At 42.1% G+C, this 72,089-nt stretch overlaps 1 protein-coding gene and 1 pseudogene across 1 annotated transcript; one reads left to right on the forward strand and one right to left on the reverse strand.

Annotated features, from left to right (window-relative positions):
- Positions 1-38,750: 38,750 nt before the first annotated feature.
- On the forward strand, positions 38,751-40,261 carry LOC134475330 (uncharacterized). Its single transcript, XM_063245596.1, has 3 exons — positions 38,751-39,388; positions 39,626-39,754; positions 39,990-40,261. The coding sequence occupies exons 1-3, from the start codon at positions 38,751-38,753 to the stop codon at positions 40,090-40,092; spliced, it is 870 nt and encodes a 289-aa protein (XP_063101666.1). The 3' UTR covers positions 40,093-40,261.
- A 17,233-nt stretch (positions 40,262-57,494) lies between these two features.
- On the reverse strand, positions 57,495-57,696 carry LOC111755528 (small nucleolar RNA U3; annotated as a pseudogene).
- Between the last annotated feature and the right edge of the window lie 14,393 nt (positions 57,697-72,089).

Below are 72,089 nucleotides of genomic sequence, written 5' to 3' on the forward strand. Positions count from 1 at the left end.
ACATCTTTGACATGTGTTTACATGCTTTTCACACATGAAAACTTACAAGTGCACTTAAATAATTGCTTCAGTAAGAGACAAAAACTCTTCCACAAGGGAGAATATACGTCCTCACAGCAACCCTGTGAAACATATTGCACACTGTAAACATAATCAGTTCCCATTCATATTTATATTTATGAATTTTTCTGTGCAGCTGTTCATGCGCATAATAAAGGCATGAGTTTTTTTTTTTTTAATTCTAACCCCGATGATTTTTTTCACTGACTTCTCTCCACCTGAAATGTTATGTTTACTTCAAGCTTTGTATCTCCAGTAGTTTTGGGCTGAAGGTCTCGTCCAAGTTTTATCCTCCCCCTTCTCTAACCCTGATCACATTCCCCTTCACTTTTTCTTAGTTTCTGTACTTCTGCTCAGTGCAGAGGACAGTCCCTGCCCCATGTATCAGCTTGGTGCTGAGAACAAAGCAAACTATAGGAGTGAGAGGCACTTGAGAAGAATGGGAAACCTGAGTATTTTGTGTAGAGGACGATGGGCAGTGCTTGGCTCTATCTTGCTTCCCCTTCTTCCACGTGCGTTGGAGGACACTACCCTGTCAGGAGCCTCAGAAAACTTGAGCTCTCTGTGGAAATGCAGACACTGAAGATGGCTCAGTAGATTTCCTTTGGGGACTGTCTGCCTGTGCTCTGTGGAGCTCTAAGTGCCCTCAACACTAAGGGCAGAACCTGCAAACAAAGGCCTGGCTCTCTCTGGCCCATGGGTCTCCCGGGGGGCATGGGTGGCATGGGAGTTTCCCTGAGACTCCGCCATTGGGGGGCGCCTAAGGCTGAGTGCCCATCTGCGCAGGCGCTGTGCTCATCGCCCGTTGCATTGTGGGAGGTCCTTTGAGGCGCTTCACGTGGCCCTCATTCTGTTACCGGAACACAGTGTCTGTGGTACCTCTCTATGCGGGTTGGTAGCCACAGAGCTTAGTCAGCCATGCAGGCCCCTGAAGACGCCCAGGGAGGTGCTGAAGGAGGGGAGGGAGACAAGGGTATGCCGGGCGGTCCTGGAGGACCTGACCCCATTGGAGGCAGAGAAGGGGCAGGAGCAGATGGCACCGCTGCCTCGGAGGGCCCAAAGGACCAGGGCATGGGGCAGGGGCCACTGCCTGGCAGAAAGGCCTTGGCCTCCGCTGGCGACTCCACTAGTGAACAACAGGAGGTGTATCCTTCCTGAGGGACAGGCTGGAGGTGGCCCAGAACGGCGGAGGTAGGGAGTGGGGTAAAGAGGAGCCCCACCGGGGCTGAAGGAAGCAGGCTGGGGGCGCCCAGTTGAAGAAGGGAGAACAGGGGCGGGCGGTGGTAAAGAGACCCTCTAGGTTGTCCAGATGGCCCGAGGATGAAGGCAGCCTTGGTTACAGTGCCTTAACCAGATCTCCACAGGAAGCTCACATTTCGTTTCAAAACGGCCTCGGATGCACAGTTCGCTTTCCTGCACTTCACCACAGTAGCTGAGCCCCCGGATCCAGGAGTTCAGAGGGAGGTCACATTGAGCAACCGCGACCTCATTATGTGAGTTGTGGGGAGCAGTGTGTTGCGTGAGGGGCAGCAGGTGGAGATGAACGGGCAGGAGTGGGGCTGAGGGGGCCTCCAGGGGACTCGCGCAGACCCCCAGCTGCAATCTATGAAGAGGCTTTGTTCTGTGCAGCCTGCTGGCGCCTGACCGTGGTGGGTGGTGGCGCTGTAAACTGTGTTGTGAAGATTGGATAGATGGGCACGGGGGACTTGAGTACGAGTGCAGTGATTCTTTCTCCTTTCTTTTAGCCTATTAATTGCGAGAGATTCCCGCCGTCTACATGTCTCTATCACTTATGTATTGAACCAGCTTTCCATGATGTTTCCCTTATTGGATGGCGTCAATACTTAGTTTCTGGACAAGCCTCAGCTGCAAAAGAGGTTTCAGTTTTCACCATCTATCCTCCAGCCCTAGCACTGACTTCCCTATTTCAGTGATTCTGCATGTGTCCTGCCACATGATTTGGGAGGGTCCTGTTTCTTCTTTAGACTGTCCTCCAGTACATAAATGTTTGTTCTGCTGAAAATAAAATGCACTGCTCTTTCATGCCTGAGTTTGTTTTTATCAGGGACTCTCCATTTGTCCTTAGGTGAGGAGAGATTCTGAGGTTTAAATATACAAAGTAATTGAGCATAATTTAGGAAATGGAAGAACATGAAAATCAATTAAGTGATGCCTGTTATCATTAACTATCCTCTGCATTTTGAAACACATTTGCACTGTGATTTGAGAATTGAAGTCATATAAAATGAACAGCAATTACATAAATAATGTATCCAAAACAGAGTTTCAAATAAAAGCAAAAAATAAGCTATACCTTAGTTATGAATGATCTCAGTTCTCAGAGATTCTTGTATGTGCGTCTCCTCAACATTGGTGGTTTCCTTAGTAGTGACTGCAGGTCACAGAAGTACATTCATATTTATAGTGATCACATTCTGAGAGAGAGTTTGTACATACACATTACACAACCTTTATGGCAGCAGTTACTTTAGCCACATAGAAGAAGGAGTCAACCAAATTAAGTTTGTATTCCCACATTCCCAGCTGAAATGGAGGGTGGGGGCATAAATTTCCTTGTTGCCTACATTTCAAAGTGATGGCCTTGACAATGACCTTCCATGGTCATACAGGTTTCAAGAGGGCTTTTCCCTTCTTTTAGCTTTCAGAAAAGTTTAAATGCATTTCGAAGTCTGTGGAAAAATTGACAAGTTCTCGTTGGTAAGTGCATTAATGACAGAGATGTCTCTTAAAAGGGAGAAATGAACTTCTTAGTCTTAATGTGCACATGTCCTTACAGAACCTAGGCAAAATATATTTCAACCATATCCTGAAAATATGTTGAGCTCACTCTGTGTCTAAGCTGTGCGGATTTACTAGATTTTCTTCATAGGCGATCATTTATAAATCAAGGTCAGCATTTTTCCCTCTGTTCCTACCTGGATTCCTTTTGTTGCCTGATTCCGTGGCTCAGCAGAGTTGTGTTTTCTTGCTGCTTTGTGTCTCTGAATGTTTCTGGTTGGATGTCTCCTTAGATCCTTATCCTTGACCCTGGGACCTCCTGTATTGCTAGAGGGATCCAAGAGCTGTGCTGGAGAATGTTGTTTGGTGAGTTGGTAAATGCTTGATACATTTTGAGCCTTGCTTGGATAATTAACTTGAGGGATTCTGAGCAGGTCTCAGTGGTAGATAAACGTTTCCACAGGGCACATGCAAGATCTGATGGCCCTGCAAGTGCCAGCTGAAGGTGAGGCTTTCTGACCTCCTTATTTCTGTGAGTGGGGTGCATCACTGTTCTCTCCTGGAGACCTGGGCTGGCTTCTTCTTCATACATTTGAAAGGTAAATGCTTTTCCAGTATCTGCCACACTTTCCTCATGTGCTTGTTCTCCTCTCTGCGCTGCTAAATCCTCAAATGATCTCCACTGATTTTGGGTAGAAGTCTCACTCCAGCTCTCTCTTCTTTGGCCCTCTTAAATGAAAGCATCAGCTAGCTCAACTTTGAATCATTTTCATGTTCTAAACTCTGGGCAACTTTTCCACTATTTCTCTCTCTCTCTGTCTCTCTGTCTCTCTGTCTCTCTCTCTCTCTCTCTCTCTCTCTCTCTCTCTCTCTCTCCTCTCTCTCTCTTTCTCTCTCTACCTCTCTATCTCACTTTCTCTCTCCCTTCCTTTGGATTATACTCTAGGAACTGAAAACAGATCTTGTGTGTGCTATGCACACTACCAATGAACTATATCTTTGGCAGCTCTTTATCAGGGATTTCTCTGCTAATTACACATTTTTTTCATGATTCCTGGATTGCTCGTGACATTTTTCGTGGTATCACCTTGTAATTGAATCCATGCATCATGTATTATCCAATATATGAAGACTTCTCCAGCCAGATTCAGAAAATGAAACTGAATGGAAGGAAGGAGGGAGAAAAAAGAAAGAAATGAACATGGCACGTAAGCCAGGTTTATATCTGCTGACCTGAGGTAAATACAGTTAGTAGCAACATTTAGACTTCTTATTGTATGATTGTGGCTGATAAAAAACCTGCCTAATTTTTAATTTTGTTGCCCTAGGAGATTTCCAATAAAAATTCAAAATAATTTTCAAAAGTGTAACAATACTAACAGATCACCAAACTAGGACTGGAGGTCTCATTTGATCCAGCTATTCCCCTTCTGGGTATTTTCCCAGAAGAATTGAAAACTTAATACCACAGCAATGTGCGTGCACCAATGTGTTATGTAACAGAATTTTAGTAGAAAATTAAAAATAAGTTATAGCCTGATGCTATATTGAGACAGGATATGCTCATCCTGCCTGTCACATAGTTAAACTGCATAACTCTGTCAGTCTTGGCTGTTTGCATCCAGCTGCTTCACACAGAGAGCCTGTCATCACATCCTCACTGCAGTGTCTGTGTTTTCCTACATTAAAAATGTATTTTGTCTTTCCAAAATGCTTCAATAGCACTTCTACCTAGGATAGATGGCCCAGTGAAGGACATCTTTAATTCTCTCCATCTCTAATTCTCATCCATCATCCCCTCCCAGAATTTTCTTGCCTTATAATAAAAATTTAAGTAGACCTGCCTAAAAGAAATCTGCCTGACAACATATGGCATGATTTATATAGCCAATTATAGTATTATCTGCTATCAGTTTTTTTACTTCCTGTGTACAAATAAATTATTACAAAGCTGATTCAGAACTTCCCACCACCTAACCAGCAAAAGAGATTGCCTTCCAACTCCTTGGTGCAAGGAATCTTCCTTTCAGTCTGATACTAGGTTTTTGAAATATTCTTCATGTGTCGGCTGGAAAGGCACTGTGATAAACAATTTGGGTCACTCATAAAGACCTACTGGCTGAAACAGTAACTGTCCCCCTGTGCTGCAGATGAGAAGGGGCACCCTGCAGTCCCTTTTCTCAGAGTATCCTCAGTCATCCAGGAGTGGGAGCCATTGTGTCACACCAAAGACCTCACTAGACCAATAGAATGAGATGGATCATAAACGATTCTGTCTCTCAGGCAAGATAGGATTGCCCCATGATATCCCTCAGTTAGTCCATAAGTATCAATCCCCTGAATTTGACAAAGGAGGAACTGATTCTTCCTTGCCCAAGTTAGGTCAGTCAGTTTTGGCTTTAGCTAGACCTTATCCATGGGTTGGGTCCTGGAATGTATTGACTCCTGTGCCTGCCTATGAATGTGTGGACTGAAAGTCAATGGATGACGTCAACATTAGGTCATTCCATTTGTGCTCTATGGTGAGGAGTCGCCCTGGGGGCCTCAGAGCTCCGAGATTGAATGAGCTGTCATCTGTGGTTCTGTGAACTCATCTATTGCAATACTAGAAGCAAGCTCTACTCAGAGCTTGAGGAGGCATAAAGAAGAACCTACCAATGCTAAGTTTAGGCCACATGGCCCAAAACTTGGTGCAAGCCGAGCAGATATGTGGGTGCCAATGTGGTCTCTCCTCCAGGAGGGACACACACACTTTGTCTGATATGACAACATTCAATGGCAAATTACACACACAACATAAAGTGTCAGTAAGAGGTCATGCCAGAGCAAAGCCATTTTCCTAGACTGCCTGATAGAAAACTTTAAGAAAGGCTTCTCAGATGATTTTGGAGTAAAAGGGAAAGCCCAGAAACTCTGTATCTTCTGCAAGTTTGACTGGATGCACCGCTGCCCTGCATGGTCACTAGAGGGACCTGCATGTAGGAATCATCTGCTGAATCTGGAACAAGGAGATGGACATTCCAACAAATGCTGTCATAATCAGTTTCCATGCACTGACACGTGGCTTGGGCTGTCTCAGATCTGTCAGCCTTGGCTCCATGTCTGTGCCTGTCAGGAAAATGTGACTTCTGGTGATCAAAGACAATCAGCCAAATCACAAGCTCCATATAAAAAAGGCCTAAAGAACCAAAAAGCTTTATCCCACTCTTCCTGGTGATTCTAAAAAAGATGTCCCTTCTCTCTGTTTGGGTGACCACTTACATGTAATGTTAACAGCAACACCTCCTCTGTCAACCCAATTGGCATCTTCTTCTCAGCAGCCAGATGCCTCTCAGACTCTTCAGCCCTAAAACATACACCAATACCACACCAATTCTGGCATTGCCCAGCCCTCAAGTCACCTTATTCAGGTCCCATTTGTGATCGTCTCCACTAAGTCCTTATCCCCATGCCCCTGTAGGGATATCCTAGTGGACAAGAGGAACCAAAACAATTGTACTACCAGTCTTTCATCTGCTTTTACCTCCGCAACTGAAATCATCTTACTCCTTCATACTAGGAAAACCTCCAGACCGTAATAGTTCTGCTGACTTCAATCTTCCAGGCACATCAACTCACCTGGGATGACAGCCAACAAATCCTCATGACATGTTTCAGTATGGGAGAGGAACTTCAAACACAGGAAGGGTTTGTGCTGTCATCTGGCTCAAGCCCCAAGACAGTTGTTGATGTCACAGCCTGGGGGAATGACCATCTTCCAGTGACTAGGCCAAATAATGACTACACTACATTACAGGTTAAATAGATTCATAACGGTATTGTTTGAACCTCTGAGCTAGCTTCCAAGAGGAAGGAAAAAAGGCAATGAGCATGTCAAAGATTGCTAAAGTGATTGAAGAAAATACTGAGAACTCAGTAAAGTTTTATGAGAGACTACATGAGACTTCCTAATATGTTAGTAATTTTGGTCTGATGACTGAGACAAAACACTGAAAATACCCATGGGAAATTATTCCCCAAGGAGTACTAGAAAAGTCATTCATGCCACCGATGTCAAAGAAACAACCGAACTGTAAAGGTACCTAAATTCAAGACCTATCTTTGGCCCCAAAACAGTGTGTCCAATGCAAGCAAAGGGACAATGGAAAGACAAATATCCTCCCCGCGTAAAAGATCAACTGGATGCTGGCTAATTCATTTTGTCACCCCTTGGATCCCTGCTCTGTATTTTCAAAGACAATGGGTAGGACAGATCTGAATCTATTCTGTTGGGTACCCAGGAGCCCAGAGTCACAATCAAAATTGTGGTAAAGCCAATACTATTCATGATAGATAGTAGAGCCAAATATTCTGTTGGTACCCAAAGCATTGTGCCCCTGACTTCAAGGGAAATGCAGGTAGTTGGGGCCACAGGAGTACCTTCTGAATATAGAAATTTGTGTAAGTCAGACTTGCGAAGTTGGAGAGCATCACATCAAACACCACTTCTTATACATGCCTGAATGCCCTATACCTCTTGTGGGATGTGATCATTTTCGTAAACTGACAGCCATCGTAACTTTCAGTCAGGAGAAACAACCTCTCTTTCGTTCCAACCTGAGACTACAGGCGTGATATTGACTTTATCAGCTCCCCATGAAGAACAGTGACAGTTATATCAAGCTAATCATATGGCAAAAAGGATCTAGAGAGTTTAAAAACTTTAATACCATGGGCATGCCCTGAAGATTCAGCTCTAGAACTTGCTACAAACCATGCCCCCATCACTACTGGGCTCAGCCCTACTGCCACTCTGGTTGCTATTATAAAGTATCCTACATCTAGCGAAGCCATCTCAGTATCCATCCACACATTGCCCACCTGAAACCATTTGAACTTTTAATGCACTCTCGGTCTCTCTGGAATACCCCATTACTTCCCCATAAAAAATCCAGTGGAGATTATCAAACAGTGCAAGATCTGCATTCAGTCAATGCAGCCACGGTGATTTTATACCCAACAGTGCCAAATACATATAGCCTCTGGGCTTGCTTCTTCCTGATGTCACATGCTTTACCTGTCTAGATCTAAAAGATGCTTTCTCCTGAGAATAGTGCCTGTCAGTTGATATCTTTTTACATTTGAAAGGTAAGATCCTGACACAGGAGGAAAAAGGAAATTTGCATGAGACTCACTTCCCTCAAGGCTTCAAGATTTCTCCTGCATTGTTTGTGGAGGCTATGGCTGCTGATTTGGCCACATTCCCACAAACACTGCTCAACTGCTCACTCCTGCACTACTTTGATGACTTACTGCTTGGTGGTCCCACTAGACAGGACTGTTGGGAGGGAACCTGTAATCTCCTCCATCACTTATGTGACACTGGATAGAAGGCCTCCTGGAAAAAGTCTCAAATCTGTAAACAAAATGTCAAATACTCAGGTTTTCACTTAGAAAATAGATTCCAAATCTTAAGCATAGGTATAAAAGAAGTCACTTGTTCCATTCCATGGTCTGGCTGTAAAAAAGAGCTTAGTGAATTCCTTGGAGCAGCCAGATTCTGCCAGATCTAGACACCAGGGACTGTGGAAAAGAATAGGTCCCTTTATGATATGTTGAATAGATAGAGAGAAAATCAGTTGGACTTTGGAAGAAATTGAAGCACTCACACAAATGAAACATGCCATAGCCTCAGTCCCTGTCCTGTGACTTCCTTATGTGACCTGACACATTAACTTGGTTTTTGATGAAAATCACATGTAACATCAAGACTCTTAACCCAGAGGACTTCTGAGAGAACATGGCAGACAGATAGCAGCAGCTACGGAGGCTTTCTGAAAGACTCAGCTTAGAATTCAGGAATGGTGTGGAGTAAGGAATCATAAGCAAGTGGAGATATGCCCTGCTGACCTAAGAATGAACTGGGCTGAGAGAAACTAACTTGGAATGCAATCCTGGTGCTATAACAGGAACAGAAAAGCCTCAGTGTGGAAGCTGGAGCCCGCGCCATTGGAAGTGGTGGGACTCTGGGAGAGGCCAGCCACCTATCTAAAGCATTGGACTATGCTGAAACGTGGCCTTGATGTGTCATGCAGAACCCAGTAGGGCCCCATCCAACAACCTCAAGCAGTGGAAGAGTTTGGTGTTCTGAATGTCATGAGCTAAAGGCCTACAAAGCACTCCATCTAGCTGTTCAGACTCGGTACACCACTCAAAACCTGGTATTGCACGCTCAGCAACCTCAAGCTGCTGATGAGCTGCAGTGTGCTGAGAGATGTGAGCCACGTGGTGTGTGCTGATGATCTGCCAGTGTAGTCCCCTAAATCATGGTACATTTGAATGCCACTAGGGACCCAGTAAGGCCTGCCTAAAGACTTGCACAAAACTGGGTAAACACCCTGCAGTAGGAACAGCCATCCTAATACCAGGAAAAAATGGAGACTTGGCATTTTCTGCTCTGAGGAATGGAGGAATATGATGAAAGGAAAGAACAAAACAGAGTCTCAAACATCCAGCTCTTCCCAAGCAGGCCTAGGAGACATAGATATAGAAGAAAGTATAAGCCATAAACCTGTAACTTCTAAAATGATAGTAAATGAAGTAAAGAAACAGTCATCTGACTAAGTTATCTGTTAGGGGAGCCCTTATGCTCTGTGTGGGACAAGCTGAAAGCCTGCACAGTCTAATCTACCTAGGTACACAGCATGGGTGCCTCACTTGGAACCTGGTAGGGCCCCAACCTGCATCTACAAAGAGCCAGGAAACATTGCTACATATCTCGGGTCGCGTAGGGCCCTGCACAGTGAATCCAAGTCACTGGAGAGCATCCTGTACTTTGTGGTACAAGGTGATGGCCTACACAGAAAACTCCTCCTTGCCTTGCAGCCTTGGTTCTTAACTGAGAACCTGGTCAGTATCCGCCCAGCATTCCCAAAGAGCCAAGGACTTTACTACATGGCTTAGGTCCTTGTTGGACCCTGACCACTAACTCCAAGTTACTAGGGAGATGCAGTGGGCTGCGTGGTGCCAGCTGAAGGCCTGTACAGTAAACTCCACCTAGAGGTGTGCAGCATTGGCATGTCATGCGATACATGGTAGGGCCCCACCCAGTAACCCCCGAGCAGCTGGGGAGCTGTGCTGTGCTGAGTGATATGAGTTGAAGGCCTACATAGTATACTCTGTCTAGCCATTCAGCCTTGGTATGCCACTCAGAACCTGAGAAGATACCACCCAGCAACCTCAAGCAGATATATAGCTTCGACATGACATGTGGAGTGTGCTGCAGGTCCACCCAGCATATTCCTTCCATTTTGGGAGCATTTGACTGACACTAGGAGCCCAGTAAGGCCTGCTTAGGGAAACTCCCTAAAGTATGGGCAGACATACTCAACCCAGGAAAAAACTGAGACCTGGCATTTAGCTTCCCCTGGGGAATACAGGAAAATGAGAAAACAAAAGAGCAAATTCAATCGAAAGTGTCTAGCACACACAAAACAAGCCTAGGAGACACGGACATAGAAGAAAGTATAAGACATAGACCTGAAACTAATGAAAGGATAACAACTGAGAAGTAAAGAAACAACACTATGAAGCTGTAAAGGAATTCAGAGCAGAAATAACCTCCCAGAAAAATAAGTAATGATAAATGTAATGAAAAAATACTGAATATATTTTAAGAAGTCGTAATGAAAAAAAGGGGTGGGGCACTGCAAAATGATGGAAACTTTAAATGAATGATAGAAGAAATAGAATGCATGAAACAAATTCAAAGAGATACACAGGAAATGAAAATTCCATCAACATCTGGCAAAACTGCCTCAATGAATGTGAAGATACACTTTACGAACTCGAAGACAAGAATTCACTAGTGAAAAGAAAAGGTAAGATCTTTTAAAAATAACCAGGAATCATGAAATAACAATTCAACAGTTGCAAGACAATGCAAACAAAAACAATATTCTGTTGATAGGTGTATTCATAAGAGACGGTGACAACACAAATGCTATCAAAACACTATTTAGAGAAATAATAGATTAAAATGTCCCAAACACGGGTAAGAAAGGAGATACGTGTATAATATGGAACTCCACTTAGCAATAAACAAAATAAATGAACATAGAGATATATAACAATGAATATCTCAGAAATTTCACATAAGAACAGAATATTAAAAGCTGTTAGAGAAAAGTAACAAATTACCTGTAAAGGAAAGCCAATCAGAATCACAGTAGACTTATCAGTACAGTCAAGTCAAGAACAATGTGGAATGAAATATTTCAAATCTTACAGGAAAACAACTTCCATCCCAGATTGATGTACTCTACAAAACTATCCTTCAAAACCAATGGAGATATAAGATTATTCCATGACAAAGAACATGTGAAGAACTCATGAACACCAATCCAACCCAGCAACAAATACTGAAAGATATCCTAGATAGACATAAAAATAAGTGTAACTTCAAGAACACCAATAGAAAAAACCGCCAAGCAGGGAAAACAGGTAAGCAGAGGGGAAAGTTAAAGAACCATCAGCAGGAAGATAACGTGACAAAAATAACCTAATATTTATCAGTTATAACCATTAAGGTAGTGGCCTCAATTCACCAATTAAAAGAAACAGACTGACGGAATAGATCAAGAAACAACATCCAACCATATGCTACATACAAGGAAGCCATCTAACCCAAAAGGAAGTTCATAGACTGAAAGTTCAAAGGATGAAAAACAGCACTTCATACAACAGGAGCCCCCCCAAAAAATAAGGAGTAGCTATTCTGTTTGTAGACAATGTGAACTTCAAATGAAGAATCATTCGAGGAGATAAAGAAATTGCTACATGTTGGTTAGAGAAAAAAAGCAAGAGGATGAGATAGAAATCTCAAATACATATGTACCAAATATGGGAGCACCAAGATATATAAAGCAAATATTATTAGAATGTAAAAAAATGAAATGTGCAATAACAAAATGATAATAGGAGAACTTAACACCCCACTGACACAAAGAGACAGATCACTAGACAGAAAATCAGCAAAGAAATAACTGAATCAAACTTCTGAACAAATGGACTTAGTAGACATGTACAGTATTCCACACAACAGCATCAGAATATACATTCTTCTGAGCATCATATGAGACATTCTCTAAAATAGACCATATACTAGACCATAGAATGTGCTACAGTAAATGCAAAAGAATAAAAATTATCCCATGCATATTATTTGACCATAGAGCCATGAAACTGGTAATTAATGCCAAAACTCCTGTCAAAAATCCATAAACTTGTTGGAGACCACTATTCAGTGGCTCTGAGCAGGCTTTGAAATTAACTAATTGGTTTTCTATGTTTATCTATGAGTCAGCCCTTGGCCTAGGTCCTTTGATTGGTGATTGAAACTGATTCATAGTAAGTGAACCTGTATAAATCACTAGTCCTGGTGGAGATCTATAGTGGTCTGTGATGCCAGAGATACCACAAAAGGCAAGATAAGGCCACAGCTAAGGGCACTTGGCTCCAACACCTACTAAACAACTAAAGACTGTAGAAGCAGGCATTTATCTCCTGCAGTCTCACTCCTACCGTAAATGGCATCATGGACATAAGATGGTTCTCCCAATTAGGCACAGTTTATTACTTACAAAACCTTGCAAATGACTCCCAAGATGCTGATCATTGCCCACACTTTCCTCAGTATCCCTGCTCTTTGTTTGGGAATGTAATATATATGAGTGGCCCAGAGATGCTCTTGGTATTAGCCCTCATTGTAGCCTCAGAATTAAGAACTCTGCAGGAAAGTTTTGATCCTTCTGGAGCCCTAAAATCTACCACTTGTTTCTTTTATTTATGCTTTCACAGATTGGCAATATAGGCCATATCCCAATGTAAACACTTAGAAATTAAATAATACACACCTGAACAACAAAGGGTCACAGATAAAAGTAAAGAAGAAAGTCAACAATATCTACAAGGAAATAAAATACAAGTGCAACTTACTGGAACCTGTGGGATGCTATGAAATAAGTCCTCAGAGCAAAATTTATTTTGCTAAATCCCACATCAAGAAAACAGTGTCAAAACAAATAAATACCTGATGCTACACTTCATACATTGAGAAAAAGAAAAGCAAGTGAAGCCCACAGACAAAATAAGGGGAAAACTATAACGATCAGAGCAGTAATTAATGCAATACAGACTATGAAAACAGTAATGAATGAAAGAGTTGGTTCTTTGAAATAATAAATGAAATTAATAAATCCCTAGACAACTTTATTTTCAAAAAGAAAACAAACCAAAACAAACAAACAAAAAAAAAAAACCCACCTCGAATTCATGCAGTAAGGAATGAAAAGAGCAAAAACATTACAGACCCTGTGAAAATACAGAAAATCATCAATACCTACTTTGAAAACCCTTACTCTTATAGGTTTGATAACACATAAAAAAGACAGATTCCTAGAACCGTATGAATTATCAAAGCTGAACAAGAAGATGTAAAACTTCTGAATAACCCAATTTAAGTGAATGAACTTGAAAATACAAATAGAACCTTACCGACAAGGAAAAGCCCAGGTCCTGATGGATTCACAGCAAAATTCTTCAAGAAATTCAGCGAAGACTTAAGGCCAAAACTCCTCTAACTCTTTAATTAAATTGAAAGGAAAGTTATTTTTCCTAATGGATTCCTGGAAGCAAGTATTACCCTAATAACAAAACCAGAGAAAGACCCAACCAAGAAAGAGAACTACTGACCAATCTCTCTAATGAACATAGCTACACAAATACTCAATAAAATACTTGCAAACAGAATGCAGCAAATCATCAAGAAGATTACACATCACAACCAAGTGGGATTCATCCCAGGAATGCAGGGAGGTCCAACAGAAGCAAATCAATAAATGTAATACATCATATCAGTACAGCCAAGTACAGGAATCACATGATTATTTCAATAAATGCAGAAAAATATTTGACAAAGTCCAACATTCACTCATGGTAAAAGCCCTATGGAAAATCAGAATAGATGATCTTAGCTTGAATATGATAAAAGCTATTTATGACAAACTAACTGTCAGCATCTTATTAATTGGTCACAAACTGAAATCTTTCACTCTAACATCAGAAACAAGGTTGTCTAGTACAAATACTATTCAATATAGTGCTGGAAATATTAGCCAGGGCAATTAGAAAAGAGAGAAATAAAAAGAATAAGCATAGAAAATGAAGGAGTTAAATTATGATTATTTGCAAATGACCTGATACTCTACAAAGAAGACCCCCAGAAATCCATTGAAAGAATTCTAGACCTATTAAACAACTTCAGATATATAGTTGGATACAGTGTCAACACCAAAAATCAATAGCATTCCTCTACACAACAAAACACACTAAGAGAGAAGAAAAAGTACCCTTAACAATACCATCCAAAAAATGAAATACTTAGGAATCAATCTAACAATGAAGTAAAAGATCTATTCAGTGAAAATTGCAGAACTCTGAAACATGAACTTAAATTCACATGTGAAAATACCATATTGTCTTCCTAGTGTAAGAAACTGGAAGACTAAATAAGATACAAAATTTTCAATAAATATTGTGAAAGGGTAAGAAACTGCTCAAAGAGGGGAAAATGCAGATAAGGAAAAGGAGAAAACAATGAAGGGAAAAGGAAAAAGGTGCACGTTAGTATATATGCACTTAATATAACTAAGTTGATTATATGACTAATTCTATTAGTTCTTTGAAAAGTTAACATTCATAGTACTAGTTTTGCTTGTCCATACGTGGTAACTTGCATAACTGTCTGGAGGACAGCTATGCAATATAATAACCTTAGTTATGTTCCTATTGCCTCGTTTTGAAAGCCCATATTGTTAGTGTTTAGGCTCCTTGTTATTGTTATTTATTTCTCTCTTTTATTTCATGTTTTTCTTGTATATTGTTTTGTTTTTTCACTCCAATACATGTACTCCAATACACTCCAATGAATAAATGTACATGTATAGGCATATACATGCCTAGGACTTCTCTTTAAAGAGTTTACAAGAATTGATTTTATTTTGTGTGTTGGTATGAACAGCTACTTGGAAGAAAATAAGACATTATGGGAGTCATTCCTGATATCCCACCATATTACTTTGATATCCCACCCTATAATGCTTCTATTCTTTGTTTTGAATGGTGTTAATCTTTTTCCTGATACTTAGTTTCAACATGTGTGAGGATATGGACAGCTATTTTGAAGAGAACTATAGACATGATAGTAGCCATTGTTGAATTCCTATTGTCTGGTTTTGAAGGCCCATAATGCTTTCATTCATTTGTTTTTTCATTCATTTGTTTTGATTGGGTTTATACTATTTCATTTTGTTTGAACTTATTTGTGTGAAAGTATGGAGAACTATTTTGAAGAAAACAAGAGACATTATGATACCCACTGTTGATTTCTTGTTGTCTTATTATGAGGACCTGTGTTGCATGCATTGTTCGGTTCTGATCTCCTTTGTTCTCATTTGTTTTTGTTTTTTTTTTTTGTTGTTGTTGTTGTTTTGTTTTGTTTTCTTTGCTTTAAAATTAAAAAAAGAATCCATGTGGAAGCACAGGGACAAAACACATGGGGACCACCATCACCCCATTAACATTCCTTCCCCAGAACCACCACTGTTACCATTGGACCCTGAAACCCCTACAAGTTACACAGGACCTCGGACTGCTGACCTGTGCCTGGTCACTGTCACCTACTGAGTCCTCCAACCTGGAAACCCAGAATTGGGTTATGAATGTGGGCTCTGTGCTTTCCTTTCAGTTCTTTACTTCCAAGCTCTAAGTCTAATCTGGAATCATTATAACTCATTGTTATTATCTTGAAAGCAACATAATCACATAAACTCCAAGAGATGAATAATAGTTACAATGACAGATTCTTTGTCAGTCACCATAATATCACAGACATAACATTTACTGTTATGATCACCCACATCAGACACATCTAATATCAGCATTGTTTATTAATAAATTATGCAACCAAAGCTTTCAAAAGAGTTATGGAAATAATTGCCCTTTTTAACGGTTTTGTGGGCTAGACAAGATACCTAGGGTCTCGTACATGATAACCAAGTTCTGCACCACTGAGCCACATCCCCATCTCTCTCAGTACAATTGTTTGCTCAGAAAAAAATCACCCAGAATCAGAGCTGTTGTTCTTATGACAGTGTTTCTAACAGTCTCAGAATACCCACAGCCAGGGATCCTATCATAGCATTACATTACAAGGAACCTTCTGTCCTTTCCATGGCATTGCACATGCAGTCACTTAGAGTACACAAACAAATTGTGGATATGTAAAGGAAGCCAGACACAGAAGCGCATTCAGAAAGTTAGAAAATTACAGTGCTGCCTGGTCCCTAAACTCACCATGCATTGCTCTGAACATAAGAGCACCACTTGGCAAACACTGGCTTTCTCACAGTTGTGAGGGACATAGCTCATACTATTTTAAAGATTCGGGCAGCCAGTCAGACCTTACAGAATGTCAGCATTGGAGAGAGATATACGAGGCTTCCTTCAAGTCATTCCAAATGTTTTTCAGAGCTTATCCCTTGCCCACCTCTTAACTCCCTCCTTTTCACTTTTCCTCAATTGATGTGATTCTACTCAGTGCAGAGGACAAGACCTGCTGTACACCTCAGGGTGGTGCTGACAACAAGACAAAGTATTGGAGGGAGAGGCAACTGAGAGGATTGGGACCCCTGAGTATTTTGTGTAGAGGATGGTGGGTAGTGGTTGGCTCTGCATTGCTTCACCATCTTCCACGTGTACTGACGACAGAGAGACAGACACTGCCCAGTCAGAAGGAGCAGGCACCTGCAGCTCTGCCTTGAAAGTCAGGAACTGAAGACATCTCAGAAAGTTCCCTTAGGGGCTTGTCTGCTTGTGCTCTGTGGAGTCCTAGGTTCCCTCAGCGCCAAAGGCCGAGCCTCCCAACCAAAGGCCTGCTCTCTCTTGTCCATGGGGTATCCAGGATGCCCATCAGTGGCATGGAATTCTCTGTGGGACTCCACCAAGGAATAGCATCTAAGGCTGAGGGCCCATCTGCACAGACGCTATGTGTGTTACCAGCTGCCTTGTGGGTGGAAGATTGAGCCACCATTTTGCTAGCTTTGCCACCATTCTGCTAACCAGACGCTGAGTCTGAGGTAGCAATCCATGTGGGCTGGGAGCCAGAGAGCTCGGTCAGCCATGCAGGCCCCGTAAAATGCCCAGGGAGGTGCCAAAGGAGGGAGGGGGACACATATATAACAGGGGGTCCCTGAGGGCCTAGCACCACTGGAAGGAGGGTAGGGGCACCAGTGGGAGCAAGGACCAGGTCACAGTGCAGAGGCTAGTGCCTGGCAGAGATCCTCATCCTCCACTAGAGACCCCATTGGAGAACTACAGGAGTTTGTATTCTTCCTGAGGGACAGGCTGGAGGTGGTCCGGGACTGGACGGAGCAGGGGGATAAAGAGGAGCCCCATGGGGACAGAAGAGTCAGCTGGAGCCCTGGTGGATGGAACAAGTGGGCTGGTGTGGGGCCCTGCTTACAGGAGGGATAGGAGGCCAAAGAGACCCTGCAAGGGGTCAGGTAGGCCTGAGGGAGAAGACAGCCTGGTTCACAGTCGTCTTAACCAGGTGTCCACCAGCCACCTATGTTGCCTTTCCACTGTCACTGGGATGCCCATATTGCTTACACACAGCTGACTCCAGGACCTGAGTCCCTTGAACCTGGAGTTCAGAGGGAGATCACAGTGAGCGGCAGTGACCTGAGTATATAACTTGTGGGCTGTGGTAGGTGTGGGGTGAGGATCTGGCAGGTGTCTGTGGCTGAGAAGACGTGCAGGGGCACAGGTGCAGATCCCCAAGCTGCAGTCAACAGAGAGCATGTGCTGTACAGGACGCGAAAGGGGCAATTTAAATGATAAGCCAAAGGACTGGATACAAATAAACCTTACACTATCGGTGTGATTTTATTTCCCTTCCATTTAGCCTGTAAACTGGGGAAGATTCCTATCTTCTGGAGGCTTCTATCAACTCCTTGGTGAACCACCTTTGCCAGTTGATTCCTATGTTCAAGGGATACTGTTCCTAGTGGCCGCACAAGCCTGAGCTGCAAAAGATGATTCAGTTTACTTCATCTGTCCTCCACACATGGGCAGTGACTTACCTGGGGCAGGGGTTCCTCAGGTGCTCTGCCACTGTCCTCTAGGAGAGGACTAGTTATCGTCTTTTATGAAAATGAAAACCTTGTTGATTGTGTGTTCTTGCTGTGTGGATGTGTTTGTCACTATGATCGATTCATGCCTCCTCATGGCAATGTACTGTCCTGTGTCTCTTAGAGGAAACCAATAAAAATCCAAACCACGGGGCTTGCTGCTTTAGTCACATGACTTCCAAACTGTGTGTGCACAATGAAAGCTGCCATATTCCAAAGTAGAGTAATTGTCTCTGATCACTGTATTCACAGGTCCTTTCAAACACCTAGGTGCCCTCTTACCTGTGCTTTCTCTTTTCTGTAAAGGTGACATAAGCTTGGAGAGTGCTAGCAAGTGGTTTCCAAGTGGCTGGCAATGGGAAGTGGTTCTGACTCCTTCTCTCTGTCACTCCTTTTGCTGCCAGTTGAGGAGCACACTTTTCACATCAGGGTTGGTTTCCTCCTCAGTCAACCTGCTGTCGAGAGATCCAGGTACGGAAATGACACCCAGTGAGTGTTGAACTAGACATTCCAGGTCTTTAGTTCTAGCTCTTTTTAACTTGTAAGTGCTCCTTGTGTTTCCACACAAATAATATTCACGTTTAAGAATCTAATCAGGACCACAGAATTGTTGTAATACGAATGGATATTGCTTTATCTTCTGCCCCAAGTGTTCTTTGACTGTGCTTTTTTGCTTGATGTATTTTAGTCTCTCCAGTGGCATGCCTGTCTGAACTATAGTGCTGTATTACTTATTGTGTCCCAGGGTATCACAGAGGATCTACTGGGCACTCACAGGGAGCCATGTGCTGAAATGTTAGCTCATGTTTCATCATGGAATCTTTACTGCAAGAATTAATTTTCACCCTCTTTCAGTGTAATATCTCTTTGAAGTAAATGGAATATGATTTTATAATGTGTATTTGAAGGTTTTTGGTAGTGCCAAAATGATAGTTTCCAACAGCAAATTGGATGTTGCTACTGTAGCCCTAAAACTGGAAATAATTCCCACCATCAAATTTAGGGTACTTGTCCAGGACTCATTTACTCTCTCTCATCTTTGTCTAGTTGAATTCAGATCAAGTATATATCCTCATGAAAAGGGGCTTGTTTGTAAACCAGTTTCGGTGAGCCTATTCCTCTTGGAAAATTCAATCAACTTTCTCTATCCATAAACCATATGCAATCTTACAATCTCATTGACCTTTTCCTTACAACATTATCTAAACTTTTTTTAAAAGCCTTTACCAATGCATTATGAGTCTACCACAGTTTCTACAAAGCCAGGCAGGAGACTAATAAAACTTCTGAATTCTTTAAGAAAAGATATTTATGCAGTGCTCCCAATGAAATTAGTCTTCCTGGATAGATTGTTAATCCTCCATTGGTAATGACAAGCAGAAACACTGAAATGACATCCAGAATTAGGAGGCTGATTTACTTATGTCAACATGCACTGATCAGGGTCACTTCCAAAATAGCAGGACCTGATCTATGGTGGTCTAGGGCTTATATGAGGTAAGAAAGCAGGTAACACAGAAGCAGAATGGCTTGTCAGATGGGGACTGGTTTATCCAACATTCATCATAGTGAGCTATGCAGAGCAATGCATCACAGGACCCATCCGTTTCTAGGAGACAGAAGCAATGGGAAATTGATCAGGATCTATTACATGTCAATTAAATAACTTAACTATAATGATTAAAAGGGACATATTCTGTTGCATTGTATTTCATCTTGTATGCTAGGTGTATTTTGTACAGAATGCATTATTAAGTTTTCCAATGGAAATTCGTTGGGAAATTTAGAGAGACAGATAAAACATTATACAAATTTATATGTCTGAAAAAAAGAAAAAATAAAACACTAATGTAGTGTCTTTAACATATATGAAAAATATAGACTCATGTAAAAATATTCAGACATAATTGTATCTGATGCAAATTGCTGACATGAATGACAAAGTGACACTGTATTCAAAAATGCAGATACATCTAGTCTGTGATGGTACACTCCTGGATATATTTTGAGATTTGGTCTGAAACATGGAGAAGGTTGGTAATAAAGTCACAACATTGGTACGTTAGTGCCAGGTATGTATCAGGCAACAGAGAAATCCTGAGCAGAAAGTTCCTCTATGTCACTACAGTACAATAGTTTGGCTTATATTTAATCTTCACCTAATAGATGAAGACACCATGGAAAGGTACTACACAAACTTTCCCAGCTATTTGAGCTAGGACTGGTTGTAGTCCCATAATAAGTAAAATAACTACTGCAATTCCCAGCATGTCAAAATACTCAGGTAAGTCAAGAAACAATTATCACCAGAGAAGTGTTTCACATTACAGTCTTCTTGGATAGTTTAAAGAATGTGACAGGAGAGTTATCTCTTTCAGTTTGTTTGCTGCAGTACAGACAGCATAATGAGACCCTGTGTCAAAACCAAAACCAAAAATACAGAAAATCCAAAGTTTTGCTTCTCATAGGATGAGTGGCCAGAATGCAAGGCCAAGTAGCATGACTGTAACCCCTTGACACAACCGCAATTACAACAGATAGGGTAATTAGTGATTAGTGATTATTCTTTCTAGACCAGTTAAAACTGATGGCATTGACATGACACTAATGCAAAAATATCATTTTAGGGAGGTGGTCTAATATTCCCCAAAAGTTTCATGTGTTCAGAGATGAGGATTTTGATTGCACTGTGAGGCACTTTACTGACAACTGGGTGAGTTCTTCAAAGAGTTCACAGGTAAACACTCTGATAGGAGGAGGAGCCTGTTCTAAGGAGACGGTTGACTTGGAAGGGTTACTTTTAAGTTTGTATTCTCATCCAGCATTCCCTTATTCCTTCTTGTTCTTCTTTTCCGCTGAGTCCTTTTCCTCTTATCTTCCCCTTATTTTCTTCCCTTCCTCCTTCCTTCTTTCATTCTTTTACCCCTTGCTGATCTCTCTTGTTTCTCTCTCTCATTTTCCACTGGGTTCTATAGGGTGACAAACAATCTATTGTCTGAGATGCCTCCGTTTTATATCTAATATCTCAATGAAACACAACCTTCAAATACCACAAGTTTTTTTTTTTTTTTCCATGCGTAGTAAAACAATTCACACAAATTGAGTTGTAAAGCACAAGTCAGGAACATATAGGATCTAAATGCAGGAACCTGTATTTTAGTATTCATCACAGAGATCACATCATTTTCTTCCTCATAGCTCTCCAGCATCTCTCCATGTGATCATCTACTACCAAAGAACTACCATCCATGTGTAAGGGCAAGAGCAAAAAAGCCACAATGTGCTCCTTGCTAGAGGGTGCAAATAAACTGAATCTGAATGAATGTGATAGGACAGATTTATGAAATCAGAAGTCATTAGAAACAGAGGCCAAGACCTACATAATAGGTTAGAATATGGAGAAATGGGCATTGTGCAGAAATACTACAAGAACAGGATCATGGAGTTGAGTTTGTCATGAGCTATGGGGACATGATATACATATATATGGACAGATGGAGAGAATAGACAGGTTTGCTGTTTGCTGTCACAGATATTTCAGTGGCCTTTGCCACAATGCATATGGTTCTTGAAGTTTCTTGTGTGAAGGACCACGAGAGGATGAAAAACTAAAGAAGAGACAAAGCTGGGGTCATGTGGAGCCCTTAATTTTCTTGTGAGAGGAAAGGAACTACTCAACAACTGCAGCACATTTTATTATATACTCAGAAGGGTGATGTCAATTTGAACCCTGCTGTCTAGCAACTCATGCTTGGGTTGTCATGGGGCTTAGGTTTTTTCTGGGCTGAAGCAACGTCTTCTCCTGGCTTGCCATGTGTGCTTTTGGCTTTGGGGACAGCTGTACCCCAGTCATGCTGTAACCAGGCACATTGTTAAATTTCCAGTTTCAGTGGCTCCCAACAGGCATTATTTGAAATTGGGACCACACAGTAGTTCTTCAACAAGCATGACAATGTGATTGGACTCATTAAAGTATGGTTTATGTAGCTCTCCCGTATGGAGTTTGGGATCATGTTGACCCCTCAGGTGAAGATTCCATATGTATGAATCAAGTTCATTTTGACTCTTAATGGCTTGTTAAAATTTTCATCAAATCAAGTACATAATATCTTATGTGTCCTATGGGCTTCCAAATGGATGACAGCGAAATTCCTTAGCCAAGTTAGGCCTACAATTGTGATACCTGATGTATCATCATGATGAGTTTTTCTTGTTATTTTTTTGTTTAAATATTGCTTTGAGCCATCCTGTTCATGACCATATGGTGGTGCTTTGAACTTTAAAATTAGTACACACTGATGGGAAAGTTGACTGTGTCCACACAGGCTAGTATTTGATTAAGCATTTGCTTTATGGACTTTTGAGGTAATTACTGATGTTTTGTAGTTTAAACTTTGGCATTCGCCATTGTTAATTGATTTCTTATCAGAAAACATATTTTTAATATTTTGGAACTGAACATCAGGAAAGTATCTCAATGACGAAGATTTGAAATTAGGACAGCTGATTGTCTCTCACTAGCTGCCTCTAAGTGTGGTTTTAAATTTTTTAACAACATGCATTGCATACAATACAATTTGTTGGATTAAATTTCAAATATACATTGAGCTTCATGGTGCACACACATAACACTAGCATTCAGGAGGCTTATGCAGGATTATTGCCATAAGTTTGAGGCCAGGCTGGGCTACAGAGTGAGTTTGAAGTCAGCCTGAACTACATAGTGAGACCCTCCTAAAAAGTACGAACCCAAAGAAAATTCAAATATAGTTTCTTCATATATTATCTTTTGAAAAAGTATAATTTCTATTATAAGCTTAGAAACCCAAAATGTGCTGTATTTACTATTCAATGTGTTTTTATAATTTGTTCTCTTCCTGTAAAACTTGTGTAATTGCCAGTTAAGGTGTAATTTTATGGCATAACCCCCCATGAAAACCCCTCTCAACCTCCCTGGTTCCTGTAATCGCTTGTTCCGCCCTCCCTGATTCCTGTAAAACTAAAGCAAATTACATTTTATGGAGAAAAAATAATCCTAAGACCCTGACCGAAGTTCCCCTTGTGGTTTGCTGCTTTATAACTCCCTACAGCCCCCTGCTTGAGACACACTTCCCTGGTTGCTTTCTGGGACAGTGTTGATGCTGAGCTCAGCTAATAAAGCACTTCCTTTTTAAATTTTGGAGTCCATCATTTTTCTGACCATCACATTTGGGGGCTTGTCTAGGATCCCACCTTTTTTGGGGGTTCACCCCCTGGGCTCCTATTCCTCAGATGAATCAGACACTTCTGAGGAATCAGACACCAAGATCTTTTTGAATGTGGCTATTTCTTATAGACAGGTATTTTTACTTTCATTTTGTTCCGTGTCGTCTGCTCATGTTTTTGTTCTGATGGTGCACCACACTTTGGGGAAATCAGAGCATTAAGCCTGATCCCATTTGTGGCGAGACATCACCAACTTTGGGGAATATTTTATTCCCATTTGGGCAGGCTTCCACCATCTTGTCTTTGTCTTTTGGCAAGCTTTCACCATCTTGCTTTGCCTTTGTGATGGGTTTCTGCCATCTTGTTTTTGTCTTTTGTCTTCTCATCTGTACCCTTGTCTTGTGTGTCCACCATTATGGATCATACAGCTTCCTCCCCTTTGTCACCTCTGAAACTTGTTCTTAATCATTTTAAGGTTTTTAGGGATCAAGCTGCTGGACCTGGAGATCCTGTCTACCCTAAGAAACTAAGAATATTCTACGAATTTGAATGGTCTTCCTTTGATGTAGGGTGGCCTTCACAGGGAACTTTCAACTTACAAGTCTCTCAACAGGTCCATCAAGTCATTTTCACACCCCCTCATAAACCTGCCATGCATCCTGATGAAGTGGTCTGTATTGAAGATTGGATTGACTTGATCCAGGATCCACCCTCATTGGTAAGAAAACTCCTACGGGAAGGACCCTGGAGGGCAAAACCTCCTCACATGGAAATGATGAAAACTAAGGTGTCATCATCTCCTGCTGTTCTACTTCCTCCCAATGATTCCCCTCCTCTTTCTCAGCCCCCTCCTTACCATCCTGATCCCCCCAAGCTCATAAGAACCCTCCCCACAGGCTCCTAACCCTCCCAGTCCACCTGGTACTTGCAGCCATTGTCCCCCACCACCCTCTGCCATAACCGACCCTGACTCCACTGACCTACCTCTATCCTACCTCTTTGCAAAGTCCCTCCACCAGACTCCTCTCAGGGATCTTTCTTCGCCTGTTTCCACTTCTCTACCAGTGATTTTTACAACTGGAAATTACCGAATCTGCCTTTCTATAAAAACCCTCAGGCTCTAACATCTCTCCTTGAGACCATTTGTTTCACTCATCAGCAAACCTGGGCTGACTGCCAGCAGGTTTTGCAGACTCTCTTCAAATCCAAGGAACTGAATCTGCATCTCCTCATGATGATCTGTCCTCAACACTAATGGGGAAACCATTTTGGACCCAATGAGGCTCAGTGCTGTTTTCCCTTTGACCTGACCCAACTGGGACCCCAACACAGATGGAGGTAAGGACGCTCTCAATCAATATCGCCAGACTCTTCGCATGGCACTCCAAGCTGCCACCCAAAAGCCGACTAATCTATCAAAAGTAACTGATGTAAGACAATTGGCTTCTGAGTCTCCCTTGGATATCCTTGAGCCCCTCCTAGAGGCCTATCATATATACACCTATTGACCAGGAGGCACCAGAAAATAGGCAAGCTATTAATATAGCATTTGTCTCTCAGTTGGCCCCTGATATTAACGGAAAATTTCAAAAATTAGAGGGTTTTGAAAGAATGATGATAGGTCAATTGATAAAAATAGCCCAAAGTTTTTTTTTTTGACAACAAGTAAGACCCACAAGAGAAGAAATTAAATAACATCTTGGCCGTACAGCAGAAGGACATACTCAAGGCAAAAAAGGACAAGACCAACAAACAAACTAGACAAAATCAGTGTGCATATTGCAAAGAATTGGGCCATTAGAAAAAGGATTGTCCAAAATTATAGGCCAAACTGGAGAAAGGGGAAACCATCCCTCGGGTCCTATTGGAAAAAGATTGACAACTTCAAGGTTCATCCACTCTCCCCCCCCACCCCGATCCCTGGATAACCTTAACGGGGGGGGGGGAGGGGGGCAACCCATACATTTCCTGTTTGATACTGGAGCCAGTTACTCAGTATTACAGCACCCTCTTGGGGAGATGTCCAAAAATACTCTAGCCATTCAAGGGGACGTGGGTAACATTCAACATTACCCATGGACACGAACTAAGATCACCCACTTGAGAAATCAGACTTTAACTCACTCTTTCCATGTGATGCCTGAATGTCGCAAGCACCTGCTTGGTTGGGGCCTACTTCATAAGCTCCAGGGAAATACTAGCTTTTCTGGGGGTAATTCCTTTGTTCACCTCGAGGGCACAGTAGCTACTGAAGACTCACCTATAAGTCTCCTGATAACCTCCCCCATTGCTGAGGGACACCCATTGATGGTTGCGCCACCAAAAGTGCCCTGAAAGCTTCAGGCCAAATTGCTGAACCTCTTCATACATGAGATCCCTCTTGTTTGGACCAGGCTAATCCTCCTTGATTGGCTATTTATCATGCTCCCTTAGTCATCGAACTTTTACCTAATGTGACTCCCATCAGGGTGAACCAATACCCACTCAGTCTCCAAGCTCAACTCGGAATCTCGAAACACATACAGAGATTAAAAGAAGCAAATACTCTAATACCTTGTACTTCGGCCTGGAATACCCCACTGCTCCCTGTCCAAATACCTGGGACTACACACTATCATCCAGTTCAGGATCTAAGGGAGGTGAACAAATGTGTCATTACTCTTCATTCCACTGTCTTGAATCCTTATTCACTCCTAAGTCTTTTGCCTTCAGATAAGACTTGGTACTAGCTTCTAGATCTCAAGGATGTCTTCTTTGCTCTTCCAGTTGTGCCAGTAAGTCAACCTATTTTTGTATTTGAATGGAACAGACCCAGACACTGGGGGTTCTTGCCAATTGACCTGGACTAGGCTCCCACAGGAGTTCAAAAACGCCCCTACCTTGTTTGAGGAGGCCTTAGGCAAGGACAGCCAAGTATATTGTGAGGAACACCCTGGAGTCACAGTGTTGCAATATGTTGCTGACATGCTGTTAGCAGCCCCTAACTATGAAGGTTGCCTACAGTCCACTAGGGATTTGCTACACATGCTCAGATACCTGGGCTACCATGTTTCAACTAAAAAGGACCACCTATGCACATAAGAGATGACTTACCTAGGTTATACACTTGTGGAGGGAAATTGCTCACTTTCAAACAAAAGAGTTCAGGCCATCTTTCAAACTCCTGAACCTCAGACTAAAAGACAGATTCGAAAGTTTGGGGATCCACAGGCTATTGCCAACTCTGGATTCTGGACTTTGCTGAGCCAGTACAACCCCTCCATTCTGTAACTGGTGGAACCCCTTATGACCCACCCATTTGGACCAAGAGGGAAAGCCAAGCATTACAAAAACTAAAATAGACCCTAACCCCAGCTCCAGCGTTGGTCTTACCAGATTTGACCAAACACTTCCTGCTGTTCATTGCAGAGCAAAGAGGGTACTGACTCATATGCTGAGGCCATTGCACCCTTCAGTCACCTATCTCTCAAAAAGGCTGGACTCAGTCTCTTTGGGATGGCTGAACTGCATTCAAGTCATTGCAGCCACTGCCTTTATAATAAAAGAGGCCAATAAATTAACCTTTGGGCAGAAATTCCAAACTGTGGAGCCTCATGCAATTGAAACCTCCTCAGAACCCCATCCAACAGACGGCTCTCAGATACATAGATTGTATAGTACCAGGCCCTCTTGCTTAACTATGACCTCATTGAATTCAACGAAACTACTGTCTTAAGTTCGGCAAACCTATTGCTAGATGGTGATCCATAGGTGCCTATTCATAATTGCCAGGACCCGCACTCTGTGACTACTAGGCTTCATCAAGACCTCACTGATCCTCCATTAGAAAATCCAGATGTTGAGCACTTTACCAATGGCAGTAGCTTCCTTTTTGAAGGTAAATGGGTGGAAAGGGCAGCTGTGACCCCAAGGACACAGGTCATCTGGGCTCAACACTTAGATCAAGGTACCTCTGCTCAGAGAGCTGAATTTATTGCCCTCACAGAGGCCCTGAAATTGGCTAAGGAACTAAGGGCAACTATCTACATGAATAGCCATTATGCTTTTGCTACTGTTCATGTACATGGGGCCATTTACCAAGAGAGAGGGCTCCTGATCTCTGCTGGTTCAAAAATTTAAAATGCTCCTTTTATCCTGGACCTGTTAGCAGCCATCTGGCTACCCAAATCTGTTGCAGTGGTGCATTGCAAGGGCCACTAAACAGGAAAGGATAAAACAGCTATAGGAAATGCGTTGACCAATAAGAGAACTCGAGAAGCAGCTCTAAGATCACCTATGCAACCTGCAACACTTTTGCTGCCAATTCTGCCATTCCCTTGCCTGCCTCCATTGATCTATTCCAAATAGAACCAAGAACTAGCAAGACAACTAAAAGCAAAACACATATCCCCTGAAATTTGGTTTCAGTTGCCAGACAGACAAATTTTAATATGTGCTGCTTTAGGAAGAGACAATTTTTCAAATTCATGAAGCCTCACACCTAGGGGGTTCAACTGAGTTGCTTCAGGACAAGTAGTTCATTTCTAAGCTGACTCAATGGGCAAAGGAAGTCAGTAAAGCCCACAATGTCTATAAGTAAATACCAAAGTCACCACTACCCCAGAAGGAATTCGATACCGGGGAACTTTTCCAAGAGAACACTGGGAAATTGATTTCACAGACATGGGAAAACCAGGGTTACATGGATTTAAGTATTTGCTGGTTTTGGTAGACACTTTCACCAGATAGACTGAGGGATACCCGATGAAGACCGAATTGGTCTCAATTGTTGCCAAAAAGCTTTTATATAAAATAATTCCTAGATTTGGCCTTCCTTTATTTATGGGGTCCCACAATGGCCCGGCTTTCATAGCTTCCATCACTAATAAAGTTGTTCAGTTATTACAGATTGATTGGAAATTTCACTGTGCCTACCATCCCCAAAGTTCAGCTCAAACTGAAAGGGTGAACCGAACTCTAAAGGAAACATTTAGCAAATTGATTTTACAGTGTGGCAAAAACTGGGTGAGTTTCCTTCCTTTTGTCCTCTTGCATGTTCATTATACTCCATATATAAGTGGAATAACCCCTTTTGAGGCAGTCTATGGGAGACCGCCACCCCTCGTCCCTAGTCTTGATAGGACTCATTTGGCAGAGGCTGCTAACCACAGTTTAATTAAGTCCTTACAGGCTCTTCAACCTGTGCTGACTTCCATCCATCAACTCTTCCAAGACCACCAAGCCAAGCCACATGCACAAGAGACATCTCTGGTTGCTAGCCCAGGAGATCAAGTGCTGCTCAAATGCCACTCTTGCCACTCTTCCCTTGAACCATGTTGGACTGGACCATACACTGTTCTCAGCACTCCCATGGCTGTCAGGGTAGCTGAAAAACCGACCTGGATATATCACTCCCACATCAAGATCCTTCCGCTGGATACCCAGGATACAAATAAGTGGATTGTCACTCGGACTGAACATCCCCTGAAACTGCAACTGTCAAAACGCTCCTGGTAATTTTGTTTTCTCTCAGTTGTTGGGCAATGGTTATATTGTCCCTTGTTCATAACCTGTCCTTTTATACCTGGAATTTAAAAAACACTTTGATTGCTGAACTTCTAGCTAAAACCACTAACCCATATGCTAATCTTTCTCTAAATCTATGCAACTTCTTCCCCAAAGAGACTCCTGACCTATCTAAGGTCACTTACCAGATGGGAGTCCAAAGCCATCCCCCAACCAGCCGAAACCCAGATTCAGAATTCTGTGGTGACTTGAAATCAGAAAAAGAACTACAAGAAATACAATTTTATGTTTGTCCCCGAGAACAGTCTTCTGGAAATCCTGTTGATGACAAGGTCTGTAACGAAGGACATGGTGAATATTATTGTGCCTTTTAGGGATGCAATTCTATTTCTCCATGGGGAAGTAATGTGCATTTCATAAATCTTAAAAGATCCTCAAAACCCACCAGCTATACAGTTTCAATTTGTAACCCTCTCACATTTATTTTTAAACAAGTCCCTCACCACTCTTGGCTCGGGGAAAAACTTGGGGCATCAGACTCTATGTATCTGGATAGGATCCTGGGACAAGCTTACACATCCACAGAGAACAAGCCATGAGCCACCCTACTGTGCCAACCATTGGTTCTCTGGCTCTGCCCGCTCCCCTCATTAAAAATCTCCCAAACCTCCTACTGCTGCTCCTACAACCAACCTAGGTACCTCCTTACTGCAGCCTCTTCAGCCTGTATCTGACCTATATAGTCCACTAGACATAATGTTCCTATATCTCAGTTGTAGCAATCCCAATCTTATCCAGCACTGCTGGCTATGCCTGAGACCCACAACCTCCCTTTTATATAGGGGTGGCTCTACAGGCTTCCATGGACTCAAATGCCTCTTTCCAGATCCAGAACTTCACCACTCTGAACTCTAACTCCCCTTGTTGGTGGAGGCAAATATCTATGCTACTTCTAGGAGAGGTTCAAGGGAATGCAATTTGTGTGTGGTCTCTTGCCTATGACCCCAACTCTAGCCCCTATTGTGATCTATGCCTTAGCCAAATTGTAATACCAAATGTTACCTATCCACCAAGTCAACATCTAGAGGCCCCAAAAGGATCATGGTTCACCTGCACCTCAGGGTTAACTCCTTGTGTCATGTTAGACATTTTCACTATGAAAACTGAATTGTACATTTTAGTCCATATGTTTCCCCAGGTTTATTGGTATTCAGGCACACATGGATGAGAACATCTAAATCTTGAATCAGACTTCCCTCAGTGGCTCTGAGCAGCCCCTGTTTTAATCCCAGTCCTTATGGGATTAGGTCTATTCAGAGCTACAGCTTTAGGGACTGTAAGTTTAATAATTGGTGACAAGGGGCTGGGGGTTTAGCTCAGCGGCATAAGCACCTGCCTTGCAAGCAGGTAGTCGTGAGTTCGATCCCTGGTACCGATTAAAACGAAAAAGACAAAAAAAAAAAAAATTGGTGACAAAAATTACCAAGAGTTGAGTGCACTCAGATAAAGACCTAGCAGCCTTAGAACATTCAGTGTCTAAGCTAGAAGAGTCACTAGGCATTTTAGCTGAAATGGTTCTCCAATCACAGAGGCCTAGACTTGTTATTTATTTAAATAGTTGGTCTATGCGTGGCCTTATGAGAGGCTTGCTGTTTCTATGCCAATCACTCTGAAGTCATACAAGATAGCATGAATAAGCTTAGAAAAAGACTCCATGAATGAGAGCAACAATGACAAATTGACCAGAATTGGTTTCAAAATCTGTTCTCACTATCCCATTGGCTGACCATCCTGCTCTCCACTCTAATAGAATCAATTATCCTCTTCCTACTTGCCTTAACCATTGGGCCATGTGTTATAAAGTGCCTCTTAAATCACACCCAGGACCGATTCCAAGCTGTTTAAATGTTTGTACTTAGACAAGAAGGATACAACCTACATACGATTATGCAACAGAGTCAAAGATTTGACTTAATGACCAAAAGCAGTGGGGAATGCTGTAAGCTTAGAAACCCAAAATGTGCTGTACTTATTACTCAATGTGTTTTTCTAATTTGTTCTCATCCTATAAAACTTGTGTAACTGCCAGTTACAATGCAATTTTGTGGCATACCTGCCATGTGCCCCCTCCCAGCCTCCCTGGTTCCTGTAACTACTTGTTCCTCCCTCTCTGACTTCTGCTAAACTAAATCAAATTACCTTTTATGGAGACAAACTGATCCTAAGACCCTGATCCCTCCCCTTGCAGTTTGCTGCTTTATAACTTCCTGCAGCTCCCTGCTTGGGGCACGCTGGCTGCTTTTTGGGACAGTGTCAATGCTGAACTCAACTAATAAAGTGCTTCCTTTTTAATTTTTTTGGAGTCCATCGTTTTTCTGACTATCACAATTTCAACTAAAGTTCTGAATGCAGTAGTGGGTTCAGAACTGTACAAGTGCCCTCTTGTTTGATCTCCAGTAGCACTGACACTATCTTGTCTTTGGTATAACTTGTGTTATAAGAATCTGTATGTCATGAAATTGTCACACTGATATCTTGTGCATGTTCCCCATGAAATTTCTTAAGTTATTTACACTTTGAAACAGTGAACGTAATCATTTGCTTCACAGACATTTTTTTTTTTTACTAAATTCACACAAAATCCTAGTTTTCATTTTATTTAAAAATGAGTATAGGAAGTAATTCCCTTTCTTGTTGTTAAAATCATTTTGACATATTTAAATTTATGTTGGGCTATGCATAATAAGTGTTCTTCAAAGCATGTATTTTTGTATACATTTAGAAATAGATTTACTTGTGAGGCACTTGTAGTTTTAGTTCTCTTTAAATATTCTCTAATTGCTCTTGAAAGACAAGATTGGACCTTAAGCAACAGTCATTTCTTTGCCTAAGAGGATTGGATGCTTGAATTTGGTAAAAGATTGTGCCCTTTGAATGAAATTTGTCTGTTATTGACAATCCTATATCTTCAATTTTTTATTAATACATATTTTCAGTACATAATCATTACATTTATCGTGGTGTGCAGTTACAAGCATATAACACATGCCAATTCTTCTTTCCTTCTCCTCTATACTCTCTCCTTCCTCCTTATCTAGATCCCATTCTCATTTGCAAAAGACTTATCATATTGTTTTCTACTCTATCTCTTCAATTTTGCTCATTAAATTATTTGTATTGTGGTTTTTTCATATGAGAATAGTTACTTGATATTTAGATTTGTGTTTGATATAATTCCTTCAATGTTATACAACCAAGGTAAATCACTTTTTCTACAAATGATACACATTTATCTCTAGTTATGGTAGAGCCGTAACCCTCTATATATGCATACCACATTGTAGCTATCCATTCATCTGTTGAGTGTCATGTAGCCACCTACAAAATTTAGCCTTTATGAGATGTTCTGCTATAACACATGGGAATGCATGTATGATTAGTATGCTGTGTTATGACATTTTAGCCCTTTTAGGCAGATACCTATAAGGGGAATAGCTGGCCTATTCGGAATTTCTAATTTTAGTATTTTGTTGAATGTCCATGCTTATATACTTAGTGGCTGTACTACTTTGAATTTCCACAAAAAAACTTAGCAGTGTTAGTTTTTCCACGCAGCCTTGATAGCATTTATTATCGTTTCATTTCTGGATCACAGTCACTCTTTTTGCAGTAAGAAGTTTCTCTGTTGTTTTACTTTATATTTATCCTCTAGCCAGGGAAGTTCAACATTTTTTCATGTATTTAATGGCCTTTAAATCTTCTTTTGAGAAGTGTCTATTCATTTAAGTAGCCCATTTTTTGTTAGTTCATATATTTTAGGGTTCTAAGTTCTTGAGTTCTTTACATATTCTAGATTTTAACCCTGATTAAGTAGTTATGAAGCACAAATGTCTTTCTCTGCTCTTTCAGCTGTCTATGTTCACACAGGTATCTATCTCCTTGAGTAAAAGAATGAGAAATTGCTCCAGCATGTGCAAGTCCAGAACTTGTTGAACGGAAATCATCTTTTTTTTTCAACCACTGACAGCACAGTTTCCAGAATGCACTGAAGGCTTTCTGAGGCCCAACTTTTTCCAGCTACTGAACTGCCTGGAGCTCAAATGGGAGACCTCACTGCCAGTGCCATCCTCACTTGGATACAATATTATAATCCGTTCAGGCAAGGTATTGTCTATCTGGAGCCTGAAGTTTCCGAATTTGATTTGTCTTATGCGAAAATCACCAACAGGTGATTGGGCAGGTGGTTAGCCAAATTGGAGTCAGAACAGAAAAGTATGAGAATGGAGTCGCAGCAGTGGCAAGACAGAGAACTCACTGCCTCTAAGACCAGAGACTCTTCTGCAAGGTAAGGAAACACTTTCTGAAAAAATACCCAAACATATCCAACTCTACCTTTAGCTCTAGAAATGCATCAAGAATATCAAGTTATCCCACAAATCCTCTGTACCAGTACTGTCCAGAGATATTGCCTTGAGAAACCTGTGGTATCAAGTAATGTATATGCTCTTGGAAGATAAGAGTTTACCAGCACAATTGTCTGTCCTTTTCTTTAATTGCTTCACCCACAATCACTTCCACCCTCCTCTCTGCTGCTCATTCCCACATGCAGTGCTCTTGCAAAACACCACTCCATTCTCACTTTCTATAATTTGTCACTTGAATAATGTTGTATAAATGGTATTGCATAGCATGTAAACTTTTGCAAATGATACTATTCTTCACTCAGAATCATTTTGACAATGTATCATTGCAGTGTGCTAAAATATTTCTCAATTTGGTTGCTGGATTTTATTCCATGATGTGTATCAGTGTGCTTAGGAGCCATTTGCTCATTGAAGAAGGACTGAATGATTTTCAGCTTTTGTTTATTGCTTGTTCATTAGCTGAACTGCAGTTCATTTCAATGAGTCAATCCTCATGGTCTTACCTAACACAAGAAGGGTTGAGCTACTTGTTTTCTCTGAAGAAATTCTCTAAGAATTCTGTTTCATTCTGTCCATTAGCCGTGCTAATTACCACTTCAAAAACCATATGCAACAAGCTTTGAAATGGATATTCTGTTCTCCTGATTGTGTTACTGATCACTAGCACTAATGCAACAAGCAAAATTATGACTAACAATCCTTCTGATGTGTTTTCAGTCCTATTCCGTTGTATGCTAAGGAAGAATGGCAGTAAAGCACCATGAAATGCTTATAATGCGACTACACTTTGGTATATAAGTCAATAAGTTGTGAAACAATAAGTTAAATTTTCTTGCTTTAGAAATTAATTGCTACTATTTTGATCATTTTGGGGGCTTATTCTGAATTTTATACAATGTGATTAACAATTGGGATTGGACATGGACCCTTGAGGAATTCAAAAGGAACAAAGGGAACAATGGCTAATATGCAATATAGGTTTAGAGATCTGCAATTCTTAGGTGAATGGGACTGTAAGATATACGTGACAGAATGTCTTTCAAGTTGTTGATATTATTTAAGGTTTATAGAAATCAGGATTGGTGAAACTAGATGGTAGTTGCTAAACTCTGCATTCCTAAAGGGCAAAAATACAGATAATATAATATCCAATTTGATCAATGAATCATGCATTCTCAAAATGTAATTGAAGTATGTTTACAGGTGTCACCATTCCATCAATAGGAGTGATTCAATCACTTCATCATGAGATTATATACATCATTCTAGTCTATGTCAAGAACCAGCCAGGAGTACAGCTGAAAACATTTGCATCCATCTGCATTATAAAAAAATAGTGACTCCTACATCACTGACTCCTACATCAGGTTATTCTCAGAGATAAGAATCCTTGGATTTTCATGCAGAGCACCAAAGCACACATCAAAAAATTTCCTTTTACTTCTCCTCTTGTATGTACATTGAGAATCCCAGATGGATGCTTAAGTATAAAGAAGCAGGTACTGTCTACTGCTCAAGGCAATATACAGCACTTATAAATTAGCACTGGTAACTACAGGGATATAAGCAAGGCTGGGTTGAGAGCCTAAAAAGGATGTATAACACTGTATCTGGGAATAAGATCTTAACTGGAACTTGAGGCTACAACTGCTAAGCACTGACCAGGATATCTGTGGAGAGGCCTTTATCCCCATGAACTCCGCACACATAATGTTTAATTGGGAGATTTTAAACATCCCAGCCAAATATTCTGGGACCAAGATAACTAAACTTCTTAACCATGGTAAGATTAATAAGTCAGTTCTGAATATAAGCTGTTTATTCCCACGGCCCCTTCCACCTACCTTTTTTAGGTCTGAAGCAGGAATCTCAGGGTTGTGGTGGCCAGTGTTAGGGTCATAAGAAAGACTAAAGTTCCATGGTTCTGAGGGCCTCTGTGCATCATCCTCTCTCCTGTGAGCCTGAAACAATCAGGCTCTGAGGCTTTGAGAGTAGAAATGAGATAAGCAGAGTAAGAATTTTGTTTCTCAGATCTCATCATGTCTTCAGCATCTCTCTGGCTGAGAAAGCACAGCAGTCTGAGAGGTAAATATCCTGACATTATATGACAACTTTTGGGTACCATCTCTGACACCTCATACAATGAATAAAGCCAATTGCTACTACTTGGGGGGCAGGAATGGGCAATCATTTATATAAACTGACTGAGTCATGCTGTAGAGAGAAGTGGGTGGAATCCAGGCTGTAGATACAAATTTTCTCATTCCAGTCTCAACTCTATGTCCATTTAAGCAAGTCCCATTATTAATCGTAGGATGCAAACACTGAGCAGACAATGGAATTCTTTCCTTGGCTTTTGCTCTAATTTTATTTCAAATAAATAAATGCTTCAGGATGTTGGGGTTGGCTCCTTCTCAGTCATCATTGGTTGTGTCGCTAGAGATGAAGGCAGGTTTTCTGTGCGTGTGGGGCATACGCAGCTATTGAAGGTCAAACTGTATTTTCCTCTGTTGATGTCTGCTTCTGGGCATGCCAGGCAGACCTCATGTTGGCACTACTCCTTGCTTTCTGTAGTACCAGAATCCTATAACATTTCTCTTTCACCTGTAGAGATTAGTCAGAATTTGGTCCTTGGCCTTCAGTCCCTTTACTGGCATAATATATGCAGCAATTTTCTTTAATTTTGTCTTTACTGTATGCAGGTAGCTACAAAGGAAGTCACTACACTCACTAAACTTAGAATAACGGAAAATATGCCAAAGAGAGCAAGGAATCACCAATGGGTGTTGGGATTGGAACCGTTTGCACACATGTCATGCCAGGTTCTAAAAGGTTCAGTATCACCATCATACAACACGCAAGCCTATCTTTCAGTCTGTCCATATGGAAACATGAATTTAGTATGTGAAACAAGGATGGCAAGTCTGTCAATGGAATATAAAAGATATTGATGTGACAGAGCCCTGTATAGGGGCGCAAGTGAAGAAATGACATCAGTGGAGTTGCCAATGTGAACATGCCACAAGGCAACATCTCAGCAGGACTGCTGGTAGATGTGTATGAGTGTCCGTGTGTGTGTGTGTGTGTGTGTGTGCGCGTGCGTGTGTGTGTGTGTGTGTGTGTGTGACAGAAGCTGCTGTGCCTACTCTGATTCTAAAGAGCAAACTTGGTTATAAAAGGAGTAGCAACAGATGTGCTGGTGTGGTCCACATGTACACATTCTGTCACAGGTCAAATCCTGAGGATCACTTGCAAAAACAGAGTTCCATAAGCACAAATAACTACCACTGGAGTGTTATGGGAAACTCACTGTCCAGCCGCAACACTACAAGCATTCTGTGTCTGTGCCTGGCCCTTTCTACTACGGACACATTTTTGAGAAGTTGAAACTCCTTTAAAAATCACAAAAACAAGATAAACTGGATGGAGGAGAAATATGAACTTTACTGATTTATATCAACACTCAAGGTTATGCCTAGTTTCAGCCTTTAATGGGCTCCTCCGCGCCCTTGCTAAACTTCCATCACTATGTGTGGGAGGGGTGTTTACTGGGGTTAGTAGATTTTCCTTTCTCATCTTGTATATTCGCTGCCTCAATCTTAGCAGTTGTGATTTCTACTATCACTCTCACAGACATAGAATAGAGTATGCTGTGGCTTGATGGTCCCAGAAGGCTCAAAGCATCAAATGGCTTGTGGTCTAGTACCTGGGGACCATTCAACCTGTGATATGGTCATGGTCATGTTTCCTAAGTGCCAAGTTTTCCTCCAGCTCAATAATCATGAAGAACAGCTCTATAGGGGAGTCATGGGAGACAGGGGAATTATGAGAGTTCTGAGAGCACATTTTGGGGAGGAAGAGCAGAAGTCTACAGTGAGGAGTAAAAGAGACACCTGCCGGAGGCATGTGTGTGGCCTAGAGAGAAACAAGCCTGTGCAACTAGCACAAAATGGCCTGGAAAAGGTTTGCTCTTGAAGGACAAAGACACTTCAGAGATGAGGGGACAATGGGAATTAACATCACCTGGAGACCCTCTGATGTCTTTGCTCTGTGCTGGCCAATCAGAGAGGCATTGTTTTAATTCCACCTCCATTAGTATTTAACTTAGTGCAACAATTACATTGATGGAGACATATGCAAATGGGAGAAAATACACAATTCTTTCCAACGTATGTTAATGTATACAGGAGTACTGGTGAGGATATGAGGACCCAACCCTTGTACACTGAATGTGGGAACATGTAGAGTGTTGTAAAACAATGTCAACATGACTATGTGGAAGTTAAAAAAATAAAAGTCATTTAACGTGGTCTCTACTAGATTCCCTTGGCATGACTTCTGATCAGAATCGAAGTGTAAATTTCCTTAAGCATTAAGGATGGCATATATAACTTTGAAATTTCTTTTTTTTTTTTTTAAGAAAAAAAAGCAAAACACTAAAAGGGTGCAAGTAATACAGAATTAAAGAAATAAACAGTAAGAAATCACTAGTTAATAGATTACATATTGTCATCTTTGAAATAGTTGATCAAGTTACAAAATTAAGCATACAAAGTAGACATTCAAACAGTGAGACTGCAAACAATTGTGTTCAATGATCCAAAGAAACTTAGTAATATGGTCATCTGTCTTACACACCTAAACACACTTGAAGTTGTGTCCTTTAGAGCACTTTCTTTTCCTCTCCTTTTTACTATAACATTTACACATTTTGGGTTTTATTACCGCCACCATTCTTACTACTTTTTTTGGAAGAGAATAAAACCAAATGTGACAAAACAAAGCAGTCAGTCAAAACAAAGAATGGGCATACTACATGATGTAAAACCAGAACAAAAGGTAATCAACAATGGTTACCATAATGCCTCTTACTACTTTGAAAAGAATTGCCTATATCATCAGGTATAATAAAAGTGAACAAAACAGTACAGAACAAGACCAATAAAACCTAAACATTGGAGACATTACTGAACTTCAAAAGAAGATAATAGTCAAACCAGAATGGGCATTATAGTGAATCTTACTGCCTGCCAAGTAGTTGCCCATACTGTCAAAATTGATAATATCAAACAGAACAGAATAGAGTAAAATCAGTCAAAACAAGATGGTGAGAGCAACACGGGACTTCAAATTGAGTTAATAGGAAATCAAAAAATTTACTATAATATATCCTGCTAATTTTTTTTAAATTCCCTTAATTAAAAATAATAATAATAAAAATTCTTCTATAACTTTTAAGACCTGAAGAAAGGTCAGAATGGACGTGCATGTTCTCTGATTCAAATGCCTTTAAATTAAAATAGCCTTCCAAAGTTGCATACATTGGCGGGGCATATTCTTAACTTCTTCCACTCCTTTGAAGCACGGCCCACAGGGTCTCTCAGGGGCCCGTGGGTGGCATGGAAGTTTCAGTGGGACTCCACTATTGGCTGGCGCCTAAAGCGGAGGGTCTATCTGCGCAGGCGCTGTGCGCATCACAAGCTGCATTGTGAGTAGAATGCTGAGGCTCCTGGCATTCCCTGCATTCTGCTAACCTGTGTGCCTGCGGTGCACTCGATGGAGGCTGGGAGCCCCCAGAGCCTTGTGAGAAATGCGGGCTCCAGATGTCCAGGGAGGTGCTGAGGGAGAGGAGGGCGACGTAGGTGCACCAGTAGGTCCTGAAGAGCTTGACCTTATTGGAGGCAGGGAATGGGTACAAGTGGAAGGCGCTGCTGCCAACCTTATTGGAGGCGGGGATTGGGTACAAGTGGAAGGCGCTGCTGCCAACCTTATTGGAGGCGGGGAATGGGTACAAGTGGAAGGCGCTGCTGCCAACCTTATTGGAGGCGGGGATTGGGTACAAGTGGAAGGCGCTGCTGCCAACCTTATTGGAGGCGGGGATTGGGTACAAGTGGAAGGCGCTGCTGCCAACCTTATTGGAGGCGGGGAATGGGTACAAGTGGAAGGCGCTGCTGCCAACCTTATTGGAGGCGGGGATTGGGTACAAGTGGAAGGCGCTGCTGCCAACCTTATTGGAGGCGGGGATTGGGTACAAGTGGAAGGCGCTGCTGCCGACCTTATTGGAGGCGGGGATTGGGTACAAGTGGAAGGCGCTGCTGCCGACCTTATTGAAGGCGGGGAATGGGTACAAGTGGAAGGCGCTGCTGCCAGGGACCGCCCCGAGGAACAGGGCATGGGGCAGGGGCCTGAGCGCTGCAGAAATACCTCTACAGGAGAACTCCATGAGTTGTATCCTTCCTGAGGGTGGGGCTGGAGGTTGTCCGGGAGCGGCTGGGTCGCCGTGAGGGTAAAGAGTTGCCCACAGGGAACGGGAGTGGAGATGGGGACCCCAAGGGCTAGGCAAAGCGGGCTGGGTGGGACGAGGTTCCAGGAGGGGCAGGGGCCAAAGAGACTCTGTAGTGTGCCATGGTGGCCAGAGGGAGAAAGCAGCCTAAGTCACAGTCGCCTTAACCAGATGTCCACCAGCCGCCTCTCATTGCCTTTCTGCGACGCCAAGGATGCAGAATTTGTTCACCTACATCTTTCCTTGGAAGCTGATCCCCCGATAAGGGGCGTTCACAGAGAGATCACAGTGAGCGGCAACGACCTGAATATGTGAGTGGGAGGCGAGAGGCTGTGTGGGGGACAGCAGATGTCTGGTGCTGAGGGTGCCCCAAGGGGCCAGCGCAGATCCACAGCTGCTGTCTACAGAGAGGTCGTGCTGTGTGGAGCCCGCTGGCGCCTGAGCGGGGTGGGGAGTGGTGGGCTCTAAACTATATGCTCAACATTGGAGAGACCTGCAGGGGGAACCTGAGCATGGGTGCTGTGATTCCCTTTTTCTTTCCTTTAGCTTGATAACTTCAGAAAACTCACACCTTCTACAAGTTTCTGTCTCCTACTTGCTGGACCTCCTTTTCCTGGTTTATCCAGTACTGGAAAGCTGTGAGCAATAGTTTCTGGACAAGCCTAAGCTGCAAAAGAGGATTCAGTTTTCATCATCTATCCTCCAGCCCTATGCAGTCACTTTCCTAGTTCAGGGATTCCTTGGGTGCCCTGTCAATTGATTTGGATCTGGATCGACCTCCCGTGAATGAAGGCTTGTTCTGATGAAAATAAAATCAACTTCTATTCAGTGTCTCAGTCTGGTTTTATCAATGGTTCTCCCAGTTTTCCTTCCATTTGTTCTTGGGAGAAGAGAGATTCTGGAGTTTTAGTAGACAAGGTCATTGAAGATATTTTGGGGAAAGCAAGGACATGAAAAACATTGTCTTGACTTTCAGCATTAACTATTCTTAGCATTTTGAAATATATTTGCACTGTGATGTCAGAATTGAGAATTGAATTCATGTATAAAATGAATAGCAACTGCATAAATGCAATTTTTATTTGCAAGGCTAATATTAGATTTGTCTCATCAGTTTTTCATTTGCAAGAGATTGGTCTGTCCCTAAATATATTAGAGGAAATGTTTTCAGTGGAGGCAGAAACATACAGTACAGTGACATTATAGAACATCTGAACTTCTCAATCCCCCCCTCCTGTTTGGATGAGGATTCACAGAGATTCCTGTGTATCATTCCCTTCAACATCGGTGGTTTAGTTAGTAATTACTGCAGTCCCAGAAGTATTCATCTGCTTAATGTTTACACTCTTTAAGGGAGTTCATGCATGCACATCACACATCTTTTATGACTGGAGGTACTTTAGCCACATAGGGGAAGGAGCCCCCAATACTAGGTTTCTATTCCCCAACACTAACTGAAATGAAGGGTGGAGGCGTTATTTCCACTATTTCTGCTGCTGTTTGCATTTCAAAGAGATGGCCTTAATAAGGACCTTCCATGGTCTTGAGGGTGTCAAGAGGCCTGCTCCCTTCTTTTAGCTTTCAGAAAAGTTTAAATGCCTTTCAGAGTCAGAGAAAAAACTTACAAGTTCTCTTAGGTAAGTGCTTTAATAACAGGCAGTGTCTTTTTAAAGGGAGAATTAAACTCCTCATTCTTAATTTTCACATGTCCTTACAGCAGCTAGGCAAAATATACTGGAAGCATTTCCTGCAAACATGCAGAGCTCACACTGTGTCTAAGCTGCACAGTTTTACTACATTTTCTTCATAGGCAACCATGTGTAAATAAAGGCCAGAGTTTTCCCCGCTCTTCCTACCTGGATACCTTTATTCAGAATTCCTTTACTCAGCAGAGTTGTGCTTTCTTGCTGCTTTGTGTCTCTGATAGTTTCTGGCTGGATGTGTCCTTAGATTCTTATTCTTGACAGCTGAAATCTCCTACACTGCTAGGGATCCATGAGCTGTGCTCTGAAAAGTTTGGTGAGTTGGTAAAGGTTTGACATTGAAGCCTTGCTTTTTGATGAACTGCAGGGATTCTAAACAGGGCTTTGTAGCAGAGAAATGTTTTTACAGGACACAGGCAAGACCTTCTGAGGGCCCTGCCAGTGCCAGCTGAAGGATGAGACTTTCTGTTCTCTTCATTTCCCTGGGTGGGGTGCATCACTGATCTCTTTTCTCCTGGAGACTTGGGCTGGCTTACTCTTTATCCATTTGATGGGGAGATGCTTTCCCAGCATCGGCCACACTTTCTTCACATACTTGTTCTCATATTTGGTCTGCTGAATCCTCAAATAACCCCCACCTAGGATGGCATGTTTTCTCCTTCTGTTGTTCTCTCCTCTCTGGCCTTCAGAAAGGAAAGTGTCAGCTACCTGAACTCTGAATCTTCTTCATGTCCTAAACTCTGGGCATTTTCTGCTCTAACAATCTCTGTCTATCTATCTATCTGTCTGTCTACCTATCTACCTATTTATCTATCTATGTTCTGTCTCTATGCTCTGTCTTCTTTTCTTTTCCATGCATTTGAAAGCATTATTTCATAGGCACTATATTTTGATGGATAGATGTGTATTACACCTTCCATAACTGTCAACCCAGCACTATCTCCTAATTCACCATGGGTGTTCTTAGTAGATTCTTTCCATAGCTGTTTGGTGACCTCACCTCCTCCTTAGAGAATGTGAAAACCACATACTTTTCCCCTTTGGCTCAGACTATCTGCCCTCAGAAAGATGTTATTTTAAGCCATTTTCCATGTCCTCTGTTGGCATGGTTCTTGTAGTCTGGTGTGCTACATAGGTGAAATTCTGAGACTTCCTGTTTTCTGAGCTGGAATCTCAATCATGCTTTGCACAGATGTCTTCTTACAATGCTGTTCCACAGTTTGTTGCTATTCAGGTGTGCTTTATCAATAGGTGTATTGAGTTACAGTTAACAAACTGGCAATCCCACCTTATGTCATTCTTAAGTATTTTAGTAATAAGGGTCTTAAGACCTCTTATTTTCATTTACAGAAATAAAAATATTGAAATCCCTAAGAGTAACACAGTACTGAAAAAATTACGTAAATTTTGGATCTGAAAACTACTGGAATCAAAAAGACAAGCGTTATGACTTTCTTATGAGTATACTTGACCTCAATATTAGTGTGAATCAGGACACCAAGCAATGTTTTACTCTGCGTGTCCTACAGGGTGCCAAAAATCTTCAAATCCAGCTAGCATGCTACTCTGTTTACAAGATTTCCAAGCTGTCTGTGGACAGTGCAATCTCCTTTATTACAAAGTAGAGTAATTGTCTGTGATTACTGCAGTCAGGGGTCCTTCCAGACACCTCAAGAGCCCTCTTCCCTATGATGCCACATTTTCTTAGAGGTGGCATGAAGCTGGAGAGTACTAAAGGGAGGCTGCCAATGCCTGGCTTTGGAAAGGCAATGAAGTAGCCTCCCATTCACTGATTAGTTTCAGTTTTTCATGATGCCGGTCCTCAAATCCAGAAGATCAATGCCTGGAAGAATTCAACAGAAAACACTTAGGAGAGCCTGGGGACCTTTCATGGCTTTCATTGTGGGTCAAAGAGGCATTGCATGTTATAACAATTCTCAAGCCTGAGGTCACAGGAGGGTGGACTGTAGGAAGGTGAGGATGATGATTTTGCAGGAGAATTTCCAGGATGCAGTCTCTTCACTTCCCAGGATTAGACAAGGTTGCTTCTGAGCATCAGGTCTGGCCCTGATGTGTCCTGTAGCCCAGAAAATCAGGTGGTCTTTTCTGAGAGGAAAACCTCAGCAGGTTCTGCACCCTCCCTGTTAGATGAGTCTTATGAGACTCTTCACTGAGCACAGCAGGCATGGCAGGCAGGCACAGTAAATCATGGGGAGTCCAACAACCAATGCAGTCCTTCTTCCCAGCAGAAACCTCCCAAGCCTGGTCCTTACCATGAGGCTTTTTATCAGCCTTCTGTTCTCCTAAGCTCTGACCAGAATCTCCTCTACAAAACAGCCTAAGCTGTTCCAGCTCTATGCATCCAGGCAACATGTCCGAACCTTTCCAAACTCTGTCCACAAGCCATTTCCAAAGCCTCTCAAAAAACATGGTCAGGTATAGTCACAGCAAACGACCCCACTCCTCAGTACCAAATTCTCTCTTAGTTACTTTTTAATCATTGCTGAGACAAAATACTTGAAGTCCTAGTTGGGAAAGGAAAGGTTTATTTCTTACAGTTTTTGGAGGTTTCAGTCCACACTCAGTTGGCTCCAAGGCAAGTGGCATGGCTGGGCCACAGTTCATGGTGACTGCAAACAGCAAGCAGGAACCAGGAAAGAGAGCAAGACACGCCTTGTTCCTGCCATTACATCACATCCTGGCTCCATTCCTACGTGGGTGGAACACTGACACCATTAATCTAAGCACTAGACAATGAACCATCACAAATGCACAATGCAAACTCATGAGACCTGGGGGCCACAGACATAAACCATGACACTGTGTAAAACTTCAAAAGCAGGTAATAATCAAACAGAGTGGGTATCCTAGTGAATCTTTTCATCTTCAGTGTAGTTGCCTATACTCTCAGACTTGATAATATCAATCATAACAGATTTGAATAAAATCTGTCAGTGCAAAACAGCAATCTAACAACCAGATTCAATTAAGATCAGTCATGATAAATCAGTTTAAGTTATACATGGCTTCACATTAAGTTAGTAGGAAATTAAGGATTATTACCGCACTATGTTGTGCTATTTTTGGGATAGTTGTCAGTGCCCTTGTATTTAGTACAAGTAGACCAACTGGAACAGAATATAATCTATCAAAATAGAGCAGTGTCATCAATGTGGGTTTTAAATCCTGATACACTGTTAACAATATCCTCTGCCTTCATTTTAAAGACTGATCCTCCCCTTTCACTCTCAAAGGGTGTTGCACATTTTGGGTCTCACCAACTCCAACAGTTTTTAGATTGAGGGTGGGCAACCTGCTATTTACCTAAGTGGTTCTGAACCTTAGCCTAAAGGTTTTCCTTCATTATAGCTAAGTAGTTCTCTACTGCACATAAGTTTCCTATCTTTCCAACCTATCTGCAGGTGCTGATCAAGTTGCCCCTATTTCTCTCTGGTTTCATGTCACATAGAGCATTGTTTTCTCATATCTGATTTTCAGTCCATAAACCCTTTTTCAGTTTAATTATATTTCCTATACAGAGTATCTTGGTGGACCCTACCTCTTGCTCTACTCTGCCTGATTCTTTTTCTTTTTTAGTGTATCAAGGCCACCTATGTTAGAGAGTATAACCAACCTTCTCTGTCTCATTTCTGCCATGCTACTTTTCTGCCATTGGTTTTCTACTTTTCTCCTAAATGCTTGTATTCTTTAGTTGATTTTTCAGGCCTAGGGCCAGTGCTCGGAGCTTTTCTGGGGAGGGTAACAGGATGCAATACAGCAAATATGGGGGATTTCCTTCTGTCTTGCCTTTGAAGTCTAATACTGTTTTCATTTTTTTTTTTTTTTGCTTTGGTCTGATTAATTGTTTTGCTTTACTCAATACTTTCATTGGTTTTATAGTGTTTTGTTTTGGGTTTGATTTTGCTATACCTGATGGAAAGGACAACTATTGGGAAGATAACAAGAAATACTATTATTGTTTTCCTGGCATCCTGCTCTGAAGTTCTGTACCGATTTTGCTGCATTGTCTTGGTTACCCTTGTTCTGTGTGGTCTTGTTGGAGTTTAAAATTTTTAAAAAAGGTAAATGGATGCAACTCGAGACCACACTCTTAAAATAAATCGGACTCACACATGTAAACATCTTATTGTCTCCCGAGTGTGAGAAACTGAAAGAGTAAATAGGATCCACATTGTACAACAGAAGGTGTGAAATGCCAAGAAACTATTCAAAAGGAAAGAGAAACTGGGATGGGGAAAGGACAAGAGAAGGATGGATAAAGCAAAAGAATAAAAATTGAAAAATATGTATCATATTATCTCGTTTTAAATTTTTACTTCTCTTTAAAATACAAATATTTTATCTTTAAAATAAAATTTATAAAACAAGTTTACAGAGTTTTAAAAAACTACATAGAATAAGTTGCATCTCTCAAGCAACCAATGTTATCATTTTTTCATACATTTATTTGCTATTTGTATTTCTTCAATCTAAGAAGTGCGTAGATGCCCATTTTTGGGTTGGACCTTGGAATTCTGAGGGTCTGACTTTTTTCAGTCCTTTATATGTTGTAGATGTACGTCCTCTGTCGGAAGGTCAGTTGGCTAAAATGTTTCCTCACTTTGTGAGTTGTCTTTTCACTCTGCTGGGTATTCCTATTTTTTGATGTGCAAAAGCTTGTTAATAAGATGAGATCCCCGCTGCTGATTCTCTGAAGGACTTCCTGCGCAGTTTGAGTTTTGTTCATGAACTCTCTGCCTACACCTGTGTCTCTAAAATTTCGGGCTAGGGACGTAGCTCAGCAGCACAAGGGCCTGCCCGGCACGCATGAGGTCAAAGTTCCATCCCTGGTACAGAAAACAAAGAACAGAAAGAAAAGATTTGTACCTGCTTTTTCGTCCAAAAGATTTACTGCTTCTGTTTTAATACTTAGCTCTCTGAAGCAGAAAGAATAAGTAGGGTCCAAAATAAACAACAGATACTGTGAATGGGAAGAAACTGTTCAAAAAGAAAGTGAAACTGGGATGGGAGAAAGAAAACAAAGAAAAGGAAAAATAAATACATACAAGATAGATAAGATAATATTATTAATTCCTATTAGATTATTGAAACGAAAATTTTGTGCCTAATATTAAAAAATTTTAAAAAGCACAAAAAATTACATGGGATAGTACATTCTCAAGTAAAGTGGAAAATCAAGATATAAAACTGCCTATATATAATTACTGAAATTGTACCATTGATTTTGGGGGAGCATACAGGAATTGAACTCGGGACCTCATGCTTGCTACGCAGGTGCTGCCCAATTAAGCTAAATCCCCAACCCTGTAATTTTTTTTTTCTTTTTGGTGCCAGGGATGGCACTCATGACCTCGCACTTGCCAGGCAGGGGCTCGTGCCGCTGAGCTAAATCCCTGACTCCCTGTATTTTTTAAAGGATTCAAAAAGTACAAATAAGTAGGTAGCAAAATGTTAAACTTATTTGGTCTTTTCTGTTCTTTGGGGGAAAGAGCGTGAAGATGAACAGGCATAGGTGTTTCTTTGTCATCTCAGACCTCTCATGTCACTGCCAGCTGCTCTGTCAATGGCATGAGTGCCAAACCTTCCAATGCCAGGTAGCTGTTTCTTCGTAAATCCCCTAATCAGGGTAAAGTATACTGGTCTAAAATGACTGAGCAAACTTTTGTCACTAGTCTCAGTACCATTGTGGGGAGGGTCCAGAACTGGCTTCAAAGCTGTGGATTAGTGTTGTCATTTATGCCCCCCCCCAAAAAAAAAACCAAAATTGATAATACTAGTCTACATTGTAAAGCATTTTAAAAGGATAACAAGTGTTTGTTTTGCAAGGCTGTGGGCAGAAGCAAATTCTTATAATCAGCAGGAATCCAAATTACTATTGCCAATAGGTAAAATAGTGTAGAGATTCCTCAAAAATAATAATAATAACAATAATGAGTGGGGAATGGTAGCATCTACCTCTAGTCTCGGCTACTTAGGAGGCTATGGCAGCAGGACCACTTGAATTCAGGAGACAGAAACCAGCCTGGCAACATATCAACAACCTGTACCAAAAATAAATTAAAAGAAGAACTACTACTATGATCCAGAAATCACACAACAGGGTACACCTAACAAAAAGGACTGAAAGCTCCTTTGAGGAGACAGCTGCGCCCCCATGGGGAGTCAATCACTTTTCATAATATTCAAGATATGGAATCATCTTAGGTGTCCCTCAAAAACTGAATAAAGGCTGGGATGCAGCTCAGTGGCATAAGCGCCTGCCTGGTAAGCACAAGGTTCTGAGATTGATTCCCGGTACCACAAAACACAAAACAAAACTTAGCAAAATAAGCAAACAATACATAAATAAGTATAAGAGCTGTGGATCATTTTTTTTTAATTTAAAAACTGAAATACAGAAAATGTGAGATAGTTTACACACACACACACACACACACACACACACACACACATACACATACACTGGGATGCTACTTAGACAAAGCAAGAATAAAATATTGGACTTTGTGACAACATGAGACGAGCTGAAGGAAACAAGTAAGTGAAATAGCCAGACACTGAAGAGAAATACTGTGTGATCTTACTCATCTGTGGAATCGAAGAACATTAATACTGTAAAGTAGCAGAATGCTGACTACTGAGGTAGCTGCTGAGTAGGTGTGAGGTAGTGAGGGGCTGCGGAAGGGGAAGCTTGGTCAAAGGGATATAACCAGAGTTCCGAAGAGTTCAACAGCTCAACAGGAATAAACTCCAAGAGACCTACTTTCAGCAAGGTGACTAGTATTCTTGAAAACTGGAGTGGATTCTCTGGCACACAATGATAACTGTGTGAACAGTGTGACTTGTAATTACCTAGATTTAACTACTCCACAACAAATATGGACTTCATAACATCGTGATATTCACAGTAAACACATACAATGTTATGAGAGTTGGGGAGGTTGTTGTTTTTGAGACAGGGCCTTGCTATGTAGTCCAGGAGTGCCTTGCACTGCAAACAATCCTCCTGCCTCAGCCTCCCAAGTGCTGGAATTAAAAGTCTGTGCCACCATGCCTGGCATAATGCCAATTTTTAAAAAAAAATTAAAAATAAAAATAAATGCATTTACTGCCTCTTTTTAAATAGCGTATATGTAAAATAAAATGTATTTTACATAAATTTAAAACCCAGTGAACACAAATACTGTCCTCTCTTCCCAGGTATTTCTGCTAATGTCAATTTATTTCACTGAACTTCCTAGAAATCACATGTCCCAGGATAATAATGGTATTCTTCAACTTCTTTGGAGTCAGTGATGCTTACTTTAAAACCTATAAGTCTCTATGTAGCCTGGGCTATATAGAGCTTAAGGGCAGCTGGAGCTAAATAGCCAAAGGATATTTAAAAAAATGAAAAAAAAAAGAAAGAAAAAGGAAGCATGGATGGATGGATGGAAGGAAGGAAGGAAGGAAGAAAGAAAGACCTAATCCTAACCCTAACCCTAACCCTAACCCTAAGAAAGAAAGAAAGAAAGAAAGAAAGAAAGAAAGAAGCAATCACACTATAAATAAATTCATTGTTACTACTTAGCTCTGCATCCAAGCAATATTTACAAAACCCAAAAAATTTAACTTAGTAATTTTAAGGATCTTGATTTTGCCCTAAGGTGCCCCCTAACTTCCCAGCACATACAGTTTAAAGTAGATGATTAATTGTAATTCATGGCTCTCAAATCCACTAGTGTTACAGTAGTGCTTAGCCTGTGAGTGCAGGCCATATATGATTCCTTTTGCTCTTTGATTACCAAGTCTACACCGGCCTTTGGATGTTCTGAAGTCAGTCCGAGATGGACACTGCCATCAGGATAGGGTTCACATCTCTGCACCCTGGCGCTCTCCATTGGCTGGGTTCTCTGAGCTCCAGTGTTCTCCTGTGACACAGAAAGGCTGTCAAAGGTGTATCTGCAATCTCCTGACTGTCACTGGTAGAAACCAGCTACCTATCAGATAAGCTCCCTCTTCTTGGTGGATCCCCTGTAGTCCTCATTAGCTACTTCATTGTTATCCCAATACCTTGAAAGCAGTAATAGCTCCCATTCACTGCATCCCCAGTGTGTGCCTACAGCACCCCCTCCCCACTATGTGCTAACACCCTCAGCTCCACCCCTCCATCACTACTACTGACACTGTGTTAAGCAGGTAGGCTTTCTCAGCAACACACAAGTATAGTAAAATGAGGATTTCCAGGTCTTTCTATGGCTTGACCTCCAGATTCCTTTTGGTCTCTCACTGCCTGCTCTCCCAAGATGGCTAAGTAGAACCAAACTCCCAAGTACTTCAGGGCTCACCTTTAAGTCAGTCTTCAGAATATACTGGCTAACTTGAAGATTCATAGTTCTGTCTTTCTGCTTGACATGGATACCTGACTTAACAACATCATGGTAAAGTTTTGGAAGCCTGGCAGCAGCTTCTAGTTTCCCAAGAGGACTGCTTCCTTAATAACTGAGCCATCTAAGTCACTCCAGGGGACATCATCTGTAAGGAGGGAGGAGCAACTGTGAGATACCTGATGCAGTTGTGTAGCCACAGTCAAGACACTCAACCCCTTTACATGTGATTGGTTTTTTTTTTTGTTTGTTTGTTTGTTTTCTTTGGTACCAGGAATCGAACTCAAGACCTCACACTTACCAGTCAGGCACTGTGCCGCTGAGCTAAATCCCCAGCAACACATTAATTTTTTTTTTTTTCTGAAATAAAACTATTTGGAAGGCCATTCACAAATGAAAAGCCATCTGGGGATGACAGTGTACAATGAAGTACGGTACCATTGCTGCCCCCTGGTTGATGTGTTTTGAAATTTTGTTGTAGTTTTTCTTCCTCCTCCTTCTTTTCTTTTGTATTGTTGAAATAAAATAGATTTTGAAAAAAAAACCAACAATAAATGAGAAGTCACTTTATCTATTTACCACGAAAAACCCTGCCGGTGGGACAGGAAACAGTACTTCCAATATCATGCATATAGAGGCTCTCCCTCTGGCAGCCTTGGGGGGCCTGGACATGCTTCATGGCATTCAGCTGAGTACCCCAATGCTTTCACCTCATGCCAGGTGCAGTGCTGTCTCTGAGACTACAAATACCAGGAAAGGGAGTTAATGCTTATTTACTTCTCATATGAATAGGCCTTTACTCACTGTGTGTAGGCGTGTGTGTGTGTGTGTGTGTGTGTGTGCGTGTGTGTGTGTGTGTTAGTTGTGTGTTGTGACTCTTTAATATTAAGTAACTTCTGTTTCTTGTGGTGCTCGGGATAGAACCCAGAATCTTGCACATACTACATAGGAAAGCGTTCTACCATTAAGCAACATGTGGAGTCCTTGCGTTCCTCTCTTAAAGAAGCCCTCCTGTCCTTACATATGTGACTACTCGACATTAAAGACCTGTAAGTCTCAACAGGCCTGCATTTCTTTCAAGTGACATGTAGGCTCTATGGGACCCTACATGTGTTAAATTTCATGTTTAGTATTCAGAACCAAAGTGTACCCTCCTTTGAAAATGCTTACAAGCTGGGCATGGTGACACACAACCCTAATCCCAGCGTTCGGAAGGCTCAGACAGGAAGATCAGCACAAGCTCCAGGACTGCCAAGGGTATAATGAATTCAAAGTCTGCTTGAACTACACAATGAGACCGTGCCTCAAAAAACTAAAACACAGAGCTTAATGAAAAGTCACACAGATCATTAAATAGTAACTCTCCAATTTAAAAATCCTTGCTTTGAGGCCAGGCATGGTGACACATACCTGTAATCCCAGCACTCAGTCAGTAGAGGCTGGAGGATCTCTGTGAGTTTCAGGCCAGCCTGGGCTGCAAGGTAAGTCCAAGGCCAACCTGATCTAAAAGAAACCCCCCCCCCACACACACACACACAAAAAAAGGTTTTTGGGAGGCAAAAAATTTAGTCAGGGGTAGAGCATGTCCCTAGAATTCTCAAAGTCCTGCATTTAGCCTGAGCATGTGGAAAAACTAATACATGTATATTTGTATGCACTGTCATTAACAAGCAGATGGATGGGCTTTGCTGAGTCATAAAGAAGAGGTAAAACAGAAAGATTTCTGCCAGATCGCCATCTCATATTTTCCATAAGCACAAAGAAGCAACCTAGAACCAATCTTCTAAGTGAGGTGGAGTGGCACAGCCCTATAGCCCTGTATTCAGAGGGCTGACACAGGATAATGAAGAGTTCCAGGCCAACCTGCACACTTTAAGGACAGCTGGTCTCAAAATCCAAAACCAAAAATCCCCTAAATTCTGCATTTTCAGAAAAAAAAAAAAATGGGGCTTGTCTATCTTGATCACCTGTTTAATCTCTCATGTGAATATGAAAAGCGTGGCTGCCTGCTGAAATTCACTTCCGGTGCGGCCCAGCTATCCAGCTCAGTGAGGAAGGGATCTTGACTCGTGTCCCTGTGTCCACCACTGTCCTGGCTACAGAAGGAAGCACACAAGGCAGGGATCATGTCCTCAGGGGACTCTGTAATCACCACACAGTGCATTGGTGAAATATTCGCTGTAAAGACTGGCAAGCTGCCTGAGCTTCTGGGAACACAGTGAGACCTGAGCTAACCCACACTGCTTCAGGACCATTCCAGTACCCAGAGTTTCTCCCCATCCCTGCCAGTGCAGGGCCTGCCTGCCCCTGACTCAGCTGGTCACTCTCTCCTACTCACTGGCTCCACCCAAGTCACAGGAGCCATCTCCCAGTTACTCCTGCAGGTCCCGTGCATTACCACCTCAAATCTCTGCACCACCAGCTTCTTCTGCTGCCATTCTCTGCCCAGGGATCCTAGCAAAACTTCTTGTATCACTTTTTCAGGGGAGCTTTCCCTCACCACCTACTCTAAAGGAACCATGTATCAGGGGCTTGAGAACTCTTACTTACTATGCGAATTTCCTTTATTCATCTAGTGTATTAACTGTCTCCCCCTGACAGCAGTCAGTTCTCTGAGAACAGGCACCTTATCTACGGGACCACTGCATTTCCAAGTTTACACGAGGACCCCAATGCTTACTGTTGAATAAGTCAATGTTGGACTGTCTCAAAACCTCCCTCAAGTTCCATCTGCTGAATCAAAACCACCTGACCCTCCTCAAACCGCTTTCCCTTCTGGCAATGGATCCTCCCAGTTTAGCACCCAAAGGTTCACTGACTGCCTGAATAACTCACCTTTGTAGATTCCCTAGAAGCTAAGTCAATACATCCTCAATGTCTCGTGGGCCAATAAGAGTCCTCAGGTCAGATCGGTGTTGACATCTGCACATGACTTTCATGAGAATCAAAGTGTATGGGCCCAGATTGGTGGTGCACACCTTAATCAAAGGTACTAGGAATGATGACACAAGAGGAGTTCAGTCTGGACAACTTAGCAGAACCCTATCTCACACACAGCAAAATCATAGTAAGAATAATAAAGGTTGCAGATACAGACCAGAGCTGAGTTCAATCTTCATAATTAAAATAAATAAATAAGTGTTTAAAAAGCCAGGGAATTACTAAACACTGAGTCATTTGACGGTCTGGCATAAGAATATATTTTAGAGGCTAGGATGGGTTTCTCAGACTTTGAGCAAATGTCCCTGAATAATTTTTTCTTCTCTATAGCTTTTGACACACCGCAAGGAGAGTGAGAAGCCATGAAGTAGTGAAGGTACGATGGTGCACACCTATAACCTCAGCACTCGTGGAGGCTACAGCAAGAGGACAGCATGCTCAAGGCCAGCCTCAGCAAATAGAGTCTTGTGAGATGTTTCAAATTTTTACAAATTAAAATAAATAGGGCCAAGGATGCAGCTCAGTGAAGTGTTGGTTTCAGTCTCCAGTAGCACACCCAGAACAGGCCATGAACCTGTTACTAAAGTTGTATTTATATTGCCAAATAGTTCGGATGTGACCTTGTGCACTGCACACAGAAGGGATCTACATGCAAGTGTTATTTAATGTTTAGATTTAATATATGTATATGTTCTTTTTATAACTGTACCTTAAACAAATACAAATCGTATTAGCTTCCAGAAAATATAACAGTTGCTTTGCTTGTGCCGCTGGGGTTTGAACCCCGAGCCTCATCAATGTTAAGTGTGACATCCTGTGCAAATGATGCAGGCACTGACTGCACAACGCAAGATTAAGAGAAGACAAAACACACAGGAAAGCTGGGACTGGCTGGGACACGGCCCTCCGGTGGAGAAGTGGCAATGCCACACCAGCACCTTTATTTATACACAGTAAAAAGGGAAGCACGCCACAGGGTCAAAAGTGCAAGGTCTTGGTAAGATCACAAAAAAGGGTGCACTTCAGAGTCATCTGTGCTACAATTAACAGGACAGAGCAGCAAGCTGGACACCTGCTGATGCGCTGCTGACCTAGAGGTCAACTTGTTTCCATGTGGGGGGAATGCTTCTGGCATTCCATGTTCCTGGGACCAGCTTTGCTCTAGCCCCAGGGAGTCCACTGACCCCCATCTCAGCCACAGCTCAGCTGGTCCACACAGGTGAGTAAGTGCTCTACCACAGAGCTACATTTCCAGTCCCCGGAAAAGGTAATGGAGTGTTTCAGGACAGGACAGGATGGCCTTCTCAGACTTCAAGCAGCTTCCCTAAATACATAATGCTTCTCAGAAGTGAAATCCTTTCCTCCATTTCCTGTCACCTTCCTCTCTTACATTCCTTCCTTCTTTCTGTTAAAGCTAGCTGAGGGTAGGGGACTTCTTTTCTGGCTGTCACTAAAAGATACTCATCTTTCTGGCCTTCAACTCAGCCATCATTAAAATTACCCTTGCCTGAAGCTAGAGGACACCACTTGCAAGATCCAGTCCAGGTCTGAAGACTCCATTAAGGGGCAGAAGTGGAAAATCTGCTCCAGCACTTTTGCATGAAGACATGGAGTGCTATTCTTAACAATGACTTTTAATAAGCTCATGTGCCCAAGTAGACTGTTAACAAAAATCAATACAAAATGGAAAGCTGGTTTGCATTCTTGGATAATCAATTGATGTCATCAAGTTTCGAAGAAGGGCAGTGTCAGGGCTGAAAATGCTTGCTGACTGACATTTCTGCCTGAAGATCCATCCTGAGTCACAAGCCCAAATGAGGACTGGCACGTCTCGCTATATTCCTGTGGCTCTCATCAATCCTGGTTCCTTTCTGCCCCTTGACTGACCAGCTGATGACCTCAGCTGAGCTTCTTGGTGTAGTTCACTTCTGGCCTTATCACTCTGGCCTCTTGGCTCCACTCTGTAGCTGCTAGAGATCCTCTTCCTAAACCCAACCTCAAATCTACCTGCTCCTGAAGACCAGAGGGATCTTTCACCATCCTGCTGGAGCCCCACCTGTGCCTCTAACCAAGTGGGTTACATCTCAGCCATCCAAGCCTGCTTCCTCATCTATAAAAGTGTAAGAATAGACTAAGAATGTCCCTTGGGGACAGAGTCCTTGCTTAGCATGTACAGAGCCCAGGGTTGAGCCTCAGTACTAGGTGTGTGTGTGTGTGTGTGTGTGTGTGTGTGTGTGTGTGTGAGAGAGAGAGAGAGAGAGAGAGAGAGAGAGAGAGAGAGAGAGAAAGAAAGAGAGAGAGAGAAAGAGAGAGAGAGCTTGAAAGTCCCATTTTACTCTAGGAATCAAACTTCTATGAGAGCTAAAGCAAAAGAAATTGTTATGCCTTCTTTTCAATAACAGATGTCACTCCAGCACTGACTAATATCTTGGATCCTGTCAGCTTTCCTGAAGTCTCTGGTAATCAGAACAGAAAGTACAAACCCCTTAGCTTCCACTAATATGGAACCAATAGAGTGGTAAACCCTACTGTATATAGGATTTTAAATTGTCCCTCCACGTAGATGTATCCAATCATTCAAAAACTACTGAGCCTCTATTTGTAACAAATACAGAAGGTCTATTTGCCTCCTCAGCCCCTCCCTTCTCTTCTTCCTGGCTACTGTCGGTTGACCACTTTGCCTCCGCCATACTCTTCTGCCATGAATTTATGCTTTGAAGCCAGGCAACCATGGACTGTATGCAGTGGGATCTGAGCCAAATAAACCTTCCCTCCTTTAAACTGTAGTTATTGAACATTTTGAACCAGCAACCAAAGAGTGACTATTATACCAGTGAACTATGGGCAGCATGAAGGGACAAAATTCACTGTGTGCAGATATAAGGAGGGGGTTGTGTGCAGCCGTAACTTCCTATCTGGTTGCACATCAGAATCAGTTGAGGAGTTTCCTTCTTTGATTGAAAAAGAAATGTAGGGACTGGAGATTTAGCTCAGTGGCAAAAGCGCCTGCCTTGCAAGCAGGCAGCCATGAATTCGATCCCAAGTACCGATAAAAAGGAAAAAGACAAAAAAAAAAAAAAAAAAAAAAAAAAAACTACGAAAAGAAAAGAAAAAGAAATGTAAAGTAAGGCACAGCAACTCATATCGGCAATCCCCGCCCTCAGGATGCTGAGGCAGAATGATGACAGTTTAGAGATCAGCCTCAGCTACACAGCAAGTGTGACATCAATGTGGGTGACACAGTAAGACACTACCAAAAGCCTAAACAAATTAAAAAAATACATAAATAGGAGGCAAAACAGGGAAACAAATGACAACATTTTAAAGACCTCCAACACCAGATGCCTAGTTTTCTTGCTCCAAAGCAATTCTGGTGTCAGGTTTTGGGTTTGCTTTGTTTTGTTTTGAGGTACTGTGAGGGATTTAGTGCAGGGCACTGCTTACCTTAAGCAAAGGCTCTTCCACTGAGTTACAGAGCCAGCCCCTATTACAAGCTTTTGTATCCTGCTGCAACCCGCAGGGCTTTTGAGGTTCTTAGGGTGAAAGACTACAAGAGGATAAGAAAAAATAAAGAGATAAAGCAAAGGCCCCTTCACTGCAGGGCCTTTTATTTATACCTTCTTAGCAACTAAATGTCCTGATAACCCCCTGTTCTCCTAGCAACCCACTGTTTGGATTGTCTTGGGGCTTGGTGTTTTGGGGGGCTGGAGTAGCTTCTTCAGATGGCTTGACCCAGGTGTCCTTTGTTCTTGGGAAGGCCACATGCCAGCCCTGCACCTGTGGTGAGTTTCCAGCTTCAAGGCTCCCAACAGTATCTGCCTGTTACCACATTGTGGGAACAAATAAAATCCAGGCTCCTGTGCCCTGAGCAATGAATTGCAAAGTGGTAAGCAGCAAACAAAGTTCAGTGCCTACTACCACCCCTCCAAAAAATCATAGAAACATCATCTAAACCATATTTACTAAGGTGTTGGGAAGAGCCAACGTTCTTCATAAAAAGAAAAAAAAAAATGCATTCGATGGCGGTTTGAACCACTACCCTGCAGCGTTCTTTCTTTCATAACAAGTTGTGACACTTGTAACCCCAGTATTCTCAGAGGTTGATAAAGAATCGCCAGCATGACCCTCCCTGAAGTACATTGTTAAAATTCTGTCCAAAACCCATAAAAAAGACTTAAGACCATTTTAACACTTGCTTAATTAAAACAAATAAAAGACACGGCTCAGTGACATTAACTCTTGTTTTAAAATTTTATTTAAAGAAAAAAAAAATGAAACGGTAAAAGCGTACAAGTACTATGAAATTTAAAATAAAACGGTAAGCAATCACTAGTTAATAGATTACATATTGTCATCTTAAAAACAGTTGTTCGAGTTACAAAATTAAAGCATACAAAGTGGACATTCAAACAGAGAGACTGCAAACAGTTGTGTTCAATGATCCAACAAAAAGTTAGTAATCTGGTCATCTATCTTACACACCTAAACACACTTGCAGTATCCTTTAGAGCACTTTCTTTTCCTCTCTTTTTTACAATAACATTTACACATCAGTTCTCATTGCTTTTTTTTTTTTTTTTTTTTTTTTTTTTTTTTTTTTTGGAAGAGAATAAAACCAAATATGACAAAACAAAGCAGTCAGTCAAACCAAAGGATGTACATAGTACATGACATTAAATCTTTAATCCAACATGAAAAACTCAACCTCTAGTGACATAAAAAAAAAAGCTTCTCAATACACTCTATAACTTACACCGATTAGATAAAAGCACTGCACAGCCCCTTCTACTAGCTTGTCATGTTTAGTGTTAACAGGAATCCTGTGCCTGCTAAAACAGTTTTTGTGTCACTGACCTATATATCCCCACCTTAATATACCCCCTTAATTAAATAAGAAAACAGCAAGCTCAGTCAACCCTTCATGTATAATTCACATAACCATTAATTTACACTTTAATGCTGACAACTGTAAACTACCCATACAATTGTTTTTTTGGAAACTACCCTAAGACAGAAGCTACTCACACCATGCTACTCTCTTGCTAGTTCCAAAAAAGCAACAAAAACTATCATCAATGATCAAAGCTAGAAGCAGGTACAGTCACACAACTCCAAGGTCCAATTTCACACTCTGAAAAAAAACTACACACCCTGTTAACAATTGGGATGTTCGATACTAGAGTAACATAATATTCTAGAAATGATTCCTGGAAATATTGCTTTGCCATATCACACTGATGGTCAGTACCTCAGGGCCCACCGGCTTACACAAATGCACACTTTAAGGTTTCCTGAGAAAGCCTTTCCCTAACCAGAATTACAAAAAAAAAAAAAAAAAAAAACAGTCTTGCCTTTTTGAAAACTTACTTCGCGCTGGCAGCTTCATTAACATAGAACCGCCAACACCCAATCCCGAGCCACTTACTTCTAACCAACCCCGCCCCACTTCCGCCCCGCAGTTCCACCCCGCGGGTTCCTGTGCTCCACGCTGAAGGCCAACCAGAGGGCTGCAGCGCCAGGAACCCCCCCTCCTCCCCAGCACGCCTCAGCTGGGGCTGCGGGGCGCAGCAAGGGAGGGCCCTTGTGAAAAACCCAAATCCAAAAGTGGCTAGTAAGAGCTACCGCACAGGGCCAAAGGCTAGGGTATCTGTACCGATCATCCTTTCTTTCTTTCTTTCTTTCTTTCTTTCTTTCTTTCTTTCTTTCTTTCTTTCTTTCTTCATGTTGGTTTGGATACAAGGGCTCATTATGTATGATAGGATTTTCGGTGCAGTAAAAGAGAGAATATAAAATAAAAATAGCCCTTATTCTAAGGACGCAGAAAGAACTCCATGACCTCAGGGGCCTGGCTTTCTCTGCTGGTAACCTGGTGTGGGGGGCACACATATAGTTTCTGACTGGGGTGGTGCTTAAAGTGCTATTGCTGATGTGTGGGCAGCAGATTGGGACTCTTTTCGCGCCATGGGTAAATTGTCATAAGGGAGGAGAAAGTGACCTTAAGGTAAACATCCCCTGGTCCCGCCACCCACTGACATAATATCCTAGCTAGGGAAAAATTCTTTCAGTGTACCCTCAACTGGCCTCAAACTCCCAGTGTTTCTCCTGCCTCTGCTTCCTAGGTGCTGGGATTACAGGCATGCCCACCACACCTGGCATCTCCTATTTTTAAATAGGAACCTGTGAACAAAAGGTCAGGAATACATTCTATTGTGCCCTCCACTCAAGAATTTTTGCTTTTAGTTTTTCGAACAAGACATTATCCCCTGCTAAGCTTGGGTGGCTTCCAATTGGTTGGCTTAAATGACAAAGCTTCTCTACATCCTTACTGGGCCCCTGCATGCTGGGGCACCTCCCCCAACTCCCTTGACCCTGGCTATGCCCCCCAGGCTCACACAGACTCCCTTCTGCCCCAAGTGGCTATTTCCAGCAGGAATTCTCCCCTCAATTTAGCTTCCAGTCATCATTCAGACATCTGTCCAAGTACTTCCACCTCCCTGAAACTTTCTTTAACCTTCTTCACACTGTGTGCCTGGTCAGTTGTCTCCCTTACACTGCAGCCTAGGAACTGCCAAGTGTATTTCCCCAGATTCACTGGTAGGTCCACCCTGAAAGGTAAATGAGACCATAACCCACGCAAGGACGATAGAGACACTCTGCCACAATGACGAAGTTCATTTGGCACAGGGACTGGTTGCTCATAGACAGAGAGCAGCCCTGAGGGTAGGAAGTCATAGTCTTATATACCTGAAAACCACAGCAGACAGAATGGGTGCACTGGCAAAAACAGCCCCTCAGGAAGGCATAAGGATACATTTAGAGGTGGAATTGTGAGTGACAGGAATGCCATCAGTCTGTGTGGTTGCTGCAGTTCTCAGGAACAGTACGCGTGTGTCATTGTGGTCCGTGCTGTCCTAGTAAAAATCTGCAGGGGCGGCTGGGTTGCACACTTTAATTCCCTCCTCCCCGGGCCCTGGAGCTCACTGCTCCATCACATTCACCTGAGCAAGCCCAAGTAGCAAAGAGCAGTGAGGGGTGACCCTTCCCCATGGGTCCCTGCTGGTAATGTACCTGTGTCAGGACAGGAAGGCACTACGCCTAATTACTCTTTATTCTTTGTGAAGGTGTTCATACAGTGACAGACAGAGTCATCCTTACAATAAATGTATGTATGCTTACTGTGTGCTATGTTAAAGAGAACTGTCTCCCTCTGCAGCAACCGTACATGTCCCGAACAAAAGGATTTGCGCTCCCTAAACTCGTATTTCCTCTAACTGCAAAGCATTACAACGCATATTCAAAGCTATCTGACTCTCTTGGCCTGGCTTTGTGGGAACAGGGGTAAAAGAAACTAACCACAAAAATGTTGATATCCTGTTCACTGCTCTTGTTAGGAGTTTAAACAGTCATTCATCTCTGACTCAGCAATTTGATGTCATCTACCAGCATCTACAGAGCTGTAGCAGGCAAACTTGGAAAGTCAGTGCCAAAGAACACATGGCTTCCCTCACAACCCTCAGACTTCAAAGAGGACCAATGTAGCCAGGCATGGCAGCACAAGGGAGACTGAGGCAGGAGGCTCGCCCCAGGTTCAAGGTCAGTCTGGGCTACATAGTGAGACACTGTCTCAAAAAACAAAGAGGCCCAGTATACTGGATGCATTTAACAACATTCGCTTATATTAAGTGTACACATTAGTTTACCCTGGAGAGTTGGAATATGATGATTTGAGCTCATCCAATGAAATACAGACACAGGTTTTTCCCCAAAAGCACTTCAGTAAGAAGTGAGAATCATAAAAAGGGGACAACGATCTTTTTGGCATTTTTCATTTTGCAACAAAGGTAAAATAATAATATACTAATATGTTGTTATTTTTCTTTGTTATACAGAAAACGGACCATTTGTCAATTTGCCCTCTCCCAAATGTGTTCCAGCCATGAGCTGAATGTGCTGAATGCAGGTAGTAGCAAGGTCTACCAGGCCATCAACTATAAAACTTCCCTATCAATGAAAACAGCTCAGCTGTCACTCCTCTACAATATTTGGGGTTTTGGACATCTTTTGGCAATTGTACACTGTCAAGAAAATAAGTAAATGCTGGGCATTGTGGCACATGCCTATAATCCCAGCATTTGAGAGGCTGAGCAGAAGGACTGCTGGGAGTTTAAGACCAGCCTGGGCTACAAAGTGAGCCCAAGGCCAGCCACTGCACAGCAAGACCTTGCCCCAAAAAGACAAGAAAGAAGAAAGAAAGAAAGAAAGAAAGAAAGAAAGAAAGAAAGAAAGAAATTCAAATATTGACCAGCTAGGTACCAGTGCAAAAGTTTTATTAACGCAAACACACTCCTAAGGAAATAGCAATGGCTAAGTCTCCTTGGGGCTTAGGGAAGTATCTAAAGAGGAAATCTACAATTAAAGTACTGGACTGTAGAAGACTGCATGGGTCCCTTTCCTTAAATGCAGAGCAACTGCTGCAACATTAGTTAAATTGAGTCTTCTTTCCATATACTGATATGTACAGAGCACTCTGTGCTATTCCCTTGTCCCTTCACTTGGCTCTAAGCAGTGCAAATAAGGCCAGCTGAAGTACTGATATGGAATCTTTGGGGCTATTCTAAGACATGAGCACAGCAGGATGGCAGAGCCAGTCAGCTCCAGGAATGTCAACTGGGTATGAGCCTCTAAATAAAGAGGACATGAGTCCCCAGGGCACAAATTTACATATCAAAAACTGAAGCAACAGCCTCCAAAAACAATTCAGTTACTACCTTAATTGAATCATGCAGATTGATCCTTCTTCATCTGATTCTCCTGCTGTTTTGCCAAGATGCTTTTCTCCCTACCTGGTTCTCCAGCTCAGGTTACTCAGGAGTTTCTGCCATCCTCACTGCCCCTCATCCTCAAGCCATCCCCTTCTTCACAAGATGATAAGTTCTGGGACAGGCCTTGGATCTGGGCCTTTGTCCACATATCCTCACTGGGATCAGGCTTAGGACCCCTTGGCTGTTCTTAACTTTGAATATGTCTCGGTGATTTTACTCTCACCGTGGGTTGCATTGGAGGTGGTAGATTGGAATTAACTTGCTAGGATTTCAACAATGTCTCGGTGGGTTTATAAATACAACTTTTTGGATTGTGAGGAAGACTGGAAAAGGGATTACAATACTTGGATTACAGTACTCAATATTTGGGGTCACAATAGTGGATAATGAAATTCTATAGATTTTAGCATTCTAGGAATGATACCCATTCTTACCATATATAAATCTTTCAAGATTTTGACTTTCAAATATATGCTTGGGAGTGAATTGATGAAGCTGGATACTGCCAGTTTATCCTACTGAGTACAGTGAAACATTGCAATTTAAACATTTTTATCAAGAAACTGTTTTTCGTTTGATGCACACATGATCAAGAGTCATACAGCAACACAGAGCCTTTTTTGGTCGTCTGACTCTAAACTCACAACACAAAACTACTTTTAAAAGTATTATTAATAAACTCATCTTTAAAATGGGAAGTTTTTTTTTTTTGTTTTGTTTTTTTTGTTTTTTGTTTTTTTTGTTTGTTTGTTTGTTTTTTTTTTTTTTTTTTTTTTTTTTTTTTTTTTTTTTTGTACCAGGAATCAAACTCATGACCTCGAAGAAAGGAATATCTTAATATACCATGATTGTGTTTTTCCAATACCCAGTGCAGGAATATTTCAATTGTTTTCATTAAGGGTACTCCATTCCCATATCATCTAGTGGAGAATAGAAGGTATCTATGAAGTCTTGAGTACGAGCTTGCTGGAAAACGTCCAGTGCTATTTAATTCCTGCCTAAAGTACCAGATGTATCAGCAAATCTGGGTTTATTTGAGAGACATTCTTGTCTTGTAATTTGCAGTTTCTAAGGCTTCCTCTCTAGATATCCGCATTTCTGAAAGTAAAATAAGAAACCACAACATTGATTTTAGAGAATTAAAATTCTAGCACAAAACAATTTGTCAACATTACTTTTAATTTTTAGGTAACCAGAATAATGCTAAGGACTGACGATGTACTTTAGTGGTGGTGCTCTTGACTGGCGTGTAGGAGGCCCTAGTTTCCATCCCCAGCACCATAAAAGCAAAAAAAGCCTTAGCTTTTTATCTTTTTCAATGAATCATTGGCCATGCTATAAGAGTTATGTGGACAATATCAGTGACAACAGCTAGTGTCACTTTTGTATACTTTGGGGTACAAAGGCCACAGCAACAGATAATCTGCAGTCCTCTAGAAAAAGAGATTTTTGATTTTTCAGTGTATTTCACAATAAAAGTGGTGTTCACCTCTTCACAGGCTGAGGCAGGAAGATTGCAAATTGAGGTCTGTGGAGAGTGGCTGAATATGTGTGAGGCTAAAGCCAGGTCAGCACAGAGAACCCTGAGCACCCAAGGCGAGCCATGTGAACAAGCTGTTCCATCTCCAAGAATGCAAGGTGCCCCAGGTGAGACAGGCAAACAAGGTGTTAGGCAGAGAAGTTTCACCTGACAATAACCTCCTGAGTGTATAAATAAGCAGGCTGCAGTCATCTGGCAGTTGTTTCCCTCCCACTGGGAGAGGTGGCTCCACCTGACATCAGCTTTCTGCATCTTGACTTTTGTTTTTCTTGATCCTCCACCATCCCCCTCTCCGGAGTTTCAAGAGCTGTGCTGGGTGTGTGAGAGGCCTGAATAACATACATTGACCCGGTCTCAAAAGAAAAAATAGAAATTGGAAAGGGCTGGTGATGTAGCTCAGTGGTTGGAAGCCCCTGGCTTCAATTCCATATGAGAGATGCTAGAAGGAGAGAGCAGCAGCCACAGTGAGAAGGACAGACAGACTTCTAGTCCCTCTTTTTGGTTTCCGTAGTCCCATGCAAATCTTTCATTTCTAGATTTTAATGCCCATCCCCTTAGATCTTGGAACAGAAAAATTAAACAATATGTTTTCCAAACGTGATTCCCACTATGTCCTAATCTCATTATCATGAAAAGTTACCTAAGCTCAAGATGAGAGACAGTTTCACCCACCTATATATTGGAAGTGATAATCCAAGAAAGAGGGCTGGGAGTTCTGGCACAAGTGCCTGCCTGCCTGGCAAGTGCAAGGTCACAAGTTCGTTCTCCACTCAAAAAAAAAAAAAAAAAAAAAAAAACCAAAAAAAACAAAGAGTTCTTTTGTGCATCAAGACCGACCCTCAGAGCATTCAGTAAGCAGTTAATAAATGCTTTCACAACCATGTTCTTCTCAGACAATTGTTTTGTAGTACTGGAAATAGAACCCAGGGCTACTCTATCACTGAACCATATTCCAGATTTTCTTTCATTCTTTACTTTCTTTCTTTCTTTCTTTCTTTCTTTCTTTTTTTTTTTTTTTTTGAGGCAGGGTCTCCCTGTATAGTCCATACTTTGGCCTATAGAGCCCCTTTCCCTTCACCAGCTATTTGAAAGTCTACAGTAGGAGAATCACAAATTCGAGAGCCTGAAAGCCAAAAGATAAAAACTTCTAAGGATATAGCTCAATGCAAGACCTTGCGTTCAATGCCCAGTAGCACTTAGGATGGGGCAGGTGGCAGTGTTTTAGTACTGTTGCTGCTCATAAAAATAGTTTTTAAAGCTCTTAGCTGTTTACAGCTCCTAGAAGATGCTTACAGCTCCCAAATAAGCATTGCAACAAACTGAGGCCAATAAAGTGAGCAGCACCGAGGGTCTTAGAGGCAGGTGTACAGCTTTATTTACACTGGTAGGCTTGGCTGAGATCCTTCCCCAAAGAGCGAAGCACACAATTCTGAGGGAGCAGGACGTTTATAGGATTTATGGCCATGTAGGAGGTACAAGAACGCAGTGCTTGCCATGAATTGACTGCACAGAAAGTTGCACTGAATTCCACATTTTTAGCATACAGCAGAGACAAGGACAAGAAGTTACACAAGTCTGGTAACAACAGAAACTTGACAGAGAGCAAAAGTTTTGTTGAAGGCCAGGAAGTGGGATGCTGAAGGGCGGCAGGTGTGCGGGGTGATGGGAAGGTGTGGGGGTGGGGATGGGGCCGTGTTTGGGAGCAGGTGTTTTTTCTGCCTCAGAAGGGGTGCATCTGTACAGCAAGAAGACGAAGACGGAGACCAAAGGGTCAATGGAGAGTCAGGCCCAAGAACCCTACACATTTTCTGCACCATTAATAGGAATGGTCTCCCTTAGTGAGTGTACTGGGGACAAATGTGACACAGCACGGGTAACAATGTTTAGGTGAGAAATGTCCAGAAAAACAATGTTTAAACTCTACCACGCACCTTCTCTTTTTGAGGCAAGGTTTTACTACGTGGTTCAGGTGACCTAGAATGCTTGGAACACACTATTTTATGGAAGCTGGTTTCAAAAGCACTATGTAGCCCGGGCTGGGAACAACCTCACTATGTAGACAGGGTTGGCCTGCAATTTGCCCTCCTAACTGGGCCCCCGTGGTGGCATTCAGATTTGTATTGCAAAGCGCACTCAGGTTCCACTCTCTTGACTCTTCTTGCCAGCCAGCTGTCCCTCTGGCCTGCCCCCTTCCCACCCTCCCAGGGGATTGTGGGTCAACTCTCACCTCCCCCCAAGGCCATGAGGAGGGCTGTTAATGTCCAGTCCCCACAACTACTGATGCCTTGCCAAGGCCAGGCTGCAGCATGGAGGCCTCTGGGACCCTAGGCGCTTCACAGCAGGCCTCGCTAGGGAAGCAGCTGGCAAAGTAAGCAAGGAACCACCCAGCAGGGTGCTGCCCTGGGTTCCCTGAGTCCTGAGAGACCAGGGTTGGACCTCTTCCAGTTAAGATGCAGAGTGGAGAAGGCCCCTTGGAACCAGCAAGTCAGTGCTTCACAAATGCGCTGATGTGGGGTTCAGTTTGCTTGCTGGCACTTGGGAGGGGGTTTGCAAGATGTCTCCAGTGCTTCCTGGCCTGGGGAGCCTGATGGCTTTCCGGGAGTGGCTCCCTTCCTCTCTACCCTTGGGTGACTGTTCTTAGGGCTTAGCCTTTCATGTTTATCCGTGCTGAAGAGTACCAAAGGGTTGCAAATCAGAGCCGTTTCCGTCCTGCGAATGGCGAAGATGTGCGCTGGGCAGGGTAGCTATTGCCACTCCTTTCAGGTGCTCCTCGCAGGGCCACAAGAGCCCAGTCTGTAGCTGACGTGAGGGCGCCATTCAACCCGAGGTCGTCTTTTTTTGAATGGGGGAGATAGCTCAAAAGAGAGACATAACCAAGCAAGGGGCACCCTAGTACACACTACAACCTCAAGCCCTTTTTCTTGCAGGGTCTGGCCCATGTGCCCAGGCCGGCCTGGGACTTGAGATCCCAGCCTTGTGAGTAGCTGAGATTCAAGGCCTGCTGTGCCTCAATGCCAGGCCACCTAGAATCTTTCTCAGTACTTCTGGCTACCTGTTTCTACCCAGCTTGGTAGGTCAGGGAAACTCCTGTAGGACTGGTCAAATTGTGGTTTCAGTGCCTACATTGCTTGACTTAACAGTATGATAACTGTTTCTTGGTCTTTTGGCTAAGATTATGTACAGTATGAGTCTCATGTAGTTTCTGGGTGGGAATCACATAAAGCCACAAGGTTCTTGGGGAAAGGAGAAGACATGTTGCCAGTCAGCAGAAGTTCTTGGGTGTGTGCAAACCCAGGGGAGCTGATTGCACTTCCAATTTTGTTTCGTGAGCAGTGGAGTGGTAGGAAACTAGTGGAGTCTGTAGCTGCACAGCTAAGTTTCATTAATGTTTGTCACCTTTGAATTGCTCCCTATTAAAGTATGCCTCATCATTCTTTCTCTGCTGAGACGTGTAGTGTAGCTCTTCCCTCGGGCCATGGCAAGCACCGCTCTGTTCAATGTTCTATGAGCTTGTGCTCTCTAAGCTGGTATTCTGTGACGGCCTGTTTCACCTGGCATAATTTCATCAAGATTCATGGATGTTGTAGCAGAATTTCCTTTCTTTTTATGACTGAATTTATGACTGAATTGTACTCCATTGTACTGATTTCCACATTCGTTTTCTGTCTTTGTAGTGCTGAGGTTCCAATGCAGATCTTGACCCATGCTGAGTCTAGAGATTTTTTTGACTGGGCTTCAGGCCAAGCAGCAGAGTCCACATTTTGTTTATCCATTATTCTGTGGCTGGAAACTTGGTTGTTTCTGTCTGTGAAGAGATTGCAAACAGTACTGCTTTGAGCATGAATGTGCATCATTTCCACCTGTGTGTGTGTGTGTGTGTGTGTGTGTGTGTGTGTGTGTGTGTGCGTGTGCATGTGTGTGTGGTACTGGGGATTGAACCTAGACCACTGCTAATGTTGGAACAACACTACTGCCGAGCTGTATCCTTGGGGCTTTCTTGAGTTTAATTTTGCAATGGGGTCTTGTTAAGTTTCCCAGGCTTGCATCAATCTCTTGATCCTCTGGTCTCAACTTCCTAAAGTAGCTGAAATTCTGGATGTGCATCATCTCACCCAGCTTTTTATCTACTTTTCAGTTGAGCTTCTTTTGAATACTTATTCATCATAGGTCTATGTTTTTTTAGGCGCCACAAGCAACAGCTAATGTCTATTGGGCTGAGTGTAGATCAGGTAGTCTTCTCAGTTCCTTCTCAGTTCAGTCCATGTTGTTAGCCCGACTTGATGGTTCAGGCCTATAATCACAGCACACTGGAAGCTGAAGCAGGAGGATCCTTGCCAGTTTGAGACCAGTGAGCTCAAGGGCAGCCTGAACTGCATAGTGAGACCCTCAAACAAACAAAAAGACAAAAAAAAAAATCCATGTTGCTGAGCTAGGCATAGTTGTGGGTCTGGAGTGCCAGCTACTTAGGAGACCAAAGGAAGAGGGCACCTTGAGCTGAGGAGTTGGAGAGCGGCCTGGGCAAGAGGATATCATGTCTCAGCAAAACAGAAACAAAATAAAACAAAACAAAATCATAGCCTTAGCCCTACTGCTGCCTTATATACATTCGGTTATACAGGCTGTAGCCCAATCTGTGCATTACAAATATCTTTCCACTTTGCCAGAACTTTGCTTTATGAGGTTTTCTACTTTGGGATGATTTTCTGTATATGACCTAGTAAAATTTTGTGTTTAATTCTGACTTGGAGAGTCTTACCAAACATAATTTTTCCATTTGTGGTTTTCAGCAGATGACAGATTTACATCTGAATACGTTATCAGATTTTTTAAAAAAACATGATGATTTAACCTAAGTAGGATCCATGCCTGCACATGCACACCCTTAGGAAGGAAGTGTTTTTTCCTTCTTCCTACTAGAGAGTGAATTTAGGCCTCCTCGTGGAGTGATGGATCCTTTTTCCATCTATATGAAATGGTTTATTTATCATATGCTTTATGTACATTGGTCGTATGACTCTGATATAAAAGCTCTTTGTGTCATTGTGTCTCTTTTTATTTGTCTTGTGGTAGTGGGGCTTTAAAAACTCAGGTTATTTGTGACGAGCTCTCTCCAGCCCTTTTTTATTTTTATGTCTTACTTTGAGATGAGTTCTCCCTAGGTGGCTAATTCCTGTGCCTTGCTGCCCCCGCCACAGAGCGTGCTGGGATTACAGAGGTGGTCTAACGCCTGTTTTTCTTTCAATATCCTACTAGCTTCAGTTTACAAGTATTGGCGATATTTAGCTAGAAGGGTGCTTTGTGTTCATTCATAAAGGAGAATGATCAATGGGATTCTGCTTTGGGCAGTAGGGTTACTCCATGAATTAAAATACTTGCGCACTTTTCCTTCACTAAGTATGTTAGTATTTAATAAATATGTTTATTTGTCTGTCTCTGTCTCTGTTTCTTCCTGCCTGGCTGTGTGTCTCTGTGCATGCATGCATGCCCATGCACGTGTGGTACTACCAGATGAGCCCAGGGCCTTTGCACTGAGCTACATTCCAAGCCCTTTTTGGTATTGTGTCTGTTGTTGTTTTTAATTTTAAAACAGAGTCTCATTGAGTGCCAGAACTGTGCTCTAATTTGTGACCCTCCTGCCTTAGCCTTCAGAGTCCTAGGCTTACAGGCATGTGCCACCATGTCCAGCTACTTGTGTTTTTCTAATCAGAGAGATGCTGTGGCATCCTTCAAGGATATTAAGATCTGCAGGGCATCTCTGAGGATATCAGTTTTGTCAGTGTTTGGGAAAGGGTCTCAGTAGTTCAGGCTGATTTGAACTCATTCTGCAGCCCAGGCTGCCCTCCAACTCAGGGTTGGAGGCCTCGGGTTCCTGAGTGCTGAGGTTACAGGCATGCACAACCATGCCTGGCTATTTTGTTTTGTTTTGTTTTGTTTCCTTTTTGGTTCATTGGTTTTGAGACATGATCTCCCTATATAGTTCTGACTCGCCTTAAACTCACTGAGTAGTCCAAGCCGTCCCCCAACTGTGTTTATCCTCTTGTCTCACCCTCCCAAGTCCTGAGCTTATGAGCATGTGCCACCACACGGAGCCAGTGACGTTTTTTTTTTTGTTAACCTGTTACAAATTACAAGAGATGGAGGACAGTCACTTCTTTTGTCCTAAGGCAGACCTGTTAAGCAGGTATTTTGATAAGTGAAATGCTGTGCTAAAAAAAGATAAAAGGCAAAGTGAAAAAAAAAATTGTTATTAGCAAAAAGAGCTTTGTCATTCTGTCCTATGTTTGTCATCCTAGTAACCATGTAACTCGAGCACCAACCACATAGTTCTAAATTAACTGAAGTGTCCTCATACTATTTTGTATGCATCGTTGCCCTAGTAATCTGTTTGCTGTGTTAACCTTCGCTCCCTTTGTGAGAAAGAAATGTTACTGGAATTAGCAGACCCAGCGCTGTAAATGAAGGAAAGAAAGGGGTAACCACCAACTGTGAAATGTTCTGACTCAAGCAAAGGGGAACAAAGGCCTTCCGCATTCTGGTTCCTCATCACTATGTACTTTGTGGTTTATGAGCTATGGTTAATGGGCTATAAAAATCTGTCGAAAGTCTAACCCAGTTACACAGCTTTGCAAACTCCATCTGCACAGTGTTGCTTGTGCCAGCTTAAATAAAAGTGCTCTTTTTCTTTTTAAAAGTGACATCTTGCCCCGTTTTTCTTGAATATCTTCTTGGGGCCTAGTTTTTGGGGTACAACATGAAACAGTGACAATGAAATTCTTGTGAAACTGGAAGGTTATGGACCTTCTAAGGCATCTGTGTTATCAGTAGTAAGAAAGCACTGAGCAACAGAAAACTTCCAAAACTGACATTTGGCATTTGATGACGGTTCTGTGGTAACAGTGATAGATACATAGATAGGTAGATAATCTTTGTCATTTACATGAGTAGGGCACAACCAAATGTCAAAGTGTATAACATTATTTCACACAAAATAAATTATATTTATAGACTGACTATATATATACATATGTGTGTGCATAGAGATAGTAATTTATTTGAGGGAAAAGTATATAACCATCAGACTAGCGGTCTGTCAGAAGATCAGACCTGGAACCAGGCGAGGTGGGGAACGCCTGTAACCCAGCTACTTGTGAGGCTGGGGCAGATATATCACGAGTGCAAGGACAGCCTAGGCAACATAGGGGGCCCCATCACAAAGTAAAATAATAATAATAATAATAATAATAATAATAACAATAATTAAAGTGCTGCAGTTGGAACTTAGTGCCAAGGTCCTGGGTTCAACTGCAAAAAATAGATAAATTGATACTGAAATTAAATAAGTTAAAAACACAAGTGTTTTCCTGCTCGTGTGGCAGATGTGTGAAGTAGCCTCTACTGCCATCGCAGAATCCCTTCCCTCTTGACCTGGTTTTATTTCTTTGCATTCAGAAACCTGTATGTTCTCAGATGCTGCTCATTACTCTATAATAAACTGTTTTAAAACAGCGTAATTTCTTTCTATCTTAAAGATTTAAAAACTCTGGCTAATTTATTTTGGTAAAGAAGAGACTACCAGGTGGGTCCTTCCATACAGAGAAAGACTGGGGAAACAGCAAGGTGGCTAGGGTGTGATCTTGGAGAGAGCATTGAAATACACTGTTAAATTGGAAAGTGTAATTTTATTAGCGGAGAGGGTATAATTTTATTAGCGGTGTTCTGTTAACTAAGTGGGTGCAGACTATGTCAATTACCTTGTCAGCCAATGCCTGAGTCTGTGTTTGTGCTGTTTGCACTGTTTGTGAAGGGCATAGTGGGCTGGGCGTGCGGGTGCACGCACTCAGAAGGCTGATGCAGGAGGACTACCTGGAGTTCGAGGCTAGCCCGCATTACATCATGAGGCCCTGGCTAAAATATGAAACAAAGCAAAACAAACAAACAAAAAAAGGAAGCCTACAGGGACCCAGGAGTTTCTTGCAGAATGGATTCTGCGGTGGCCCAGAATCCAGTACTGGATGTTATAAACACCTGTGAAAAGGCAGCAGGGCGACCCTGTGCTTGTGGTGCTGCATAGTGGTGGGTGTGAGGTGTTCACTGCATACAGCGTACTCTTATTTTGGATGGGCAAGTGACACCATGAAAGTGGTATCCAGTGGTGAGCATCCTGTATGGCACTCCGGGGTGGAAATGGGACCCTGTGAGGTTTTCTGTCTTGTTTTTGTTTTTTGCTGCTTTGCTTCGTTCCTAGTTAGGATTTGGGCCAGGTGGGGGTGGCACACTCTTCTAATCCTGGTCGTTTTGTTCTCAATCTGGAGAACAAGCACCAGTCTTCCTTGTGACATATGTTACCTGTGGGATTTTCATAGATCCCGTGTATGAAGCTGGTCTTAGTTTGCTAAGACTATCCTAACTTTCTGGTGACTGGCACAAAATAGGGGACGCCCACAAGTCAAGGAGGAATTAGTCTCTTTGGCTCAGGGTTTCGCAGTATTCATCCCAGATCCAAGAGGCGGGCCCATCCTGGCCAGTGGAGGGGTCATGGAATGAAAAGTCACGTGGCTGGCTCCTTTCACTGTGGCGAGAATCAGAGCTCGAGCATGAGTGCTAGATAGGAAGAGGAAGGGCTCGGATATAAAGCTTCCCAGGGAGAAAATTATAATGAGTGTATGTATGCATTTATTCACTTTATTTATTTATTTATTTAGAAGCAGGGTCTCACTATTCATTTAATGCGAGACTTGAACTCAGTACAGATCCCAGGCTGGCCTCAAACTCAGAGCAGTCCTCTTTCCTCAGACTTCCAAGTGCTGGGATTACAGGCATATACCCCCACACCCAGCTCTAATTGTGACTTTTTCTTATATTTTTGGTAAAACACAAAGGTCTAGACAACAGTGAAAAAATCTGACCGATTGGATTACAAATCTCCCACACATTCAAGTAAAAAAATCAACAGAGTGAAGAGACACCACACAGAGTAATAGAAAATGTGTCCAAGCCATATGTCTAAAACTGGATTAATGTCCAAAATATATAAAAGATTAAAACACATGAAAAGTAAGAAACCAAAATTTAATATAACAATGGGCAAAGGATCTGCATAGACATTTCTCAAAAGTGGATACACAAAAGGCCAAAAGATATGTGAAAATAATGGTGCACATAACTAACAATATAAAAATGGAAACTAAAACCATAATTGAATATATCCACATTCATGTTAGAATATATATTTTATAAAGATGGTGATAAATGTC

This window comes from Cavia porcellus, unplaced genomic scaffold (assembly GCF_034190915.1).
Source record: "Cavia porcellus strain 051 isolate PalLab524CR breed Dunkin Hartley unplaced genomic scaffold, mCavPor4.1 scaffold_3, whole genome shotgun sequence".
In the NCBI taxonomy this organism is placed as follows: Eukaryota; Metazoa; Chordata; class Mammalia; order Rodentia; family Caviidae; genus Cavia; species Cavia porcellus.

What these genes read in the sequence shown, in the direction of transcription:
- LOC134475330 (XM_063245596.1), top strand. Translation starts at nt 38,751, where the DNA reads ATGCGGGCTCCAGATGTCCAGGGAGGTGCTGAGGGAGAGGAGGGCGAC. An exon ending in ACAGGAGAACTCCATGAGTT is followed by an intron (nt 39,389 to 39,625) that starts GTATCCTTCCTG and finishes GATGTCCACCAG; the next exon opens with CCGCCTCTCATTGCCTTTCT. An exon ending in AGCGGCAACGACCTGAATAT is followed by an intron (nt 39,755 to 39,989) that starts GTGAGTGGGAGG and finishes TCTTTCCTTTAG; the next exon opens with CTTGATAACTTCAGAAAACT.